We start from the raw sequence: 72,089 nt of genomic DNA, 5'->3' as shown, positions 1-72,089 counted from the left end.
AATGGCACAAATCCAGACATTCTTGCATGTTTTGCCGCTCTTGGCAACCACCTCTGCCTCACCACTTTTTGCCTCGGTGGAGGTAAAACGTGCTTGTGCCTCCCTTGTCCCTATGCCCTTATTGTTGCTATTAATCTATATCATAGGTAAAATGAAACAATGCCACTAGTAATGTGATGTCACTATTAAGTAATGTTGCTGTCAATCTATTGCCATTGATAAACTGAAGCAATGTCACTACCGTTTTATGAAATCCTTTTGTCTTGATTTATTTCCCATGAAGAGTGTTTTGGGCCATTACACTTAAATCTGACACCGGTAACATGGCTACATCTTAGTGGAACTACACAAAATTTAATTGCACAATGGTTGACACGACAATGTGTTTCTCCTTTCCGTACCACCCTTTGTCAGAATGATCGTTCTTGTTAACCATGCACGTAGCTACTGATCATGTGCTACTGTCATCACAGAGTAATAATGTAACCCCCTATTAATCTAGTGCCAGTGTTGATTTGATGTGATGGCACTTAGTTAATGGCACTATTTCATATTGTCAATGTAATGCCATTGATAACATATGAGATGTTGTTTTCAACCATATGCCACTGCAAAAAAATGACACTGCTTAAATAACCCTATGACATATTTGTGCAAACAGGGTTGTCTATCTCCATAGGGTGTCTATTTGTGCAAACAGAAGCACAAACCTCAATTTTAATGGAACCTGTTGTCAACTGACCTCACGGTGCTCCAGGTATTCCTACATTCGTAACTAGGTAGAATGACCAATAATGCAAGTTGAAATAAGCTTATGCGTACGTTGACTTGCTGATTGCAGTGTGGAACAAACCTTTCATGTGTGGAGGAGCAAACAAGCACTGCAGCCGCGCCGTCAATGCAAGATAAAAGAGATCGAGTCATCGATGGCCTAGCCGGCGAATAGGGTCGTGCAAACAGCGGTGCATTATTTTAGTGGAACTGCACAAAAAAGATATTGGGGTGAGTCGGACAAATTTTCTACAGCCACACGTAAGGAATTGCGCTCATCAATTGGATAGAATTTCCTCCATGGCATCATAGGAGATCCCAAGGTGGAAATCAACTAACCACTTATAAAATTATGCATAATCTTCCACATGTGGGTTAGTATCCCCTTTGTCTAGATGATCGTGTTTTGTCATGCCGAGCTATTGATATGTGCTTCTATTTTGCAACACCGTTTAAGTACAGCTATTGCTTTCCTATCTTATCACATTCAGGACAATGAAGATGATTTCGATGGAACTACACAACATGGTCTGGTGTTGAGTGATCTCTATTTCCTCCTCTGTTTGCTGCAATGTGACAGCATCAAGTGCAAGATGAGCCAGCAAGCTAGCTGTGGAGGTGCCAACATGCTCAAAGTGCACACAACATTGAGCAGAAAGAAGCATGCCCAGGAAATTAATGTGTGCGTAGGGAGGCCCTTTGCTCGGAGAAGCATCGATAGTTTTTTCTTTGTTTCTACACCTTCTCACAACTTTGTCTTGGTTATAGTCTGGTGAATCATTGAGATGCATAAACATGTTGAACTTATGTGCTTGTGAATGTTAGCTAGTATGCATACCGTATGTTATGAAGCTTAGTTTAATGTGAATGATGACTAGCGTGTGAACCATTACAATCTGTATTGTGGGCCTGTTATTTGACCCCTCAGTTTGTCGCGCTACGACTAGTGTGAGTGTCTGCATGCAGTACCACATCCTCTAATTTGGTGGATGCCCAGCAGGCCCGAGAAGCAGCCATAAGTTTTTCTTAAAGTTGAAAAAGGTTATCGAGGAGGAGCCATAAGCTGGAGGGCATCTCTTTTTTCTTTCGAATGGGCAATCAATGGTGCTGGATTCTGTCAAGATCTTATATATCGAAATATTTAGTTGTGATCTAAATGCAAGTATTGGCTTGCTGTGATGCTTTCCATGTATGGCGAATTTCTATATAAAGGTGATGATTTAATGCACACTGAAAGCCCATATATTTTGTACTCCCTCCGTTCCATAATGTAGTGCCTATAGATTTCTGCAGAAGTCAAACATTACAAACTTTGACCATATTTGTAGAGAAAAGTAGGTACATCTAGAATACCAAATGCACATCATTGAATATATCATGAGTTATATTTTCATAAAGTACATGTTTGGTATTGTAGATGTAGACAATTTTCTCTATACATTTGGTCAAAGTTGGCAAAGTTTGACTTTCACAAAAATCTATTGGCACTATATTATGGAATGGGGGGAGTACTAGAATTAACTGTTCAGCTGTCGCTCTTTCGAAGTAATCTTTTTTTAGACCTTAACTATTTTCAATCTTCACGTCTACTTAGGCACTAACACATGGGGAAAAACATATAACCAATCGGTGGTGTAATAATCACTGGGATTTTCTCAGTTCTCATGACATTCGTTTGAGGACAGAAGCTTTGTCACATTCTTCCTGTTGAATGCGAGGGTACTATTGTCCATGAGGCTTAAGTTATTCAGTGAGAAATTTCTCACGGATGGATATGTTGAACAAAAAAAGAAGAAATTTCAGTGGACAAATGGGCTTTTGACTGTGCTCGACTTCTATTTAGAACAACTTGTCGTCATATTCCAGTAAAAAAATTGGCACAGGATGTTGATTTTATGGATCAAACCGATCCATTTGTTTGTGACTGCCAAAAACAGTGGTTGGGTTAGATGTTATTGCCATGTTCAATCTTTGTTTTGTCTAAACCTGATGAACAGTTAATCCTTTTGCTTTTGTACAGTTTGTAAGCTTGAGTTAGATGTTGCTGCCCTTATCAACTCGGCTGTGACTGTCATATTTTCTTTGAAACAAGACAAATGGCTTTTCATTTCCTTAATTAAGAGAGAAATATTGTAACAAAATCCCAACCAAGGGAAATAACATCACTCTCGCCGGTTGTTTGAGCTCATTGTGCATTATAGAACCCAAGTTCTTAGCACCTGCTAGCACCCACAAACTTATTTTGAGCTAGCACACTAAATAGGCTATAATTCTTCATAAGAAAGGCTGCATGGCCGTGATAGATTTGGATTCTGACATTTCGGACCCACGAGGGAAAAGCCTATCCAAGGTGGTGTTGACTTAGTCAACAAACGATTCTGGCTACCAGTCGTTGGATTGACATCTGTCGTGTTTCTTCTATCTCTTGTCTTCTTCCTCCAGCCGCCCAAACCAAACCATGCCGTTGGTCCTACCTGCTCCCGCCTCACACGGCTGCCTCTGCCTCCGCCGCCCTACTGTACCTTCAAATGTTGGCCAGTCCATCCCTCTATTCCCCACATGTCCTGTTATTCTCCTCTACGTCAGCCCCAACCCGCACCCGAACAAGTCAACCCTCGTACTCCCCTCCGCCTGCGACTAGAATGTTGCATCTTCCACGGCTCGTGTTCGTTCCCATTCGAGGCCTCACCGCCGTCCTCTACCTTGGTTCGCTCGTCGTGCGCCGCCTTCTAGCGTTGTCAACATGGTTAATAACCAAGAGGAATCAGTAGATGATTGTACGTGGAGAGGATGACAGTAGGGACCCACCAGAGTCATGGCAGTACGCAAGCAAGTGCCTCGTTATTACAAGCCAAAAAATGCGTCCTCCTGATGGTTTGACATCTGGGTCCCACGCCATTGTCAATGTATAGTCAATAAATGAGAGAATTACACAACGAGCGGCTGACACCAGGGACCAGCAGCTCCCACAATTGTTTTTTACTTTTAGAGACGAAGTAGGGTATCAATGGGGTTGTGCTGGGGTTGTGGCCCGTCTAGCCTAGGCTTTTATTTTATGTTTACCACACGAGCCTAGTTGTTTTTTCTTTCTAAAAATGGCTAGCCCAGTTCTATTTTTTTACAGAATACCCAACTAAGGCCTACTTGCTTTTCTCAGACCTGTTGGGCTGCAAATCCTTCAAGACGACGAGGGATGTATTCACTTGCCCAGAAAAAGGGCTATAAGTAGTAAGAAATGGGTTGTAAAATTTAAAAAACACAACAAATCGGCAATTAGTTTCAAATTTATTTTTTTAGGATTTCGAGATTTTTAATTTTATTGATTTTTTTGCAGGGGAAATTATGTTGGATTTTAAATTGATATAAATTTATTTTTCAAATTAGTTTCAACGTGACTCGAAATTTCGAGATTACAAACAGTTCGGACCGCATCGAAATATGGAAATTTTGTTGAATTTTTTAACCGTGGCCAGAATATGGGCTGTAATGCTAACAAAAAGAATATGGGCTTCAAAAAAATCATTAAGAATTACTCAATGGGCTGTAAATTTATTAGAAATAATGGCAGATGGGTTCTATGATGTTTTCCACATATTTGAGGCTGACTTGTGGGCCTACTAGGTTGACGCGCACGCAAGGCCGTGTCAACTTAGTCAACACATGAGAGTAGTGATTGTTGGATGTCCATCCAACGGGCGTCGTGCTTCTTCAATCTGTGATATTCCTGTTCCAGCCGCCCAAACCAGCGCCAACGGGACTGCCTGATCCATCCTCCCGTGGCCGACTGTGCTGCCGCTAAGGCCTCACCGGCCCACCCTACTCCCACCGCTAGCCATGCCATCCCTCTGCCCAACCGCACCTCCTATTATTTTCCGGCGACGGAAGCCTCACCCCGTAGCCGAACCAGTCAGCCCTCGTACTCCCCTCAGTGTGGGAATCCATTGTTCGGCTTCGCCGGCTCTGGGTTGTTCCCTTTTTGGGCCTCGCCGTCTTCCACTATGTTGATACCGTCAACGCGGCGTGGTCAACGTGGTCAACAAACGATAGCCATCAGAAGAGGGATGTAAGTGGAGAGGCCGGCAGTATGGACCTACATGGTCCATGGCCGCACACAAGCAAGTGCCTCCTTATTACGCGGGAAAGAAAAAGGTTTTCTCCACCTGACAGCTGAGACCCACCAGCTACATCTTCGCATGCAAGGAAGTGCCTCCTTATTACGCAGGCAAAAAAAGTTTTCTCCACCTGACAGCTGAGACCCACCAGCTACATCTTCGCATGCAAGGAAGTGCCTCCTTATTAAGCGCAAGAAAAATGATTCCTCCCGTTGCTACCTGGGACCCACCAGATTTGATGGCTGACTTGTGGGCCTACTAAGTTGACGTCTACGCAGAGCTTTGTCAACTTAGTCAATAAATTATTCTAGCAGTAGTGACCGTTGGATGTTAATCCAATGACTATGTTGCTTCTTCAACGTCTGATGTTTTTGCTCCAGCCGCCCAAACCAGTGCCAGTCATATAGCATGCCCCTGCCTCCCATGGCCAGCTGTGCTGCTGCGCATACCTCACCGCCCCACCCTACTCCCACCGCTGGCCAAGCCTTCCCTTTACTCACACCCCCTGTTATTTTCCGGTAATGGTAGCCTCACACCGCAGCCGAACCAGTCAATCATCGTACTCCCCTCCGCTTGGGCAACCACTGCCGAGTCTTCCCCAGCTCTCGGCCATTCCCTTCCTAGGCCTCGCCGCCATCCACTGCGTTTGTGCTCTCGACGTGGAGTGGTCAACGAACAATAACCATCAAAAGAGGACTGTACATGGTGAGGCTGACAGCTTGACCCACCAGCTACATCTTCGCACGGAAGAAAGTGCCTCCTTATTACGCGGGAAAAAAACGATTCCTCCCCCTGACAGCTGGGACCCACCAGCTATATCTTTGCACACAAGGAAGTGCATCCTTATCCTCTCTAATAGCTGGGACCCACCTGGTCGAAGCGTACGTATTGTTGTCTGTCTGATCGCAAACATGTATGTACATACTGGTTGATCGGTCTGTCTGCCACGATGAACCGTGGCCGAGTAAGGAGCAGTACCAGTTCAGGCAGTCCCATCTAAATCATGTACATATACGTATAACGACGCTGCAAAAACGACAGCCACGTACGTACATACAGGCGTGGTGTCGAACGCGTACAGCGACGACATTCTGTTCATCAACAGCCAACCAGCTGGGTCGGAACAGAGAAACAACGTCTTGTTCATCGGGAGGCACCTGATTGGGTCGGAGTGCATCATGTTCAACAGGAGCCAACTGGCTTGGACGAAACTGCCGAAATAGGGTCTGGCGTACCACAGAATGGAGGAAACGGCCTTCTGTTCAACCGCCTACGGTCGAAACGGGATCCTGTTCATCGGGAGAGGCCTGGCATACTACAAAACGGTGGGAATAGATTGCTCTCCAACCGCCTATGGTCGAAACGGGGTCCTGTTCATCGGGAGGGGTTTGGCGTACCGCAAATCGGAGGAAATGAACTTCTCTTCAAGCGCCTACGGTTGAAACAGGGTCCTATTCATTGGGAGGGGTGTGGCGTACCGCAAAACGGGAATCCACGGGCAACTGTTCATCCACCATCTACAGCCTCGTTTCAGCCTCCACGAGCTACTATTCATCCACCGCCGACTTCCTCCAGCCTCCATCGGTTACTGTTCATCCACCCCCAACCAGCTGGAGTGCGGCGGCCTCCTCGGGGTCCTGTTCCTCCAGTGGCAACCACGGGGTCCTATTCAACCAACCACCACTGGGAATTGTTCATCCACAGCCAACCAACCGGCTGGACTCACCACGTCTTGACTCGTTCTACGTATCACGCGCACGACAACAATAGGCATTGTTCATCCACGGGAAACCCAACCGGCTAGCTACGTCTCGCATGGGGGTTCGGTCGGCTTCAGTAAGCAACATCAACGATCGATCGGGTTTAGTTAGCAACGAAGGAGTCGGTCGGGTTAAGTTAAAAGCGAAGGAATCGCTCGGGTTCAGTTAGCAGCGAAGGGATCGATCGGCTTTAGTATGTAGCTAGCTAGTGTGATCGCTTGGGTTCAGTAAGCCAACGCCTCACTCGCGTTCAGTTAGTGAACGCCTCGCACACACGCGCTTACGAGAGAGAAACACGCAAACCACACTGCATCACACAGCCCCGACCACCCACCGTAACTGGGAACTTCCCAAAATTTTCCTCGCCCTCACTTCTACCATGATTTTTTACGTCATGGAAGGCCCAAAGAATGTCATGCAGGTCCGTCTCCGACTGGCTCAGGAAAAAAAGCCCATTTCTGTCATAATTTTTTGTCATAGAAGTAGGATCCCACACATCTATGATGATACGTGTTTTTGTCACAATTATCATCATAGAAGTGTCATAAGCATGGCAGAAAAAGTTTTCCTTCGGGCCATAATGTCATGGATGTGTATTTTTTCTGTAGTGATAGATATCATCTTTACAAAATCAGCAATGGTATAATTGTACTCTGGCACATGGCTTGTGTCAAGCACTTCAGCCTTCTCTTCGTTGCTTCTCACCATTTTAACATCTTTAACTGGGTTAGGCTATGATTTAACTGCAAACTTGGCTAAAATTAATGTTTGGCTCTCTGCAATTTTAGCCACTTATGCTTCCATATTCTTGGATGTTCCTTCAAGTATGTGCACATCATTTGTTAGTCCAACAACCTTACTGGTCAATTGACCAAGTAAGTTATCATGACTCTTAAGGATATTCTTGAAGTTTTCATTTTTCTCAGTCTGACTAGCAATAAAACATTTAAGTGTTTCTTCCAGAGTATTTCTATTGCTACCATTAGCTCCATTAAAATTGTTGGGTGCCCCTCCATTACTAGGATAAGGGAGTCTAGGAGCATAACCGTTATTTTTTTCAATTAGGATTGTAGCTATTACGAGCAATGAAATTTACATCACTGGTTTCTTCATTAGTGATGGCATGCACGTTTACATCTTCTTTACCTTCCATCACGGAGATAAGTTCATCAAGCTTGTGTTGGGGAATGTAGTAATTCAAAACATTTCCTACGATCACGCAAGATCTATCTAGGAGAAGCATAGCAACGAGCGGGGAGAGTGTGTCCACGTACCCTCGTAGACCGAAAGTGGAAGCGTTTAGTAACGCGGTTGATGTAGTCGAACGTCTTCACGATCGAACCGATCCAACTACCGAACGTACAGCACCTCCGTGTTCAGCACACGTTCAGCACGATGACGTCCCTCGAGCTCTTGATCCAGTAGGGGGTCGAGGGAGAGTTCTGTCAGCACGACGGTGTGGCGACGGTTATGGTGATGTGATCCGCGCAGGGCTTCGCCTAAGCACTACGACAATATGATCGAGGAGGTAAACTGTGGAGGGGGGCACCGCACACGGCTAAGAAACAACTGTTGTGTCTCCAAGGGGTGCCCTGCCCACGTATATAAAGGAGGGATAGGGAGGAGGCCGGCCCTAGGGGGCGCGCCATAAGGGGGAGTCCTACTAGGACTCCCAGTCCTAGTAGGATTCGCCCCCCCCCCTTCTTTTCCTTCTCATGGAGGGGAAAAGGGGGAAAGGAGAGGGAGTAGGAGAAGGAAAGGGGGTGTGCTACCTCTTGAGCACTGCGTTGGTTTTCCCTTGAAGAGGAAAGGGTGATGCAGTAAAGTAGCGTAAGTATTTCCCTCAGTTTTTGAGAACCAAGGTATCAATCCAGTAGGAGACCATGCTCGAGTCCCACGCACCTACACAAACAAATAAGAACCTCGCAACCAACGTGATAAAGGGGTTGTCAATCCCTTCACGGTCACTTACGATAGTGAGATCTGATAGATATGATAAGATAATATTTTTGGTATTTTTATGGTAAAGAGTAAAAGTAAAGAAAGCAAAATAAATGGCGCCAGAAATAGCTTGTTGACGGGAGATTAATATGATAGAAAATAGACCCGGGGGCCATAGGTTTCACTAGTGGCTTCTTTCAAGATAGCATAAGTATTACGGTGGGTAAACGAATTACTGTCGAGCAATTGATAGAATTGAGCATAGTTATGAGAATATCTAGGTATGATCATGTATATAGGCATCACGTGCGCGACCAGTAGACCGAAACGATTCTGCATCTACTACTATTACTCCACACATCGACCGCTATCCAGCATGCATCTAGAGTATTAACTTCATAAGAACAGAGTAATGCTTTAAGCAAGATGACATGATGTAGAAGGATAAACTCATGCAATATGATATAAACCCCATCTTTTTATCCTCGATGGCAACAATACAATACGTGCCTTGCTGCCCCTGCTGTCACTGGGAAAGGACACCGCAAGATTGAACCCAAAGCTAAGCACTTCTCTCATTGCAAGAAAGATCAAACTAGTAGGCCAAACCAAACTGATAATTCGAAGAGACTTGCAAAGATAACCAATCATACATAAAAGAATTCAGAGAAGATTCAAATATTGTTCATAGATAATCTTGATCATAAACCCACAATTCATCGGATCTCGACAAACACACCGCAAAAGAAGATTACATCGAATAGATCTCCAAGAAGATCGAGGAGAACTTTGTATTGAGATCCAAAGAGAGAGAAGAAGCCATCTAGCTAATAACTATGGACCCGAAGGTCTGAGGTAAACTACTCACACATCATCGGAGAGGCTATGGTGTTGATGTACAAGCCCTCCATGATCAATGCCCCCTCCGGCAGAGCGCCGGAAAAGGCCCCAAGATGGGATCTCACAGGTACAGAAGGTTGCTGCGGTGGGAATAGGGTTTTGGCTCCATATATGATGTTTCCATGGTATATGGGTATATATAGGAGGAAGAAGTACGTCGGTGGAGCAATGAGGGGCCCACGAGGGTGGAGGGCGCGCCCCCCTGCCTCGTGCCCTCCTCGTTGATTGCTTTATTTAGACTCCAAGTCCTCTGGATCACGTTTGTTCCGAAAATCACGTTCCCGAAGGTTTCATTCCATTTGGACTCCGTTTGATATCCTTTTCCTTCAAAACACTAAAATAGGCAAAAAAAACAGCAATTTGGGCTGGGCCTCCGGTTAATAGGTTAGTCCCAAAAATAATATATAAGTGTATAATAAAGCCTAATAAACATCCAAAACAGAATATAATATAGCATGGAACAATCAATAATTATAGATACGTTGGAGACGTATCAAGCATCCCCAAGCTTAATTCCTGCTCGTCCTCGAGTAGGTAAATGATAAAAACAGATTTTTTGATGTGGAATGCTACTTAGCATAATTTTCAATGTAACCCTCTTAATTGTGGTATGAATATTCAGATCCGAAAGATTCAAGATAAAATTTTAATATTGACATAAAAATAATAATACTTCAAGCATACTAACAAAGCAATCATGTCTTCTCAAAATAACATGGCCAAAGAAAGTTATCCCTACAAAATCATATAGTCTGGCTATGCTCTATCTTCACCACACAAAGTATTTAAATCATGCACAACCCCGATGACAAGCCAAGCAATTGTTTCATACTTTTGATGTTCTCAAACTTTTCAATCTTCACGCAATACATGAGCGTGAGCCATGGATATAGCACTATAGGTGGAATAGAATGGTGGTTGTGGAGAAGACAAAAAGGAGAAGATAGTCTCACATCAACTAGGCGTATCAACGGGCTATGGAGATGCCCATTAATAGATATCAATGTGAGTGAGTAGGGATTGCCATGCAACGGATGCACTAGAGCTATAAGTATATGAAAGCTCAACAATGGAAACTAAGTGGGTGTGCATCCAACTTGCTTGCTCACGAAGACCTAGGGTAATTTGAGGAAGCCCATCATTGGGATATACAAGCCAAGTTCTATAATGAAAAATTCCCACTAGTATATGAAAGTGACAAATCAAGAGACTCTCTATCATAAATATCATAGTGCTATTTTGAAGTACAAGTGTGGAAAAAGGATAGTAGCATTGTCCATTCTCTCTTTTTCTCTCATTTTTTTGTTTTTTTATTTGGGCCTTTTCTCTCTTTTTTTATGGCCTCTTCTTTTTTCTTTTTTTTCGTCCGGAGTCTCATCCCGACTTATGGGGGAATCATAGTCTCCATCATCCTTTCCTCACTTGGTACAATGCTCTAATAATGATGATCATCACACTTTTATTACTTACAACTCAAGAATTACAACTCAATACGTAGAACAAAATATGACTCTATGTGAATGCCTCCGGTGGTGTACCGGGATATTCAATGAATCAAGAGTGACATGTATGAAGATAATGAACGGTGGCTTTGCCACAAATACGATGTCAACTACATGATCATGCAAAGCAATATGACAATGATGGAGCGTGTCATAATAAATGGAACGGTGGCAAGTTGCATGGCAATATATCTCGGAATGGCTATGGGAATGCCATGATAGGTAGGTATGGTTGCTTTTTTGAGGAAGGTATATGGTGGGTGTATGATACCGGCGAAAAGTGCGTGGTATTAGAGAGGCTAGCAATGGTGGAAGGATGAGAGTGCGTATAATCCATGGACTCAACATTAGTCATAAAGAACTCATATACTTGTTGCAAAAATCTACAAGTTATCAAAGCAAAGTATTACGCGCATGATCCTAGGGGGATAGATTGGTAGGAAAATACCATCGCTCGTCCCCGACCGCCACTCATAAGGAAGACAATCAATAAATAAATCATGCTCCGACTTCATCACATAACGGTTCTCCATACATGCATGCTACGGGAATCACAAACTTTAACACAAGTATTTCTCAAATTCACAACTACTCAACTAGCATGACTCTAATATCATCATCTTCATATCTCAAAACAAATATCAAGCATCAAACTTCTCATAGTATTCAACACACTCATAAGAAAGTTTTTTACTAATCTTGAATGCCTATCATAATTAAAGAAAATTACCATGCTGTTTTGTAGGACTCTCAAAATAATATAAATGGAGCATGAGAGAACAATAGTTTCTATAAAACAAGCCACCGCCGTGCTCTAAAAGATATAAGTGAAGCACTAGAGCAAAAACTATATAGCTCAAAAGATATAAGTGAAGCACATAGAGTATTCTAATAAATTCATAATCATGTCTGTCTCTCTAAAAAGGTGTGTACAGCAAGGATGATTGTGGTAAACTAAAAAGGAAAGACTCAAATCATACAAGACGCTCCAAGCAAAACACATATCATGTGGTGAATAAAAATATAGCTCCAAGTAAAGTTACTGATGGACGAAGACGAAAGAGGGGATGCCTTCCGGGGCATCCCCAAGCTTTGGCTTTTTGGTGTCCTTAGATTACCTTGGGGTGCCATGGGCATCCCCAAGCTTAGGCTCTTGCCACTCCTTGTTCCATAATCCATCAAATCTTTACCCAAAACTTGAAAACTTCACAACACAAAACTCAACAGAAAATCTCGTGAGCTCCGTTAGCGAAAGAAAACAAAACACCACTTCAAGGTAATGTATTGAACTCATTCTTTATTTATATTGGTGTTAAACTTACTGTATTACAACTTCTCTACGGTTTATAAACTATTTTACTAGCCATAGATTCATCAAAATAAGCAAACAACACACGAAAAACAGAATCTGTCAAAAACAGAACAGTTTGTAGTAATCTGTAACTAACGCAAACTTCTGGAACTCAAAAAATTCTACCAAAATAGGACGACCTGGATAATTTGTTTATTGATCTGATTCAATTGGAATCAGTATTTTATCACGTTCTGGTGATTTTTAACAATTGCTTTCGTGAACAGAAAGTTTCTGGAATTTTCAGCAAGATCAAATAACTATCATCCAAGAAGATCCTATAGGTTTCACTTGGCACAAACACTAATTAAAACATAAAAAAATCTAACCAGAGGCTAGATCAAAGATTTATTCCTAAACAGAAGTAAAAAGCAAAAAAAAAATGGGGTTGCCTCCCAACAAGCGCTTTTCTTTAAAGCCTTTTTAGCTAGGCATTGAGATTTCAATGATGCTCACAAGAAAGACAAGAATTGAAGCACAAAGAGAGCATCATAAAACACATGACAAACACATCTAAGTCTAACATACTTCATATGAAAAGTCATCTTATAGGCAAACAAATTATCAAGGCAAGCAAAAACTAGCATATGCAAGGAAGCGGAAAGAAACAATAGCAATCTCAACATAACGAGAGGTAATTTAGTAACATGAAAATTTCTACAACCATATTTTCCTCTCTCATAATAATTACATGTAGGATCATAAGAAAATTCAACAATATGGCTATCACATAACATATTCTCGAAACGATCCACATGCATGCGAAGTTGACACTCTTCCAAAATAGTGGGATTATCATTAACTAAAGTCATGACCTCTCCAAGCCCACTTTTATCAAAAATTTCATAAGATTGATCAAAATCCAAATATGTGGGATCTAAAGTTGACACTCTTACAAACCCACTTTCAATATTGTTGCAAACACTATTATCAATCTCATATTCATCATGGGGCTTAAATGAATTTTCAAGATCATAAGAAGAACTATCACCCCAATCATAATCATTGCAACAAGTAGAGGACATAGCAAAACTAGCATCCCCAAGCTTAGGGTTTTGCATATTTTTGGCACAATTGACATCAATAGAATTTATAGTAAAATCATTGCAATCATGCTTTTTATTCAAGGAGCTATCGTGAATCACTTCATAAGTTTGTTCTTTCAACACTTCACCACAATTTTCAGATTCACGAATTTCAAGCAAAACCTCATAAAGATAATCTAGTGCACAAAACTCACTAGCAATTGGTTCATCATAATTCGATCTCTTAAAAATATTAGCAAGCGGATGAGGATCCATAGATCTTAGGTTCTATGTTTAGCAATAAATAAACAACTATTCCAACCAAACGAGCAAACGAGCCAAGTAAGACATCAAAGCAAATGAAAAGACGAACAGAAGAAGGGCGAATAAAACGGCAAAGGTGAAGTGGGGGAGAGGAAAACGAGAGGCAAATGGCAAATAATGAAATGCGAGGGATAAGAGTTTGTGATGGGTACTTGATATGTCTTGACTTGTGCGTAGACTCCCCGGCAACGGCGCCAGAAATGGCTCGTTGCTGGGAGTCAAATCTTGACTTGACTTGGCGCGAATCTCCCCGGCAACGGCGCCATAAATCCTTCTTGCTACCTCCTGAGCACTGCGTTGGTTTTCCCTTGAAGAGGAAAGGGTGATGCAGTAAAGTAGCATAAGTATTTCCCTCAGTTTTTGAGAACCAAGGTATCAATCCAGTGGGAGACCACGCTCGAGTCCCACGCACCTACACAAACAAATAAGAACCTCGCAACCAACGCGATAAAGGGGTTGTCAATCCCTTCACGGTCACTTACGAGAGTGAGATCTGATAGATATGATAAGATAATATTTTTGGTATTTTTATGGTGAAGAGTAAAAATAAAGAAAGCAAAATAAACGGTGCCAGAAATAGCTTGTTGACGGGAGATTAATATGATGTAAAATAGACCCGGGGGCCATAAGTTTCACTAGTGGCTTCTCTCAAGATAGCATAAGTATTACGGTGGGTAAACGAATTACTGTCGAGCAATTGATAGAATTGAGCATAGTTATGAGAATATCTAGGTATGATCATGTATATAGGCATCACGTCCGCGACAAGTAGACCGAAACGATCTGCATCTACTACTATTACTCCACACATCGACCGCTATCCAGCATGCATCTAGAGTATTAAGTTCATAAGAACAGAGTAATGCTTTAAGCAAGATGACATGATGTAGAAGGATAAACTCATGCAATATGATATAAACCCCATCTTTTTATCCTCGATGGCAACAATACAATATGTGCCTTGCTGCCCCTGCTGTCATTGGGAAAGGACACCGCAAGATTGAACCCAAAGCTAAGCACTTCTCCCATTGCAAGAAAGGTCAATCTAGTAGGCCAAACCAAACTGATAATTCGAAGAGACTTGCAAAGATAACCAATCATACACAAAAGAATTCAGAGAAGATTCAAATATTGTTCATAGATAATCTTGATCATAAACCCACAATTCATCGGATCTCGACAAACACACCGCAAAAGAAGATTACATGGAATAGATCTCCAAGAAGATCGAGGAGAACTTTGTATTGAGATCCAAAGAGAGAGAAGAAGCCATCTAGCTAATAACTATGGACCCGAAGGTCTGAGGTAAACTACTCACACATCATCAGAGAGGCTATGGTGTTGATGTAGAAGCCCTCCGTGATCAATGCCCCCTCCGGCGGAGCGCCGGAAAAGGCCCCAAGATGGGATCTCACGGGTACAGAAGGTTGCGGCGGTGGAAATAGGGTTTTGGCTCCGTATATGATGTTTCCAGGGTATATGGGTATATATAGGAGGAAGAAGTACGTCGGTGGAGCAACGAGAGGCCCACGAGGGTGGAGGGAGTGCCTGGGGGAGGTGGGCGCGCCCCCTACCTCGTGCCCTCCTCGTTGATTGCTTGACGTAGACTCCAAGTCCTCTGGATCACGTTCGTTTCGAAAATCACGTTCCCGAAGGTTTCATTCCGTTTGGACTCCGTTTGATATCCTTTTCCTTTGAAACACTGAAATAGGCAAAAAATTAGCAATTTGGGCTGGGCCTCCAGTTAATAGGTTAGTCCCAAAAATAATATAAAAGTGTATAATAAAGCCCAATAAACATCCAAAACAGAATATAATATAGCATGGAACAATCAAAAATTATAGATACGTTGGAGACGTATCAGGGTGGTGCCCACTTCCCTAATCCAATTCAGCCTCCTCCCTTGTGGGGGGTGCACCAGCCCCTTGTGGGCTGGTTAGCCTCCCTCCTATGGCCCATATGGCCCATATCTTTTACCTGGAGTTTCTGGTAACCCCTCCGGTACTCCGGTATGTACCCAATACACTCCGGAACCCTTCCGGTGTCCGAATACTACCTTCCAATATATCAATCTTTACCTCTCGACCATTTCGAGACTCCTCGTCATGTCCGTGATCTCATCCGGGACTCCGAACAAACTTCAGTCACAAAAACACATAACTCATAATACAAATCATCATCAAACGTTAAGCGTGCGGACCCTACGGGTTCGAGAACTATGTAGACATGACCGAGACACATCTTCGGTCAATAACCAATAGCGGAACCTGGATGCTCATATTGGTTCCTACATATTCTACGAAGATCTTTATCGGTCAAACCGCAATGACAACATATGTCATTCCCTTTGTCATCGGTATGTTACTTGCCCGAGATTCGATCGTCAGTATCATCATACCTAGTTCAATCTTGTTACCGACAAGTCTCTTTACTCATTCTGTAATGCATCATCCCGTAACTAACTCATTAGTCACATTGCTTGCAAGGCTTATAGTGATGTGCATTACCGAGAGGGCCCAGAGATAACTCTCCGATACTCGGAGTGACAAATCCTAATCTCGATCTATGCCAACCCAACAAACACCTTCGAAGACACCTGTAGAGCATCTTTATAATCACCCAGTTACGTTGTGACGTTTGATAGCACACAAGGTCTTCCTCCGGTATTCGGGAGTTGCATAATCTCATAGTCAGAGGAATATGTACAAGTCATGAAGAAAGCAATAGCAATAAAACTAAACGATCATTATGCTAAGCTAACGGATGGGTCTTGTCCATCACATCATTCTCCTAATGATGTGATCCCATTCCTCAAATGACAACACATGTCTATGGTTAGGAAACTTAACCATCTTTGATTAACGAGCTAGTCAAGTAGAGGCATACTAGGGACACTTTGTTTTGTCTATGTATTCACACATGTATCAAGTTTCCGGTTAATACAATTCTAGCATGAATAATAAACATTTATCATGATATAAGGAAATATAAAATAACAACTTTATTATTGCCTCTAGGGCATATTTCCTTCAGTCTCCCACTTGCACTAGAGTTAATAATCTAGTTCACATCGCCATGTGATTTAACACCAATAGTTCACATCACCATGTGATTAACACCCAAAGGGTTTACTAGAGTCAGCAATCTAGTTCACATCGCCATGTGATTAACACCCAAAGAGTACTAAGGTGTGATCATGTTTTTCTTGTGAGAGAAGTTTAGTCAACGGGTCTGCTACATTTAGAGCCGTATGTATTTTGCAAATTTTCTATGTCTACAATGCTCTGCATGGAGCAACTCTAGCTAATTGCTCCCACTTTCAATATGTATCCAGATTGAGACTTAGAGTCATCTGGATTGATGTCAAAGCTTGCATCGACGTAACTCTTTACGACGAACTCTTTATCACCTCCATAACTGAGAAATATTTCCTTAGTCCTCATAGGTAACTAAGGATAACTTTGACCGCTGTCCAGTGAACCACTCCTGGATTACTATCGTACCACCTTGCCAAACTCATGGCAAGGTACACAATAGGTCTGGTAGACAGCATAGCATACTTCATAGAACCTATGACTGAGGCATAGGGAATGACTTTCATTCTCTTTCTATTTTTTGCCATGGTCGGGTTTTGAGTCTTACTCAACTCCACACCTTGCAACACAGGCAAGAACTCCTTCTTTGACTGTTCTAGTTTGAACTACTTCAAAATCTTGTCAAGGTATATACTCATTGAAAAATCTTATCAAGTGTCTTGATCTATCTCTATAGATCTTGATGCTCAATATGTAAGCAGCTTCACCAAGGTCTTTCTTTGAAAATCTCCTTTCAAACACTCCTTTATGCTTTCCAGAAAATTCTACATCATTTCCGATCAACAATATGTCATTCACATATACTTATTAGAAAGGCTGTAGTGCTCCCACTCACTTTCTTGTAAATACAGGCTTCACCGCAAGTCTGTATAAAACTATATGCTTTGATCAACTCATCCAAGCGTATATTCCAACTCCGAGATGCTTGCACCAGTCCATAGATGGATTGCTAGAGCTTGCACATTTTGTTAGCACCTTTAGGACCGACAAAAAAACTTTTGGTTGCATCATATACAATTCTTCTTTAATAAATCCATTAAGGAATTTAGTTTTGACATCCATTTGCTAGATTTCATAAAATGCGGCAATTGCTAACATGATTCAGACTTAAGCATCGCTACGAGTGAGATAATCTCATCGTAGTCAACACCTTGAACTTGTTGAAAACATTTTGTGACAAGTCGAGCTTTGTAGATAGTAACACTACCATCAGTGTACGTCTTCCTCTTGAAGATCCATTTATTCTCAATGGCTTGCCAATCATCGGGCAAGTCCACCAAAGTCCATACTTTATTCTCATACATGGATCCTATCTCAGATTTCATGACCTCAAGCCATTTATCGGAATCTGGGCTCATCATCGCTTCCTCATAGTTCGTAGGTTCGTCATGGTCTAGTAACATGACTTCCAGAACATGATTACCGTACCACTCTGGTGCGGAACATACTCTGGTTGACCTACGAGGTTCGGTAGTAACTTGATCTGAAGTTTCATGATCATCATCATCATTAACTTCCTCGCTAATTGGTGTAGGCATCACCGGAACTGATTTCTGTGATGCACTATTTTCCAACTCGAGAGAAGGTACAACTACCTCATCAAGTTTTACTTTCCTCCCATTCACTTCTTTTGAGAGAAACTCCTCTAGAAAGGATCCATTCTTAGCAAAAAATCTTGCCTTCGAATCTATGATAGAAGGTGTAGCCAACCGTTTCCTTTTTGGGTATCCTATGAAGATGCATTTCCCTGATTTAGGTTTGAGCTTATCAGGCTGAAGCCTTTTTCATATAAGCATCGCAACCCCAAATTTTAAGAAACGACAGCGTAGGTTTCTTGCCAAACCACAGTTCATACTGTGTCGTCTCAACGGATTTAGATGGTGCCCTATTTAAAGTGAATGCAGTTGTCTCTAATGCATAACCCCAAAACGATAGTGGTAAATCGGTAAGAGACATCATAGATCGCACCATATCTAATAAAGTACGGTTACGACGTTCGGACACACCATTACGCTGTGGTGTTCCAGGTGGCGTGAGTTGTGAAACTATTCCACATTGTTTTAAATGAAGGCCAAACTCGTAACTCAAATATTCGTCTTCGCGATCAGATCATAGAAACTTTATTTTCTTGTTACGATGACTCTCAACTTCACTCTGAAATTCTTTGAACTTTTCAACTGTTTCAAACTTGTGTTTCATTAAGTAGATATACCCATATCTGCTCAAATCATTTGTGAAGGTCAGAAAATAACGATACACGCCGCGAGCCTCAACACTCATCAGACCGCATACATCGGTATGTATTATTTCCAGTAAGTCAGTGGCTCGCTCCATTGTTCCGGAGAACGGAGTCTTAGTAATCTTGCCCATGAGGCATGGTTCGCAATTATCAAATGATTCATAATCAAGTGATTCCAAAAATCCATCCACATGGAGTTTCTTCATGCGCTTTACACCAATATGACCTAAACGGCAGTGCCACAAACATGTTGCACTATCATTATCAACTTTGCATCTTTTGGCATCAATATTATGAATATGTGTATCACTACGATCGAGATTCAATAAACCATTCACCTTGGGTGTATGACCATAGAAGGTTTTATTCATGTAAACAGAACAACAATTATTCTCTGACTTAAATGAATAAACATATTGCAATAAACATGATCTAATCATATTAATGCTCAACGCAAACACCAAATAACATTTATTTCAGGTTCAACACTAATCCCAAAGGTAGAGGAAGTGTGCGATGGTGATCGTATCAACCTTGGAATCACTTCCAACACAAATCGTCACTTCGCTCTTAACTAGTCTCTATTCATTCTGCAACTCCTGTTTTGAGTTACTAATCTTAGCAACTAAACCGGTATCAAATATCCAGGGGCTACTATGAACACTAGTAAAATACACATCAATAACCTGTATATCAAATATACCTTTGTCACTTTGCCATCCTTCTTATCTTCCAAGTATTTGGGGTAGTTCCGCTTCCAGTGACCAGTCCCTTTTGCGGTAGAAGCACTCAGTTTCAGGCTTAGGTCTAGCTTTGGGCTTCTTCACGGGGGTGGCAACTTGCTTTCCGTTCTTCTTGAAGTTTCCTTTCTTTCCTTTTCCCTTTTTCTTGAAACTAGTGGTCTTGTTAACCATCAACACTTGATGCTATTTCTTGATTTCTACCTTCGCCGATTTCAGCATCGCGAAGAGCTTGGGAATCGTTTTCGTCATCCCTTGCATATTATAGTTCATCACGAAGTTCTAGTAACTTGGTGATAGTGACTAGAGAACTCTGTCAATCACTATCTTATCTGGAAGAGTAACTCCCACTTGATTCAAGCGATTGTAGTACCCCATACATTCTAAGCACATGCTCACTGCCTGAGCTATTCTCCTCCATCTTGTAGGCAAAGTACTTATCAGAGGTCTCATACCTCTTGACACAGGCATGAGTCTGAAATACCAATTTCAGTTCTTGGAACATCTCATATGCTCCGTGGCGTTCAAAAAGTTTCTGAAATCCCGGTTCTAAGCCGTTTAAGCATGGCGCACTAAACTATCAAGTAGTCATCATACTGAGCTTGTCAAACATTCATAACGTCTGCTTCTGCTCCTGCAATAGATCTGTCACCTAGCGGTGCATCAAGGACATAATTCTTCTGTGCAGCATTGAGGATAATCCTCAGATCACGGACCCAGTCCGCATCATTGCTACTATCATCTTTCAACTTAGTTTTCTCTAGGAACATATCAAAAATATATACGAGCTACAACGCGAGCTATTGATCTACAACATAGATATGCAAAACTATCAGGACTAAGTTCATGATAAATTAAGTTCAATTAATCATATTACTTAAGAAATCCCACTTAGATAGACAACCCTCAAGTCATCTAAATGATCATGTGATCCATATCAACTAAACCATGTCCGATCATCATGTGAGATGGAGTAGTTTTCAATGGTGAACATCTCTATATTGATCATATCTACTATATGATTCACGTTCGACCTTTCGGTCTCCATTGTTCCGAGGCCATGTCTGTACATGCTAGGCTCGTCAAGTTTAACCCGAGTATTCCGCATGTGCAAAACTGTCTTGCACCCTTTATATGTGAACATAGAGCATATCACACCCGATCATCACGTGGTGTCTCAGCACAACGAACTGTCGCAACGGTGCATACTCGGGGAGAACACTTATACCTTGAAATTTTAGTAAGGGATCAACTTATAATGCTACCACCGTACTAAGCAAAATAAGATGCATAAAAAGATAAACATCACATGCAATCAAAATATGTGACATGATATGGCCATCATCATCTTGTGCCTTCGATCTCCATCTCCAAAGCACTGTCATGATCTCCATCGTCACCGACTTGACACCTTGATCTCCATCGTAGCATCGTTGTCGTCTCAGCAACTATTGCTTCTACGAATATCGCTACCGCTTAGTGATAAAGTAAAGCAATTACATTGCGATTGCATTTCATACAATAAAGCGACAACCATAAGGCTCCTGCCAGTTGCTGATAACTTTTACAAAACATGATCATCTCATACAACAATTTATATCTCATCACGTCTTGACCATATCACATCACAACATGCCCTGCAAAAAAAGTTAGACGTCCTCTACTTTGTTGTTGCAAGTTTTACGTGGCTGCTACGGGCTTCTAGCAAGAACCGATCTTACCTACGCATCAAAACCACAACGATTTTTCGTCAAGTGTGTTGTTTTAACCTTCAACAAGGACCGACCATAGTCAAACTCGATTCAACTAAATTTGGAGAATCAGACACCCGCTAGCCACCTGTGTGCGAAGCACGTCGATAGAACCAGTCTCATGAACGTGGTCATGTAATGTCGGTCCGGGCCGCTTCATCCAACAATACCACTGAATCAAAGTAAGACATTGGTGGTAAGCAGTATGACTATTATCGCCCACAACTCATTGTGTTCTACTCGTGCATATAACATCTACGCATAGACCTGGCTCGGATGCCACTGTTGGGGAATGTAGTAATTCAAAAAAATTCCTACGATCACGCAAGATCTATCTAGGAGAAGCATAGCAACGAGCGGGGAGAGTGTGTCCACGTACCCTCATAGACCGAAAGTGGAAGCGTTTAGTAACGCGGTTGATGTAGTTGAACGTCTTCACGATCCAACCGATCCAAGTATCGAACGTACAACACCTCCGTGTTCAGCACACGTTCAGCAAGATGACGTCCCTCGAGCTCTTGATCCAGTAGAGGGTCGAGGGAGAGTTCCGTCAGCACGATAGTGTGGCGACAGTTATGGTGATGTGATCCGCGCAGGGCTTCACGTAAGCACTACGACAATATGATCGAGGTGGTAAACTATGGAGGGGGGCACCGCACACGGCTAAGAAACAATTGTTGTGTCTCCAAGGGGTGCCCTACCCATGTATATAAAGGAGGGAGAGGGAGGAGGCCGGCCCTAGGGGACGCACCGTAAGGGGGGAGTCCTACTAGGACTCCTAGTCCTAGTAGGATTCGCCCCCCCCTTCTTTTCCTTCGCATGAAGGGGGAAAGGAGAGGGAGTAGGAGAAGGAAAGGGGGGGTGGCGCCCCCTTCCCTAATCCAATTCGGCCTCCTCCCTTGTGGTGGGCGCACCAGCACCTTGTGGGCTGGTTAGCCTCCCTCCTATGGCCCATATGGCCCATGTCTTTTACCCGGGGTTTCCGGTAACCCCTCCGGTACTCCGGTATGTACCCAATACACTCCGGAACCCTTCCGGTGTCCGAATACTACCTTCCAATATATCAATCTTTACCTCTCGACCATTTTGAGACTCCTCGTCATGTCCGTGATCTCATCCGGGACTCCGAACAAACTTCGGTCACAAAAACACATAACTCATAATACAAATCATCATCGAACGTTAAGTGTGCGGACCCTACGGGTTCGAGAACTATGTAGACATGACCGAGACACATCTCCGGTCAATAACCAATAGCGGAACTTGGATGATCATATTGGTTCCTACATATTCTACGAAGATCTTTATCGGTCAAACCGCAATGACAACATACGTCATTCCCTTTATCATCGGTATGTTACTTGCCCGAGATTCGATCGTCGGTATCATCATACCTAGTTCAATCTCGTTACCAGCAAGTCTCTTTACTCGTCCGTTAATGCATCATCCTGTAACTAACTCATTAGTCACATTGCTTGCAAGGCTTATAGTGATGTGCATTACCGAGAGGGCCTAGGGATACCTCTCCGATACTCGGAGTGACAAATCCTAATCTTGACCTATGCCAACCCAACAAACACCTTCGGAGACACCTGTAGAGCATCTTTATAATCACCCAGTTATGTTGTGACGTTTGATAGCACACAAGGTGTTCCTCCGGTATCCGGGAGTTGCATAATCTCATAGTCAGAGGAATATGTATAAGTCATGAAGAAAGCAATAGCAATAAAACTAAACGATCATTATGCTAAGCTAACGGATGGGTCTTGTCCATCACATCATTCTCCTAATGATTTGATCCCATTCATCAAATGACAACACATGTCTATGGTTAGGAAACTTAACCATCTTTGATTAACGAGCTAGTCAAGTAGAGGCATACTAGGGACACTTCGTTTTGTCTATGTATTCACACATGTATCAAGTTTCCGGTTAATACAATTCTAGCATGAATAATAAAAATTTATCTTGATATAAGGAAATATAAAATAACAACTTTATTATTGCCTCTAGGGCATATTTCCTTCATCTTGGATGTCAACTCTGTGCTACTTTATTCAATGGCATTCACCCTCTTGGTGGTGGCTCTTTCAACATGCCATTGGGCATGGTTCTCTTGCATATCATCTATTAGTTTCTTGACATCTTCTATGGGCTTTCCCATGATTGTTCTCCTGCAACTGTATCAAGCATGGTTTTTGGCATGTGATTTAAACCATTATAAAACATATGAAGGATTAACCCCTGCCCCATTCCATTATTGGGACAGTCCCTTATAGCTTCTTCTTTCCCACGCAAGCGCTGGTGGCTCACATTCTTCTTGCTTGAAACCTGTAATCTGAGAACGTAATTGCATAATCTTTGCAGGTGGACAAAACTTAGACAAAAATTTACTACAACAATTTGCCCAAGAAGTAATACTGCCTCTAGGTAGAGCTAGAAGCCATTCCTTAGCTTTTCCTCTTAGAGAGAAAGGAAAATAGATGCAACTTTAGAGCATCAGGGCCATAATCTTTAATGTGTGCCATGTTGCACAGTTCAGTAAAACTCTGCAAGTGCATACCGGCATCCTCAGAAGTAGAGCCTCAAATTGGTCATGTTGAACCATGGAAACTAAGTTCGGTTTGATCTCATACTCAGCGGCTGCAACCTTAGGTTGTGCTATAGGTTCACGCATGAAGTTGTTGCTGGAAGAGTACCTTGAAGCGATGGTCTTTAGCAAGCTTTTGTCGAAGTGTCAGATCCAGCTTTTGACCGGATCAACAAGCAAATAGTGATTAAAACACTCATAATAAAAAGAGGTACGGGTGTGATGTCGTAATGCTTACAACCTTATATTTGCGCTGGGATCAAATAGGATATTAATTTGTGCGCTAGAAGTCACCCATCGAGATGTGCTTGTTACGGATCGAAGTGGGGGATGTGTCCAACCGGCATGAGCCATGCATCACGAATTAGTTGTCCTACCGTAGGCCCTATCCGTCGCGCGGGGATGCCTCGATAATTAAGATAATGAAATCAGACAAGAGCTTTGGGCGTTTAATGACTACACCTCATTTATCCCCAAGGATATGATCCATGTTACCCTACTGAACCTTACTGTCACCGGTGTTTGGTATAACACTTCACGCTCTCCTTACTCCTAGCATCATCGGTGCTCGATCTCCATGATCCTGGGTACCTGCAGGGATGAAGATCGTGGACAAGACAAGAGACATCTTCACGGAACAATTTTATTTCACACATACGTGACGTTATGTTAAATTCTTCTATTGATCCCCTCAACAAATACCTTGGGTTGGAAGGCTCATGCCACAGCCCATACCTTACCGAACTACTCACATATGGAGATCATATCACGAGAAGAAAACATCTTGGAGATTGATTGATTGCAAATATGTCTTACAATGGATGCCTTGTGCAATGCACGATTACAAGTATGAACTAGATGAGAGAGCACTATGGTGGTGTTGATGGCTATGGAGATGGAAATGGCGGCGGCTAGGGTTTGTGGATGAAGATGATGATGAAGAGGTTCTGGCTGCTCCCATACTCGTTGTTCTGTTGACATTTCGATGGGGTCCCCTTTATAGAAGTTGTATAGGTGGACGACCTGCCTCGAAATCCACGTCAGACGGGCGCTCATATGAGAGCGTGCGCCTGTATGGAACAACGTCTTTTGCTCTGGTTCCGCGCAGACGTTTCCTGTTGTTTCCTTCTTCTTACATTCTCCTTCCTTTCCATTCCCACACGTGATTTCTTCCATTTTTAGCCCATTTCCCGTAGAAACACATCAAAGAGAGGATTTGTGGAATCCTTTGCATTCATTAGTCATTAGTGGCAATATCTGAGCGAATATCTCTTTTTAAACGAAATATCTTGGTTTAAACAAAGGTGAAATGAGCGTAAATATATCACTCATCAACAACATGATTTCGGAAAGTCCGAATCTATATATGGATAGTTTTTGGGGCCATCAGAGTGGGTTCCGGAGACATCTGGATAATTCGGGATTTTATTTGTGGAAGAAAGTTGAGAAGCACCGTCATGAGAAGACCACCCCTAGTGGGCCCAGGGGGGCCCACAAGGGGTGCCATGGCTATGGTAGGCCCTAGGCTGAATTCGAAGGGGAGAAATCCTTCCCTCCTCCGCCAAGTGGAGGAGGAGAAGGATTCCCCCTCCTTGGCACGCCCCCTCCTCCTCCCACCGACGTATATATGGGGAGGGCTCCCCCTTGAAGCACATCAAATCAAAGGGACCTCTCTCCCGCATAGATCCACGCTCTCCCGGTCTAATTGGCCTAAGTGTTTAGGCTCCTAATTAGATGGGCTCTAATCTAGGTATAATTGGTCTAAGTGAATTAGACTCCTAATTAGACAAGAAGCGACGCTAGGCTTTCTCGTCTCTAATTTTCTTGCAATTCTTCTTCCTGGACGTCGAAGCTCTGCCGGACTACTACCACGGAATGTGCAGATACCTCGGAGGCGTCGTCTACTTCGACTCTCAACTCACCGAACTCTTCTCGTACCTGGGAGGTGTAACCTAGCTGCAGGAATCGACGGAATCATTGAACTGCATCGACTCATCACTGCTTCCGCTACTCTGCACTGTCGGTGAGTCCGATCGTTACCACCATCTTCATAGTGATCCTGGGTGATATCGTCTAGCATAATTTTTTTGTTGCGTAGCATGTTCCCCTACACCTATATATACTAGAGGATTTTGCCCATTGAGTTACACAAGTTTTGGAGCCTCTAGCTAGACCTAAATCTCTCTAGTCCTCATAATAGAGAAGTCCTATGCGGTTCTCTTTTCATCCCTCTAATTCCCCGGCGACGATTAGGTTTGGACGGCGAAGCGCTGCCGGATCGTGAAGAATGTACGCTTGCAAACTGTAGAGAGGTTGTGCTTTCGGTTCTCGATTTGAGGGAACATTTGTGAACGGTTCGAGGGACTTCAAGAACGGCCTACACCAACTCTTTTTCCGCTACAACTTGAAGTTGGCAATCATCCAATCTAAACACCTAATGCATCTTCGTAGTGTTCCTGGTTCGATCGTAGGATGATTTTTTGTTTTCTACTACGTTACCCAACAGGGGGTCCCGAGCTGGTAGCCTTGGCGTGATGGTAACAGGAGACACAAGGATCTACCTGGGTTCATGCTCTTCAAGAACGGTCTACACCAACTCTTTTTCCGCTACAACTCGAAGTTGGTAATCATCCAATCTAAACACCTACTGCATCTTCATAGTATTCCTGGTTCGATCGTAGGATGATTTTTTTTGTTTTCTACTATGTTACCCAACAGGGGTCCCGAGCTGGTAGCCTTGGCGCGATGGTAATAGGAGACACAAGGATCTACCCGGGTTCATGCTCTTGAGGAGATAATACCCTACGTCCTGCTTGATTATACTGATTTTGAGGAAGTACAAGTTACATGTTGCTCTACTACGAGATCGTGTGTGTATGAGGTTGTCGTCTACGGTCCTCACGCCTCCATTTCTATAGATACCGAGGGTGCCTAGGGTTTACACATCGGTCGGTTACATCAAGGGTTATCATGATGAAGACGACCTCTAAGTCCTGGAGTATGCACCAAGTCTTCGGAAGATATCCACCTTGGTGCACCTAGGCCCGACAAACATTACCCACTGGCTGATCATCACCGGGGTCCTTGGACCGACCCATATGTCTGCGAGCCGACGTGGCAAGCACCCCTAGTCTAGGACACCATCAGTCATGAGCAAACTCGGGCGACTACGGGATCACGAGCGTGAGGCACCTACCAGCCATGGGAGGAGAGTAAAAGGAGACCGACGTGACAGGGTGTGGGAGGCAGCGGCAAAGCTTCACATTGGCCCTTCCGTCGGGCTTGTATGGGAGGCGAGTGACGCGTTAGCCCAGGCGGTGGCACCCTGCCACAAAGCTGGCGGGAGAGGATGGGGATGCTAATGTGGAGATGAGGTAGAGGTGGGCTGCACCGACGGTTGGGTGCGGGGATCCCTCTCGTAGTCCGATAGAACGCGACAAGGGCGTTGTGACTTCTCACAGCGATGACGCTCATCGCTGCCATGAGCGCGCTCTTGGCTGTGGCGGGCAGTTGAGATGGACGAGGTCAACGGCTTGGACGGGGTGCAGACAATGAGGTGAAGGCGGCGCTGCATGGGGTTTGCCGGAACGGAGGCGTTGCTCAACAACGACTTCAACAACAACAAGCGATATGCCTCCAAGATATCCCTTTGCCATGTTTTCCTATCATTCTTCTCTGTTCCTATGCCACTCTATTGTAGTACCATTTTTTGTTGGTAATCACCAATTAGAAAACATGGCAAATTATTCAGATTAAATGCCTATATTGCTATATCATATTAGGGACACAATTTAGGTTGGAGAACATTTTAGGTTGCCATGGCAAAAAATTGATATTGGACACATATATGCATGGTGTTGAAAGTTGACATGGCAAAAATACCTCCTCCATAAATTGTGCCCCCTAATTATGCATGGTATTGAAATTGTCAGGCCAAATTGTTTTTTTTCTTTTTTCTGGTGTTATAAGGTTGATGGCAATTTGAGGAAAAGAAAGTACAATATACATGGCAATTTTTTAATACTAGTCTATGGGTCATGGCAAATGTAGGGATAAAAACATGTACAATTTCAATAACACATGGCAATTTTGTTTGGTGACACATTACAATTTGGTTTGATGACCCATGACAATTTTAGGACTTGTCCACGTCGAAAATGTAACTACAATTGGCACGTCCCATCTACATTTTTATAGGGGTCAAAACCTCTATAGTTGCCCTCTATTTAAAAGAATACATTTTTCCATATTTTTGGCCATGTGCAAAATGAAACTGTTGGCAAATTCATATGGTACCATAAAATCATTTTGCCAAGGCAAAGATGTTCATGACAAAGTTTTAGTATTTACCATGGCAAATTTAGTAACCGCCCATGGAAAATTTTAGTAATTAACCATGGCAATTTTTTAATGTATCATGACAAATTTAGCAATTGACCATGGCAAATTTAGTTTATTACTCATGGCAAATTTATTCTTCTCGCGACAATATTCACTTCTTTTGAACCATGACAATTTAGTTGATGCTTTATTGTTTTTTAGCATCATGGAAATTGGTTTGTATGTAACATGGCGATTTTACATCATTTTTGCCATCATGGCGGCACAAATGACACAAAATTTTGTCATCTTCATAAACTTTCACAATTTTTTTGCATTTAGTCCTTTTTTCTAACCATCACGGCTAGCATGTGGGGTGCATCATGGAGAATTTACACCCCTTTCGTGCACCATGTCAAAATTATAGGTTTTTTGCCATTAATGCGTGTTTTTAGGGCCACGAAAAATTTCTTTCTTTTTTGCAACATGACACAATTGCTATTTATTTGGCAATGGAAATTTTAGTTTATGGTCAGGACAATTTTTTATGCATCATGGAATTTTTGGTGTATCGACTTGGCAAATTTTCATGACCCCAAAAAATTATTTTTGGACCACTTTTAGAATTTAATTTATCATGGAGCTTTATTTTTTGTAGCACGACAATTTTTTTTGGACCATGACAAATTTTATCCATCTTTTTTGGAACATGGCATTTTTTGTTGAAATAAACCATGCGATTCTTTTTTCCTTTTGGTTTACAAGAAGTGGCAGTTTTAGCCTGTATTGCATGGCAATTTTGTACATTTTGATGTATGGCATTTTTATGTATTGCCTCTTTTTGTTTTAAACATACATCGAACCTGCTGGGTGGTCTTTCACATTCTTTCCTTACTGGTTTTGGACCTTTCTTTTTTGCACAAGCAGTGACACCTTTTGCTGAGAAGGGCCCGTTTCCATTTTTGTGACTTGTATGTGCTTTCATATATTAAATATTTTCGACATTTGTTTACATTATTTCTACTATTTTGTGCAAACGAGAATTTTGCTGGGCCAGGAGGCCCAGCAAAGGCCTCGCTGACATAGGTTCGCACTGAAAAAGTTCATTGAAGACCAAAACATGCATAGGATTAGCACGGCATAGCTTTTTTGTTTTTTTGTTGAGAACAACAACTCGGAGTCATATTTGACGCGTAGGTCATTGAATAGCAGCCTAGCGCGTACACGCTCGCACGCCTGGTCCTTTTTATGGGCCGGCCCATTTGCAGATTCTTCCCCACCGGTTTTGGAAAGGTTCTAGAACCTCTTGGTTGGTAATGTTTTTTTTTGCATGGGTTGGCGAGAAATATTCAAATGACTAACTCAATTGCTTTTGTTCAGTCCAAATTCGGCCGAAAAATGATGGTTATGTAGTGGTATTCTGAACAACATAGGTGAGAAATGTCTTTATTTTGTAAGACCTTGAACCATTTTCTTTGTTTTTCCTTTTTTACCCTTTTTACCTTTTCTTTTGTGTTTTTTTATGATTTTTGTTTTTGCTTTTCCTCCCTTTCTTATTCTTGTTTCTTTTTTCAAATTGGATTTTTTTGAACCTGTAAGTTTTAGAAAAATCACAAAATATTTTAAGATTTCATGAAATTTACAAATTTAATAAATTTATTGAAATACGTGAACATTTTTTCAAAGTCACGAACATATTTCTCAAAGCGGTGAACATTTTTTTCAAACTATTGAACATTTTTTCAAAATGACCAACATTGTTTTCAAATTCAAGGACATTTTGAAAATTCATGTTTTTTGGAATGCACGAACAATTTTTTGGAATTCATGAACATTTTTAAAACATGTTAACATTTCTGAATTTTATGAGCATTTTTTGGAATTCATGAACATTTTTAAAACATGTGAACCTTTCTGAATTTTATGAGCATTTTTTGAATTTGTGAACATTTTTTGAAAATCATGAACAAATTATAAATTCACGAACACCTTTTTCATATTTTTAGACATTTTTTAAAAAAATTGCGGTTCTTTTTTGAAATTCATAAACGTTGTTTGAACTCATGAACATTTTTTGAATCCACTGACATTTTTTTGAATAAACAAAAAAAATTGGAACTCGTGATCATATTTTTGAATTCATGAATATTTTTCAAATGCGCGAACATTTTTTCCAAATTCACGAGCGTGTTTGTGCACAAAAAAATCCAAATTCGAGAGTATTTTTTTGAATCTGGGAGCATTTTTCAAATGCTTGAAGTTTTTTTGAAATCCAATTTTGTTGGAAATCCTGAACATTATGAAGCAAAAAAAAGGAAACAAAAAAAGGGGCTCAACGCGCCCGCACATGGGCCGGCCCAAATCATGCGCAAGAGGAGGGAGCGGGTGCGTGTAATCCTGCACCCGCCGTCTTTTAGCAGGGACAAGTACGTGCAATTGTTGTTGCATCCGCGGTTGTTTACGTTGACCTCGTCGATCCGATGACGCTGGGAGCTCAGCCATGCAATGAAGCCACAACACTGGCCACTAATCTTCATCTGAATTCGATTTGCATCGCCACAGACTGTGCGGAAGTGGTCGCCAACGTTGCCAATTCAGCGCCTTGTCGGTATGCTATGATCTTGAGCGACATCAACCACCAGAGCCAATCCTTTCCAGACTTCATGATCATTCACGAGAAGCGGGAACACAATGTAGAAGCACATTCTTTAGCTAAGGCAGCTTCTTCTCTTTCTATCGGGTGCCATGTGTGGCTTGCTGTTTTGCCCGACATTATCTGTATCCCCTTAAAAATTGCTACTTAATAAAGGTTAGAGATCCTCAAAAAAAAAAGATGAAACGTTTCAGAAAGAAAAGAAAAAGACATAGCTGAAACGGAAATGACCCATAGAGCCGCGGCAGCCGGCTAGACCGAGGCCGTGATTTTCGAAAGAGCCATACTTTCGCCATCCCGGCCCATAAAATCCTCGTGCCTACTCCGCTCCGGCGCTCCCACACCCACACCCACTGCACGGCCGACGCCCCTGTGTGCTCCGTTGCTGCGGACCATCTTCCACCCCCATCATCCTCCGGCCACCACCGCTCACCCGCCATGGCCGCCACCTCCACCTCCCTCTCCCTGGCCTTCTGCCCTCTCTTCCGCCCAACTCCCCAACCCCAATTCCAGCCGCGACACCTAGACCCCAAATTTCCCAAACCCCTGCGCCTTAGCCTCGCGCCTGCGCTCTCCTGCGCCGCCCCCCTCGCCGCCGTCCCCGACGGCGTCGCCATAGACGACATCATAGAGAAGGACTGGTCCTTCCTCAACGCCTCCGGCTCCCACCTCCCCCGCGCGCTCGCCGCGGGGGCGCTCTCGCCGGCGTCGCGCGTGCTGGCCGTGACGCCCACCGCGTCCTTCGTGAGCGCCCTCCTCTCCGAGTCCCCCTGCGAGCTCCTGGTCGCAGCGCACGAGTCGCTGTACGTGCTGGGCGGGATCAAGGAGGAGCACGACCAGGTGAGGTGCTTCCATTTGGAGGGAGGGGGAGGGGGCCAGGGAGGCGGCGTGGTGGAGGCCGTGCCGGGGAGGTTCGACGCTTTCGACGTGGTGTTCGTGTGCTACTTCCCCGGGATGGGGGTCTCGCCGGCGGCGCTGCTTAGGTCGCTCGCCAAGAGGTGCTGCAAAGGTGTGAGACCTTCTGAAATGCTACTACCTTATCTGGTTTCGTCTCTTGTTTTTCAGTCTGAGTTTATCAACGACATTACTTTGCATTTCCTTCCATAAATTGTACCGATATGACTAGATGGATATCTCTGCGTCCTTGTTGATTCACTAATGGGTACTGCTTTTGAGGTGGACGTTACAATACAAGCCACATTATTTGTAGAAATTGGTGGGTTTGAATGGTCAGATTGGCCTGTTAGATCAATGTTACATTGTTTTTGTTGAAGTCGTGTCCCTTAGGGCTCCGATTCATTAAAAGAAGGTAGAAGAGAGTTGCCTGGTTAATTTGAGGAAGCCCGGGCGAAAACGTTACAACACGCCCACAACAATGGGCATCCTGGCCGACCTGGCTCCTGCGAGGCTCGTCGGCAGAATCGGTGCTACCTAGTCCTTACGCGTTTGGGCTGGCTGTTTGGCATAGAAAGCCAGGGTTCTCATGTTGCGTTCGTTCGGAGGGTTATTAGTTAACATGTTGCATTGCCATTTACATGAACTGCCTGGATAAACTTGTTTATGTACTGTATCCTATATTGCGATGTGATAACAAATTGTTGAATGAGTACTATTTATGGTTTGTCAATTTAGTTTGCATGGAAAGTATCGAAGGAATTTAATTGAACAGATATATTATGTATTGGACCGCACACTAACTTTTTCCATTAGTATGTTGTCATACCTTTTTTTCAGAAGGGTAGTATATTCTTGTTATTTTAGTCCCTCTGAGTCATTAGGCAACTCTTTAAGTTAGTAGCAGATTTTGGTTGATGGATGCTGCTCATTCCACTTCAAGATGCACAGCACTCATTAGTTAAATCAGCCACCTACTTCTGTTTGATTAATCTTGTGCTGCAAAGTCAACTTAGAGTTCCAGTTGGAAACAAGGGTAACCTTGAGTTCCCTCCAGGTGATTTGCAGTATGCATATGGCATTATGTTCATTATATTTTGCATCTGAGAATTCAGTCAAAGCTTTAAATAATATCAGTGTGTTAGTTCAGTTAGTAGTATATATCGTGTGCTTCACTGTCATATAAATTTGCCTCACGGTCTGGTGACAACCTCACACATAACAGTCAGGTTGGTAAGATTCGTCTGCATGCAATTCTTCTTATTATTATTCAAATAAGACACCAGACAAAACTCCTCAACCTTGCCACACCTCGAGTTCAGGCAAATTTCAGGCGTTTATCAGGGTACTGCAGGTTGTTTTGGTCATGAACCAAACAACTCCTTAGCTTTGAATTCTCAAGGTTTTGTGTGTTTTAGTTCTGTGCAAATACTTTGGGTTCACAAAACCTTTTTATTGCTCAGCTGTATAATTCGACCGATTTCTTTTCGTTTCGCCTAGGTGCAAGAGTTGTCATCTTCTTGGATCAAGGTAGGCAGAGCCTGGCGCAACACCGCAGGGAGAATCCGGACCTTTTGTTCGCGGACTTGCCCAGTAGGTCTTCCCTGGAGAAGGCTGCAGATGGAAGCAAGTTTGAAATGGCAGAGTTCGTTGACGAGTCGTCGCTGTACCTTGCTGTTCTGCTGTTCCAAGGGTGAAACAGTTTTGTAAGACAGATTATGTAGACTGGTATCATCTACATCACGTTTAAGCGAGCTGCTTGTTCATAGATACGCAGGAAATTGCAAGATTAATTGTGTTTATCTACTTATCTTCGCATCTGTTTCCTAACCTATCTGACCGAGGCCATCCCTGTGTCTTTGCACCTGTGCTACTACCTGCTCCGCACAGAGCAAAGGCTTGCAATTGCAATACACAGGGAGCGTAGAACACATTATGAGAGATGTTGGGCTGGTTGCTCCGTTATATGCATGCTAATGGGGCAAGTATGTTTCTCATTGTGGTTCACCTTCATATTTTTCGTGGTCTATATCATGCGAGTTATAGCAGTCCTAGGGAATTTGTTCGGTGTCTCGGAGTTGTCATATTCCTATTAATGATTGTGACAGCTTTTATAGGATATGTACCACCTTGGGGTCAGATGAGCTTTTGGGGAGCAACAGTAATTACAAGCTTAGCTAGCGCCATACCAGTAGTAGGAGATACCATAGTGACTTGGCTTTGGGGTGATTTCTCCGTGGACAATGCCACCTTAAATCGTTTTTTTAGTCTCCATCATTTACTCCCCCTTATTTTAGTAGGGATGTCCGTTCTCTCTTCCCGTTTCCTGGAAGCAAGATTTGCAGAGAGCCACAACTTCAGTTTTGCTTGTGTTAATTCATCAATTCCATCCTCACATCCGGCATAGTGCTTATGCAAGAAGATGTCGGCATGTATATGGATGGGGCTCTCCGGTGGTGGCTCGCGTTGCTCAGTTCCGGTGGTGCGGCGTCCTCAATGCAGGCGGAAGGGGATAGGGTTCCCCTTCGCGGCAGCAGTGGCGTGGCGGAAGCCGAAGGCTCCCGGTTTTCCATTGTGGTCGGTTGCCTTGCTCGCTTGCTGCTCTTCGTTCACCTCGGTACCCTGCTGCCTCCTTCGACGACAATTGCTCCTGGAAGCTTTCCAGTCCCACTTGGTCTTTCTTGGACAGCAGTGGTGCACTGGTGCTGTCGGCGAGGTGTGCCCGGATCGAGGTCGCTCTGAGGCTGCTTTGGCTTTGAGGTTGGCATCCTTCTTGCTCTTGGGTGAGCGTCTCTATACTCCAATGGTACGGCACCCTTCGAGCCAAGGCAAGGGGATAGGGTATCCTGTTCTAGACACCATGATCTTCAAACCCCTGTGATGATTGGTTATGCCATGCTTTGCTGCATCTGCCATGGCCTTCCTTGGTGCCAATGTGTGGAGTGCATCACCATTCAAGCTTTGTTCGTTGTTTTGACTACTCTTGGATGCTCGTAGTGGTTTTTGTTGTCGTTAGCTTTCCCCTTTGCATCAGTTTGGCCGTTGTGGTCTGTTGGTGTGCTGTAATTCCTACCAGGTTGATGGCTTCGTGCGGGGCTAATCTAGAACCTTTTGTCTAAATAACTGTAGATTAGCATGGTGTGAGCAGCGCATACGTTTCTGCGCCGCCACAGAGCACATGAGATACCCAAGACAAATTGTGGCACAGCCACAGGGATGATCTAACGACTTCTCTAAGGTCACCGGCATAACGCTTAGGGATGTAAATGGCGCAATAAACAGCACCGCAGGCCCGTTTAGTTCACTTTTCCCATTTACATCCCTAATAACGCTGCATGTTCCAGGTGATCACCGGGATAGTTCTCGGCCAGCAGTTTCATCCCGTGCATAATAAGTAAGCGATGATAAAACAGCTGGAAAAAAAATTAAAGAGAAGAACACAGGAACCAACTCATTCACATGGCAGCATCAGCATTCTGAAAAAGGAACTACTGAGAATTGGAAATTTACCTCGTTTATAAATCAAAAAGGCTACATAATACACTATCTTCTCATACACACAAAGGGAAAATATAAGAAAAAAATGTATAAAAGATATAGTTCCCGGCCCTATAGTCCAAAACTGAAGGCACGTAAGCATACAGAAAAACCACTCAAAACATCCTTTATTTCGTTCGCTTGATACAATCACTCACCGTATACAGTTGTAGGCAGTAAAAATGAGAAGAGCACGTCCCCCATGTGTGTTGCTTTTAACGGGATAAAGGGAAATAGCCGCTTTGATCGGTGGAGAACAGATTATACTCCTTCACATCTGTCTGCTCTCTAGAGCATGGCTGCGCTTGAACCGGAGCAATTGGCGGCATCCTTCCTACGGAGTCTCCACTCTTACCATCTTTGGGTGACGGTGGGCCTTGCGGAGCTATCGGCAGGTTGAATTGGAACAACGAGAAGGATGCACTTTTGTCAGGCAATTTGTTACCATCTGGAGCATCCTTCGGGCCCATCAGCTTCAACATTGAATTAAGCCTGTCTGGATTCAAGCCTCCATAAGGATGACCACCAGTTGGCGCTGTTCCATGTCGGTAAGGGGGAAGGGGAGGCGGAGGCATGACTCTGAAGCTGGCCGGTGTCTTGAGAATTTGCTCGGGGTGAATACAACTAAAAGCAGGAGCTGGGTAGCGATGTACATTGTTGTACTGCACCGAGAAATCAGCAGGTCCGTTCCCAGGTACTCGGAATCCGACTGGACCAGAGAAGAAATTGGGTGGCTGACCATACTGGAAGTATCCATTTGTTGGAGCACCACACGAGTGACTGTGTGGCCCAATTGTGGTCGGTGAATATGCAGGTGGTGCATGCATGTTCTGCTGATGCGATGACTGATTCTGGAAGGGGAGTACACTGAATCCAAATCTGTCTTTGTGAGGCGGGCATGTGGCTTTTGGGTGGTATTCTCTGAAACCATTTCCTGCACACGTCTCAAATAAAGAACGTGAAGCAGTTCTTGTTGATGGAGCTTCTGTAATGATGTTGACTCTCTCCGAAGATTCCTCTGAGTCAGATGATGATGATTCTGGAGTATGAGCGCTCAAAGACGTCACACTGCTTGAACTGCTTTCTCTATCTGCCTCGCTCATACATGAAGATGAGCCATCAGAACTGGCAGAGTTCGTCATGAGCTCTTCGTCTGGCTTAGAACCTTCATTATTTGTTGAGTGGCATATTTGTTTATTCGTCATAGGAGTTCCATCCGAACAAGCAGATTGATTTTCCTCGCGTTGTCCATACGATTGATCTGTTTCTGATTTACAAACATCAGTGGAGCTTTCAGAAGCCTGGCCTAGTGGTTCACATCCTGTGTCAAGCTTTTCACATCCACTAGTATCACATTCCACTGGTTTGGGTGACTCAACATTGTCAACTGATCCTGACATATTATCTGTGTCATTTAAGCCAGTCTTTTTCCGAGTATCCGTTCTCTCCCATACTTGTTTTGGAATTGCATTTCTCTCGTATGTACTACCAACACGGCGGTACTGCACTAAAGGCTTATCAACTCCTGTTTTCTTTGCCATCTTCATCTCCCTGCCTGCTCTAGCTGTTGGCAAAAAACAGTTGTCCTCTGTTTTGTAACTTTCCTGATGATCACAGCTGCAAGAATTGTAGTCTTGCCTATATCTTGTTCTGTTATTTGTACTACACACCGAGTTACAACTTCCATCACCATTTCTCATCCTTTCCATTGATCGCCACTGCAGATTGCCAACACTTCTAGATTCATCTCGGCCATCATCATACCAACAAGAGGAGTGGTCTTGAGGAACGTCCTTTCTCAACCTCAGATTTCTTCGTGATGGTTTTGATTGCTGGGATGTGAAAGGTTCACTGCTATTAACTGGAGGACATTTGGTCACTGTATCGCAGCAGTCTATATTGTTTTGTCCATCAATTTCTATGCATGAAGATTCAATCTCAGCGTGGCACAGAGCCACAGCTGTGGAATTATCTTCCTCTTCACTAGCTGCTCTGGAGCCAAAAGTATTTCCTGATTCGTCGTTAGTACATGTCGAGGAGTTGCTTAGAGTTGAGGATGAAATGTCGTCTGATGTTTTGAACTCATCTCTTTTCCCCTTGTCCCTTTCCTTCTCTTTCAGCCTCTCTTTTCTCCTGTGCTTCTTTTCTCTCTCTTTTGTTCTCCTCCTCATCCTACGCTCTTGTTCTTCACGCTTCTCTTTCTCCTCTTCCTCGAGAAGCTTGTTCTGCAAGGAGTCCACAAAATTGATATTCACAAATACAAATGAAACTACCTTCCCCAAAATTTATTTGCACTTGCACAAACAACACATACCTGTTTTTCCAATGTAATGATTTCTTTGCATGCTACATGCACTCGCTCCTCCAGAAGTTTGAGTGCCAAAGACACAAAGACACTTTGTGCATTTTGCTGGGCTGCGCCTTCTCTAAAAGCCTTCTCAACCTGCAAAGAATATTTAGTATACAATTAATGCTTGGAGTATGAGTGTCTAATTTCTCAACAAATCCTGAATAGTTGCTGGTGGACTACAGTCACACCAATAGTATAGCAGGAAAAGAGCTTGTCCACAAGCTATGTATGTGGCAGGTAAAAAATATATCAACCCAAGTAGCCACTAAAGTTTCAATCTTTGTAAGATAAAAATAAAGCAAAAGAAAAAAACCGTATCAATCACCTAAAAACAATCCATTCATCAACAGAAAGAGAACACATTTATTACTTCTATACTGAGGTAAAGAAATCAGATGACATACACCACTAGAAGTCTTCAAATCACATAGGAATAATAAGAACTGGTGTGTTACACTGTTACTGTAGTTTCCTTGTAAGATTGCAACCAAGGAATAATGTATCTTACTGAAGATCAACTAGTAAGCTGGAATATACTGCTAAGACACCTTAATTTGGTAGACGTTATTCATAATTTATTTGTAAACATATATTTCTTGTCCTTTGTGCAATCAGAATCATTCATTATACAGGTACTGCTTCCAATAACTCTCGAGACGATTTGACAATCAATTACCTGTTCTTTGAATATCACTGCAGCAGCATCCAAGAGAAATTCTCTTGCCAATTCAGGACTCTTGGCATGCTTCTGCGGATGAGAGCCATCACCGTCAAGATCATTTTCATCCCTTTCCATGGCATCATCCTCCTGCTCATGTTTTCATTAGTTAGTATTACAAATGCTCTCAATTAAGCGTATCTTAGCTAAAGATGTAAGCTACCATAAGTGATATGTCACGTACATCCTCTTCCTCAGCCTCTTCAGCATGCTCAAACAAACTTCTGATACTTTCACCCTTTGTAATTGTCACAAAACCATCTCCCAGCACCAGCCTGTGATGAACACAAGATTGGCCCTTCAGTGCATGTGCTTTTACACACATCTCCGTATAGCGGCCATCAAGCTTCCAAGCTCTCAGAGTTATGAAATAATCTTCAAATTGGTCAAGATCAATCCCACTTCTTTGGACTTGGGTCTTCATCCCAACATTTTCAAAGCCAAAAACATCGGATTGTCCTTCATCTGTCCCAATAGCCCATTCAAAGTGATGATAAGACCCATCTGTCTCTGATATAGATTGGCGCCAATCAACTATGACGGAATCCTCAAATACCTGCAAATAAGAGAAACCAGATTAACTTCATAGGAATTCTAAACCATATGCCACTCAATTTAATGCATGGTCAACATTGAGGAGTCACCCTGACCTCGCATTGAAAAGCATAGTCCGCAACACAGAACCAACTGGTGCAACGAGGTTCCCTTCGAATGCGTTTCAGTTCCTTCAGCTCCTTGAATTCACGGATAACATTCCTTCGGCAATCTCGGCAAAATCTCTTGCTATCAAACCTGTTAAATAAAATTTTCCAAACTGTTAACTCTTCTATTAGCAGCTGCCAGAAAATACCAACAAATGTCAGCATTTTAGGACAAATTTACTCCAACTCCCAGCAGGCTTAAATGGAATCATCGGTCGACAGTAAAACTCGTCAGGATCTTACCATATCTATACAATATCCAGTGGAACTAAAAAAGACATTACAAATACTTGCTAAGATTGTTCTCTAGTGCATCTTACACGTGGTGGATATAAGCAGAGTTCGGTTTCAGTTATTTTGTCCGTAAGTTGAATGCCTAGTTCAAGTAGTGTTTTATGTCTCTTAACTTGAACACGAAACGAAAAGTCTCTCCATTATGCTCAGTTGCTCACCTAAACATAAGTCTTTCAATGAAATCATCCTCCTTCATCCGCAGAAGAGAAGATCTAGTTTCGTCGCATAATGCTGACCAGAAATTCACCAGTGTATTGCATGAAAGGTGGGCTGTATGCAGAGCACATGTTTCTCTTGTTCCATACCCCCTGCTATAGCTAGCCATCCCTTGGCTAATCCATCCTCTGCCACCCCCACCACATGCATCAGGATAAAGCATTTCTCGTTCCCTTTCTCTTAGTCGTGCATTGTCAAATACCTGATTAAACCAATGACGGGTGCATTAGGAAATAGAGTGATCAAATATTTCTAATCTAGAATTAAATATTGTGAGTAAAACCCACAGCCACATGCATGATTTGAGATTGCTTCAGATATAGCAAAGAGCGATTAGTTCAGACAAATAAAGGATCACTAATTCAGTATACGAACATATCAAAGTAGTTATCAATCTTAGTTCACCGATGCAGAGAACAAAATAAAATATGAACCACAAGTTATGCCACAATTGTTTACACTTACATTCTGGAGCACCCGTAGCGAGTTAGCTTTCATAAAGCAGTCAATAAGCGTAAGGATGCCATCCTTTGTTGTTGCAAGACCTCCCCAAGGGTGAACAGATGGATCCTGAGATCCATTTTGCTGCCTAATCTTTGATTCACCACTTGAGCTCAGACAATCAATATCTGAAACTTCTTGCTGCAGCGACTTGAAATTTTCCAGAAGCAACCCATTGCACCTTGAACAGTAGAAATTCTTGCGAGCTTGTTCAATGAGGGTTTGCTTATCCAATTTTAGAAGCTCCCGCCGTGCTTGCGGTGGCAAGTCATTCCAGAACTGAAACAAGTTCAATCCACAGTCATAAAAGTTATCTTGAAACTCACATAACTTCATTTTCCAAGATAAAAATATGATACCACTTAAAAAACACATTCTAGTTTTATTTCCATTACATAGGAAAGTGGATACTCCAAATGAGGGGACAAGAAAACTCTATTATGGAATAGAAATCAATCATGATTTTACACAAGAGTACAGCACCAGCACATGTACAGCTCCAACCAAGGCAGAGACACGGAGTGCAGCAATGTCAAGGTGCCTCAGGAGAGTTGTAACGGAAAATTGAGCACATTTACAGCTTCAACCAAGGCGGAGTGCGGCAAAGTCAAGGTGCCTCGGGAGAGTTGTAACGGAAAATTGAGCACATTTACAGCTTCAACCAAGGCAGAGTGCGGCAAAGTCAAGGTGCCTCGGGATAGTTGTAACGGAAAATCGAAGGTCATTGTAGAAACGTAAACAAATTTAAAACAATAAATGACATGGCATATTAATATTCCACGACAGAGATACAAAACAAAGCACACTTATTTATTCTACCTGTATCACCATTTGATATCCAATCTAAATTCCACTTGCTGTGCTTGCTAGCTTATCATCCTACTATAATGGAAGGAAGTGAAAGATGTAAAGTATGAAGACTTGGGATCGGAGAGTGAGGTGCATGATTAGTTGATATGAACTCAGTCTCATCACAACTCGGTGAAAATTTCAAGCATATTTTTATCCTGTTTTGAGCCAATAGTTTACATCTCAAGTGTTCTGACAGAATTTTGTTTTCCCAACTTGATCGAGCATTATGACATGCCAGAATTATTGCTTTATATCCTTCTCGAATGAGGAAGAATTAGAAACCAGTTCTAAATCAAGTGTCTCGAGCCTTTGCGAGACGACTCCATCACCGACCACTCCAAATCTCCAATTCAACCCATACCAAAGCAAACTCATAATGAGAAGTATCAATAAGGCCCAATCCTGTTTTCCTATTTAAACATACCAAACCAAATATGCTACTCCAAGGGTTAGAGTCCCGAAGAGCAATGCACCAACTCAAAGTCAATGCAATATAGCTGCCCACAGAGTAACTAGTACTAGTACATATATGCTCGTCAGGGGCACATGGGTAATCCTGTTGAATCTAAGAACCATAATTCACTGGGAACATAAATATCAAAATCCAAGCAAGCTAAGCTTAGTAGGGAGGGGCCAAGGGGCGCGAATCCTTTTTGATATCACCAACTAAAACGCCTCGGTTTCCCCGACACGGTGCCTTTTATGTGAACTACACACCGAACCCGAGCCAATCCAAGGCAGACGCGGGGCAGCCAGCTCAGTCACAGATTCGCAGGGACGACACCGCCGAACCCCAATTCTCACATCTCAAATGAAACCACGGCACAGTACGGAATCGACGCCCACGCAGCGTTACCTTCTGGAGGCGATCGAACGTGATCTCGTCCCGCCGCCGCGACCAGATCCCCGATCCCGAGGCCGAAGCCACGGCCGTCTCCGCCGCGACCCCCGCCATCAAGTCCCCCCGCGGCCCTCAACACGCAACGACGTCTCCGCGCCCGATCTACCGCCGCCGACGCCGGCGGCGACACCTGTGGCCGGAGAGCGAGGGGGCGGGCGCGTCGCCGGAGCTGGGGCCGGGGCCGGGGCGGATCGGCCGCGGTGGTGGCGCCACCGGGGTTTTTGCTGGCGAGAGGGCGAGATGGGGGGGGGGGGGAGGTGGGGAATGATGAGGTGAGGCGGGGCGGGGGGTGGGGTGGGGTAAAAGGAAGAAGATGAGGAGGAAGAGGGGGGAGGGAACGCGACGGCGTCGTACGTTTTTTAACCGCCACGGTCAGGCTAGGCCGCGCGGTTCGATTTCTCTTTCTCTCATGGGTCCGTTCTACTGGTTTCGGGATTTTAGACGGGCTGGTTAAAACAGCCGCCGTGGTTTACCATTGTTACAGGCGTTCGAAATCTGGTGTGGTGTGAGGTGTTTTTGTCCTTGGGTCCTCGTGGAATACCGAATTCCCGTTTCATAGTCGATGGGTGTCACATGATGTGCCACTTGTTTTCGGAGGCAACACATGGTGTGTCATCATAAGTTCATAATGACTAAACTTGAGAATGCATGATCTTTTCACCGAAATACTAATCCCGAGTAGTAGAATAACTTACAGCTTTATTTATGAAAATACTAGTAGAACAAATTGCAATTTTGTTTCCTGTACTTTCCAAGGTTCTTTAGATCTGTCGTTGCACTCTTACGAAGGTTGGTGAATACTTTGAATGTGTATGTACAAGTAGTTTGTGAGCTTGATATAATGGTCATTGTGCGGAGTTACCACTTGTAAAAGTAAGTGTGTCATCCCCCATTCAACTAGTGTCGATTCATACACTAGAACAACGTGCAAAAATCCAAGAGAACATGAAAATAGTTTACATCCTTTTAGAACTTAGCATCAAACTATAGATGCTCAAAGGAAATAAATCAAATCTTATTAGCTTGATATATAATATACAATACAAATAGCCAAATGAATTGAACTCAATATTTATTATATGTGACTAACTAACTATAATTAATAGAATAGTACCACGTGAATCATAAGGGCATTTTCAGATTGATTTGGTCTCTGCGAGGAAAATGATGGCACGGATGTGCCTAGAAAAGGTGATTACAAAGTTTTGGTTTATGAGTTTAGCAGTAGATCTCATCTTGAAGGCAAACAATGAATGTATAAAATGGAGACAACATAAAGATGCTTGTGTCATTTTATTTTCACAATACAAAGGTTTATTTTCTCAAGACAACCAGGTGGATCACATCTTAGATTGTTGTGCGGGATGTTAGGGCTTTCTATTTAACACATGAATAAGAAAAATGATAGGAATGTCATGTACGATAAATTCCTAAAAGATATTAAAACACATCAACTTGATAACCGTAATTTGGATAGTTCATAACATAGAGCTTTGGAGGAATGTCGCTCATGTTGATTTTGTCCCCCATGAAACTAGGGTCCTATGATTGAAAACTTCAGTCCTATGATTCAAAGGGGCAAAATCATAAGGACGAAAAATTCCAAAGAAAATATGAATCATGAAATCCAAAGAAGTCATTGGTAAATAAAAAGGAAGAAATGATATATGGATAAATTACATCCCTACAGATCAACTTGCATAACGCCAAAGCCATTCTAATGCTATCATGTGATATAAAATGTGTTTCAATCATTGTGAATCGCCAAAAGATGTTTTTTAGTAAAACGTTGTATTATATGTGTGAAGTTCACATGAAACGGATACGGCTTTGAAGGAAAGGGGGGCTGGATTTCGATAAAATATAGAGATGTTGTGTTTATTTTTTTATTATTCGTGTAGTATCATTTTTGCTAGGATCACTTCCAAAGAATGATTTCCTTCACTGAAAACATATTGACTCCATTGTAGTCAACTTATACGGGATGAAAATCATTGTATGTAGTATTTGGAGGCACGTGATTCATTGTCTATCTTGCGAGAATTGCATTACGTCTATTTTTTAAACAAACATGTAATTTTGTAAGCAACCGATATGTAATCTCACCAACTAAAACACCAACATGGACCAATGTTTTTTTGCGAGTGATGGATCGATGATTTTTTAGAACCGCCCTCATGGCACTTTAATAAATAGGGGACACATATCTAATTATACAACATCAATCAGATAGCCAGGAATTGCATCAAAATCAACAAAATGATTAGGTAAACTAAGTGCTTCCTTAAGACACAAGTGAGTCGGAACATTTGCACTTCTCCTCACGAATAGAACTATGAGTCCCTGGAAGTTTGCGAGATAGGGTTTCATCTCACGAATCAGTAGTGATTAGATGGACCAGTCATCTTCAGCACGCCATTAGGGCACACGTCATCTGGCAAGCAGTCTCTAGCACTACATATCATATGTTTTGTTCTATTGTCATTAAGATCGCATTCTGGCCTACCATTAGTTCCACTATAAGCGATGAGGGGTGTCTTCATGTTTAGCACATTAGCCCTAAAAGTATCCATGCGTGATCACACGCCGCAACCCCACCGCCTCCCGGTCTCCTCACCGAGCAAACTGGTCCATCTGAATTAATCATAATCCACCCCTCCTTTGGTGGTTTCCACCTTTGCGTTCCCTGCGGATGGGACACCGAATCTAACACTGGTAGATCTAGTGACTTGATAATCTCATCAATGATCTCCATGGACTTGTGTGGTTGGTGTATTAGATCCTCGTGAGATTACTTGTTTCGACTTGTCTAGATTGTCCACATCACTAACACTGCGATGGTTCTCTTGTCCTTGCTAATAAAAAGTGGATCAAGCATATCTCGGGATCAAGTCAGGGGGTGCAGTTTTGGAAGTTTCAAACCAAATAAAATCCTTTATTGATTCCTAGAATCTAAGCGCACGATTGCATGTGACCATCTCATTAAATTCATTCTCGCACATACGACAAACACCATCCTTTTCTCACATGTCATTGCTTCAGCTCCCCATGTGAAGGTAACACATTCTTGATTACTCTTCGCCAAAATACATGGATTTTTGCTTGAACTAGTAATCTCCAGAAATGTTTTCAAGTCTCCCAGCCACCGGACGAGCTAGACGGCTCACTGCGCTTACTTGCTTCTTTTTACATTATCGCATGTTATGTCGACCTCATTGAAAAGAGGCATGATTGCTCCCACACCTAGAAATCTCATATTCCCCTTCTCGGCTTTGGCATACCAAGTGTAGCATCTGCATCAGAAGGAATGAAGAGTCGAAGAGTCTGAGAACTAACTCCACATTCCATTGACTAGTATCCTTGAATATCAGGTCTGACACCAAGTAGACATAATCATCAGCTAGGCGACACACGGGCCACATGGTTACAGACCCTGGTATATCGATATCATGTCATATTTATGTAGTTATTCCATCTCACATCCTTCTGATTCGCCCATCCTAAAGTGTTGGGGATATACCCTGAGGTGTGACCCGCCCAGGAGGGGCCGGGTTACAACGTTGGCGACTTAACGTGAAGAAGGCCCAAGAAGACAAGATATAAGGATGGCGGCTCATAAGGCAAGCTTATTGGAGGCCCAAGACCCGAAGGTGGCTTGAGATCCGAAGGTGTGAGCCGCCCGATGTTGACTTGTTATGTAAGGCAAGGAAATTAGAATCAGGGTCAGTTACGTTGTGTGACCCGACCCGGACTCTTGTAAACCGTCGGACCTCGACCTATGTATATAAAGGCGAGATTCGGCGGCGGGTTAACTCAAGAAACAATCGATCGAGAACTAGGTCAAGCGTATTCGCTCCCTTGTAATCGAAACTCAAGCAATACAACTAGAAGCAGGACGTAGGCTTTTACCTCATTGTGAGGGGCCGAACCTGGGTAAATCATTTGTGTCTTTTGTCCCAATCAACCCCTTCAAGCTAACCTGTGTTGCGATGGATCCACACCTAAGTCCTTTCACAAGGGCATCTGTCGTGACAAAACCACGACAGTTGGCGCCCACCGTGGGGCCAGAGCACGGTGGTTTCGAGTTCTTGAAGGGCATCTTCTCAGGGATCAAAGGATATGCCATGGGTCGGATGACCAAGAGTCGTCGCAGCAAGATCTACATCGACGATGCTGGCTGGGGCCCCGAGGCTAATTCAATTGAGTACAGGTACCGGGTACCCTTCGGCGGAATTCACGTCTTCATCGGAAAGATCGGCGAGTCAGAGCCTGAGCCGGATTCCTGCACGGACGTCATAGAGACGGCTCAGCGCGCACGATCCGTCAGGGTTCAACCCGGCCGAAAGCGCGTTTTTGTTGGCTTTGTTCATGGGGCGGATCTTGAGGAAGGATCTATGTCTGGTGGAGAGACGGCCATCTATTCAGGTGATGAGTCCTCAACCGGCGAAACTGAGTCAATCTATCAACTCCAAGATGGCGGGATTGGGGGCTATTTCGATGGTGACAGTATTCCGGACCCCTATGAGCCGCCGAGCAGGGCCGCTATTTTCATGGATGGCATGCAACCAGTGTTAAACTCCTCAACTGCCGCGGCCATGACGTCCGGCTCAACTACTGCTGCGACGGCTGGGGCGAGCGGCTTTGCGCGTCTGCCGGCTCAAGTCTTGTTCGAACTCTTGGATGCTTTGGTGACTCTGTTAGCCGCAGAGGTGACTCCAACGAATCAAGTGCAGCATAATGCGGAGGTTGCAAAGCTGCGGGACGAGGTGACTGATACGTCCATTTTGCATCATGTTTGCCTACTCTTATTTATGATGTTTTTATGCATAATAATGCTTTTTGGAGTAATTATAATGCCTTTTCTCTCATAATATGCAAGGTACACACAAAGAGGGAGAATTCCGGCAGCTGGAAATCTGGACCTGAAAAAGCTACATCAGGCTACCTATTCTGCACAACTCCAAACAAGCTGAAACTTTATGGAGATTTTTTATGGAATATATGAGGAATATTGGAGCCAATAAGTACCAGAGGGGGGCCACTAGGTGGGCACAACCCACCTGGGCATGCCAGGGAGCCCAGGCGCGCCCTGGTGGGTTGTGCTCTCCTCGGCCCACCTCCGGTGCCCATCTTCAGGTATATAAGTCATTTTGACCTAGAAAAAATAAGGAGAGGACTTTCGGGACGGAGCGCCGCCGTCTCGAGGCGGAACTTGGGCAGGAGCACTTTTGCCCTCCGGCGGAGCGATTCCGCCGGGGGAACTTCCCTCCCGAAGGGGGAAATCATCGTCATCATCATCACCAACAACTCTCCCATCTTGGGGAGGGCAATCTCCATCAATATCTTCAACACCACCATCTCATCTCAAACCCTAGTTCATCTCTTGTGTTCAATCTTTGTACCAGAACTATAGGTTGGTGCTTGTGGGTGACTAGCAGTGTTGATTACATCTTGTAGTTGATTACTATATGGTTTATTTGGTGGAAGATTATATGTTCAGATCCAATATGCTATTTAATACCCCTCTGATCTTGAGCATGATTATCATTTGTGAGTAGTTACTTTTGTTCTTGAGGTCACGGGAGAAATCATGTTGCAATTAATCATGTGAACTTGATGTGTGTTCGATATTTGATAGTATGTATGTTGTGATTCCCTTAGTGGTGTCATGTGAACGTCGACTACATGACACTTCACCATATTTGGGCCTAAGGGAATGCATTGTGGAGTAGTTATTAGATGATGGGTTGCGAGAGTGACAGAAGCTTAAACCCTAGTTTATGCGCTATTCCTTAAGGGGTCGATTGGATCCAAAAGTTTAATGGTATGGTTAGAATTTATTCTTAATATTTTTCTCGTAGTTGCGGATGCTTGCGAGAGGGTTAATCATAAGTAGGAGGTTTGTTCAAGTAAGAACAACACCTAAGCACTGGTCCACCCACATATCAAATTATCAAAGTAGCGAACACGAATCGAACCAACATGATGAAAGTGACTAGATGAAATTCATGTGTACCCTCAAGAACGCTTTGCTTACTATAAGAGACCGTTTTAGCCTATCTCTTGCCTCAAAAGGATTGGGCTACCTTGCTGCACTTTTTTTTACCATTATCGTTACTTGCTCGTTACAAATTATCTTGCTATCAAACTACTCCATTACTTACAATTTCAGCACTTGCAGACATTAGCTTGCTGAAAACCACTTGTCGTTTCCTTCTGCTCCTCGTTGGGTTCGACACTCTTACTTATAGAAAAGAGCTACAATTGATCCCATATACTTGTGGGTCATCAAGGCTATTTACTGGCGTCGTAGCCGGGGAGTGAAGCGCCTTTGGTAAGTGGAATTTGGTAAGGAAACATTTATATAGTGTGCTAAAATTTACTGTCACTTGTTACTATGGAAAACAATCCTTTGAGGGGTTTGTTCGGGGTATCTTCACCTCGACCGGAACCACAATTAGCTACCCCTCAACCTACTGCACCTACTGAAAATATTGAATACAAAATTCCTTCGGGTATGATAGAACAACTGCTAGCTAATCCTTATGCAGGAGATGGAACCGAACATCCTGATATGCACTAGATATATGTGGAACAAATTTGTGGATTGTTTAAGCTTGCAGGTTTACCCGGAGATGAAGTTAAGAAGAAGGTTTTCCCTTTATCTTTGAAGGGAAAAGCATTGGCATGGTATAGGCTATGCGATGATATTGGATCTTGGAATTGGAATCGATTGAAATTGGAGTTTCACCAAAAAAATTATCCCATGCATCTAGTTCATCGTGATCGGAATTACATATATAATTTTTGGCCTCGTGAAGGAGAAAGTATCGCGCTAGCTTGGGGGAGGCTTAAGTCAATGTTATATTCGTGCCCCAATCATGATCTCTCAAGAGAAATTATTATCCAGAATTTTTATGCTCGGCTTTCTCATAATGATCGATCCATGCTTGATACTTCTGGTGCTGGTTCTTTTATAAAGAAGACTATTGAATTCCGGTGGGATCTTTTGGAAAGAATTAAATGCAACTCTGAAGATTGGGAACTCGACAAAGGTAAAGAGTCAGGTATTAAGCTTAAGTATGATTGTGTTAAATCTTTTATGAATACCGATGCTTTTCAAAAGTTTAGCACTAAATATGGACTTGACTCTGAGATAGTAGCCTCCTTTTGTGAATCATTTGCTACTCATGTTGATCTTCCTAAAGAGAAGTGGTTTAAATATCACCCACCTATTAAAGAAGAAATTAAAGAACCGAAACTAGCTAAAGAGGAAACTATACTTTATAATGTTGATCCAGTAGTTCCTATTGCATATATTGAGAAACCACCTTTCCCTGTTAGGATAAAGGAACATGCTAAAGTTTCAACTGTGGTCAACAAAAGTTATATTAGAACACCTAAACTTGATGAACAAATTAAAGTAGAGCCTAGTGTTGCTATGGTTAAAGATCTCTTGGAAGAAAATATAGATGGGCATGTTATTTACTTCTGTAATGAAGCTACTAGAATTGCCAAACCCGATAGAACGGATAATCATAGACCCGTTTTTGGCATACCCGTTGTCTTAGTTAAAATAGGAGATCACTGTTATCATGGTTTATGTGACATAGGTGCTAGCGTGAGTGCTATTTCCTTTACCTTATATCAAAAAATTATGAATGACATAGCACCCGCTGAAATAGAAGAAATAGATGCCACTAGTAAACTTGCTAATAGTGTCACCATCACACCACTGGGGATTGTTAGAGATGCTGAAGCCTTGTGTGGGAAAATAAAATACCCTACTGATTTTCTTGTCACTGGTACAACGACGTGCTATACAAACGGTTTTTAACCCCTTTCCGCGATGGCATTTGGAACCGTCACCAAGTGAGTGTGGGCGATAGGGGTCCTTCCCACACGACCCAAAAATCGTCGGGGATAGGCCCTCCTGGGACACAGGCTGTGGCCGTGTGCGATCGGGCAAGGCATCGAAACCCAATCATTTTCGTAGGTATGTACATCCCACACGGTAATCCAAGAAAAACATTTCCGTAGGTATGTACATCCCACACGGTGAATCCCAGAAAATCATTTCCGTAGGTATGTACATCCCACACGGTGAATCCCAGAAAATCATTTCCATAGGTATGTACATCCCACACGGTGAATCCTAGAAAAACATTTCCGTAGGTATGTATACCACACACAGTTCTTTGTGTGGAAACGTTTGTGCAAGGTGGCCTAACGCAAACAGTTCACTGCCGGAAGCCGTGTGTGATTGTTAGTTGATCGAACACGCCTACTTTCTAGAAACCGTGCGGGTTGTTTGAGTTCATCGCCCACAATGTTGTCTGAGTAACCGTCTGCAATAGAAAACCCCAATAAGTAGGGTAATTAGCCTATTATTGATAATCCATGTACTAATCAAACTGATATTTCTTATAAAACACGCCAGATATTTCATATCCGTATAAAAGCAACCAGGATTTCATAATCGAATTACATCAGATAGCTTCGGCACTCAGTTAGGCCATTATACGACAGCACCAAGTTTCACATGTAGCATAAAAAACCTTTGGAAAGTAGCATCATACACGGTAAATAGACAGATGAATCTCATCTGGGAAACTGTAGAAGCGGAAGGCAAATATTGAGCCTTCAGTGATGTTGAATGTCCTTGCAACTTTAGGCCAGTGGCTATGGATAACTGCCCGCCCAACCTTCGTCCTCTTCAGCAAGACTTCAGTATTGTATCATGGGTGTTGAATGAATACCTTCCTCGCCTCTTGACCATGCAGGTGGTTTGAGAGGTAATCATCGGTGAATTGCTTTGAAAAGTACTGAAAACAAAGCTATGCATAAATCGCTGTTGTAAACTTTGAAATGGCGCAAGGGGTAAAACAAGGTAAAAGAGTTGGTACCATCCTATAGTTGACTGATGTCTTCTTCATTGTGCAAACAAAGATCTTGCTGTTATTCATTGCAAGTTTCTTCATCCTAACAATCTTTCTGAGTTTCTTAACTTGACTGATATTCATGGACATCTCATTTCCCCATATGCAAAATGGGTCGAACAGTGGGTCTAAGGCTCTAATAGCAGGACCTACATGTGCAAGACCAAATTGTAAGAAACCTAAATATTAGAATGATTCCTGCAACTGCACAATAATGTGCTATTAGCCAAATGACCTGCTTGAACAAACCTCAATGGTAAACCATAGTGTCTCCCATTGTTTCCCTGCAACGCACATAAGGAAGATCTTGATCAGGTTAACTGAGAGTTGCCAGACTATCAGTAGAATATGTATTGAGTACAGCCAAATTCGATTGGTGTCACATGCATAACAATACAAAATTGTACCCACAACAAATGAAAATCAAATTGCAGAACTGAACCAAACAGTTAAATGGACAGCAGACCAAATGAACCAAAATAGTTAACTGAGCACTACATTGCAGAATAGAAACATGTACTAGAAGATAAGACAGTTAACAAAACAAAGAATGCTTGAGAACAGTACTACGAAATGTAGCAATTGTTGGACCAAAGTGTTAACGGAACATTACATTTTAGAGGACCAAGCTGTTAACTGAACATCAGATTGCATATTAACATTACAGAGGACAAATCACTAGAAGGCACTGGCGGTGGCCTCTAGAAAACAACACGAACTGTATTTTAAAGTAGACAACCACGTGGCGGTGTCGACGGTGGCCTCGAAGACGAGGTGCTCCTCCAAGATCTGGCGGTCGACACGCATGGCATCCACAGCAACCTCGTGCGTGCGGCCGCATGCTACTGAGCTCCATGTTATACTGCGTGCAAAATGGCTGTGGGTGGCGCTTAATTGGAGGAGGGGGCAGTGATTTCGGTGGAAGGTGTCGCTCCGTCGGTCGGGGCATGTGGGACGGGAAAGGAGGAGGATGGTGTGGGCGGGGTGTGGATTACCTGACCATATCAATGAGGCAACGCAGCAAGAAAAAGGGTCGGTGGCGAGGAGGCCGCATAGCAAGAAGAAGGGTCGCCGGCGAGGAGGCAGCGCTGCAAGAAGAAGGGTCGCCAGCGAGGAGGTGGCGCTGCAAGAAGAAGGGTAGCTGGCGAGGAGGCAGCGCTGCAAGAAGAAGGGGCGCCAGCGAGGAGGCTGAGCTGCCAGTAAGCAGCAGTGAAGGTTTGAACTTGGAAATCAAGGAGGAACAGTGGAAATGTGGCTTTTGGTAGGAGGGAGGGGGCGGGGAGATAGATATTTCCGCAGTGGCAAAAAAAATTCGCTCGGTGCCGCGAGAAACTGGCGCGCAAGTGTGGTTCAAGCGGGGGCGGTGGACTGTAGACGACGAAGCTTCCTGCATAAGCCAGACAAGACGGTGCTCCAAGATATTTTATATCGCATCTCACACGATTCTTTCTAGTAAACTGTTTGTGGTATACCTGATTTTTTTCATTATGTTTTGAAAGACAAAATGGTGTTACGGAGGGAAAGGATGGTGTTTGAATTGCTAGAACATTTACGTACAGTGAACATGCAACTAGTACACGAGTGTCGTGTTTAAATTTGAAATTATTCTGGGTTCGTTTGGCATTTTATGCATTAATTGAGTTTCTGGGCATTTAATGTGCATAATTCAAATTTGAACTACAAGCACATGCTCCAATGCACCAAAGTTTGTTGAAAAATCACATGTGTGTCTTTGGGTGAATTTATAGGTCCCATGCAAGAAATGGGAATGAAATTCAAACATCTGGGCGTCGTGGCTCGGCTGGAAAGATTGAGAAACTTGGTTTTTAAATTCCTGTAAATCCAAAACACGCTTGAAAATCATGAAACTTGGCATGGTGTCATGACATGGCACCAACATGTTGCGGTAAATTTTTTGGCCGAATTGAGACAAGCTTTGGTGTAAGCTTCTTGCAAACCGGAGCTTCCCTCAAGAAGGCTCGTGGTTCCGAGAGGGAACGTGTCACCTCCGTGTGCGAAAAGAGATACGTACACAGTCTTCTCCCGCCTTAATTTTTTTACACAGGCAGATTAGACCAAATAGAAGTATCGTGCTAAATTTTGGAATTATTCCGGATTCGTTTGGCCTTTTTTTATAGATTAATTGATTTTTTGTGCATTTAATGTGCATAATTCAAATTTGAACTACAAGCACATGCTCCAGTGCACCAAAGTTGGTTGGAAAATCACATGTGTGTCCTTGGGTGTATTTATAGGTCACATGCAAGAAATGAGAATGAAATTCAAACATCTGGGCGTCGTGGCTCGGCCGGAAAGATTGAGAAACTTGGTTTTTTAATTCATGTAAATCCAAAACACGCCTGAAAATCATAAAACTTGGCATGGTGTCATGACATGGCACCAACATGCTGCGGTAAGTTTTTTGGCTGAATTGGGACAAGCTTTGGTGTAAGCTTTTTGCAAACCGGAGCTTCCCTCAAGAAGGCTCATGGTTTCGAGAGGGAATGGGTCACCTCCGTGTGCGAAATAAGATACGTACACTGCCTTCTCCCACCTTAATTTTTCTACACAGGCAGATTAGACCAAATAGAAGTATCGTGCTAAATTTTGGAATTATTCCGGGTTCCTTTGGCCTTTTTTATACATTAATTGAGTTTCTGCGCATTTGATGTGCATAATTCAAATTTGAACTACAAGCACATGCTCCAGTGCACCAAAGTTGGTTAAAAAATCACATGTGTGTCCTTGGGTGTATTTATAGGTCTCGTGCAAGAAATGGGAATGAAGTTCAAACATCTGGGTGTCGTGGCTCAGCCGGAAATATTGACAAACTTGGTTTTTTAATTGCTGTAAATCTAAAACACGCCTGAAAATCATGAAACTTGCATGGTGTCATGACATGGCACCAACATGCTGCGGTAAATTTTTTGGCCAAATTGGGACAAGCTTTGGTGTAAGCTTCTTGCAAACCGGAGCTTCCCTCAAGAAGGCTCATGGTTTCGAGAGGGAATGTGTCACCTCCATGTGCGAAATAAGATACGTACACTGCCTTCTCCCGCCTTAATTTTTCTACACAGGCATATTAGACCAAATAGAAGTATCGTGCAAAATTTTGGAATTATTCCGGGTTCCTTTGGCCTTTTTTATACATTAATTGAGTTTCTGCGCATTTGATGTGCATAATTCAAATTTGAACTACAAGCACATGCTCCAGTGCACCAAAGTTGGTTAAAAAATCACATGTGTGTCCTTGGGTGTATTTATAGGTCCCATGCAAGAAATGGGAATGAAATTCAAACATCTGGGCGTCGTGGCTCGGCCGGAAAGATTGAGAAACTTGGTTTTTTAATTCCTGTAAATCTAAAACATGCCTGAAAATCATGAAACTTGGCATGGTGTCATGACATGGCACCAACATGTTGCGGTAATTTTTTTTGGCCGAATTGGGACAAGCTTTGGTGTAAGCTTCTTGCAAACCAGAGCTTCCCTCAAGAAGGCTCGTGGTTCTGAGAGGGAACATGTCGCCTCTGTGTGCGAAACGAGATACGTACACTGCCTTCTCCCGCCTTAATTTTTTTACACAGGCAGATTAGACCAAATAAAAGTATCGTGCTAAATTTTGGAATTATTCTGGGTTCGTTTGGCCTTTTTATACATTAATTGAGTTTCTGCGCATTTAATATGCATAATTCAAATTTGAACTACAAGCACATGCTCCAGTGCACCAAAGTTGTTTGAAAAATCACATGTGTGTCCTTGGGTGAATTTCTAGGTCCCATGCAAGAAATTGGAATGAAATTCAAACATTTGGGCATCGTGGCTCGGCCGGAAAGATTGAGAAACTTGGTTTTTTAATTCCTGTAAATCCAAAACAGCCTGAAAATGATGAAACTTGGCATGGTGTCATGACATGGCACCAACATGTTGTGGTAATTTTTCTGTCCGATTTGCGAAGGCGCACACATTAACAATCAACAAAGTCATTTTGGAACAAGTGTTGTCATGTTACAAATCGGAAACACAAGTATTATTGAAACCGTGGGCGTTCTACTTACCATTTACGTGCCGCCACGCGTCCCCTTTTTTATTGGCTAGGAGGTGACGTGTGGGGTAGCTATTTGAGTACGGGAGGCGTGCGATCAGACCCCTGCGCATGCTCATCGGGAGGAGAGCCCTTTGACCGCTACCCGCCGCGCACCTCCCTCCCAACGTCTCCATTAATGGCGCCCGAGCCCCTGTTCTACGCGTGGCTATGTGTCTCACTGGACTGAGATTTAAGAGAGATAAATGAAAATCTGAAAAGAAAGTTTTGCACAGATCTTGATGTAAGATCTAACGGACCTATATAGCATCGACTGCGACTTATAGCAAGCATGATGAATATAAGGACGATGACAGTGGATAATAATTGTCTTACATATTTAGGAACATAATTAAAAAAGCCACATGCGGCAACGCCCGAAATACACAAGGGCAAAAGAAGAAGGAAGACAACGATCTGCCTTGATGATCTCTACGTTGCTGCAGGCCGCGGGAACTAGTCTCCGCGGCGAGCAGTGATGAGCTCTTTCTTGTCCTCAAGATGCTGCTTGAGAGCATCCACGGATTCCTCCACTAGCCTTGCGCGCTCGATGCGCAGCATGGCATTCTCGTCCATAAGACGATGACGCCGATCCTCTTCAACAAGGCAGTGGTCTCCTCCTGCTGCTCCGCACTTCCGACGATCTTCGCCCTCAGCAGGTCGCGCTCGGCCTGGAGCTTCGCATTGCTCTCATTTAGTTGCCGGATGACGCTAGTAGCCTCTTCAAAAGAGGCTTTCATGTCGTCCTGCAACCTCGCCCAGCCGGAGATCTGATCCATCTGGCTATGGACGATCGCATGCATGCGCCTGTAAGAGTCCTCGCTTGCCCGCGAGACATTTTCCCAGGCTGCCGCGGCGCGGGAGGTCATCTCTGCTGCATTCGCGGCATGGTGGAACATCTCTTCTGCTTCCGCAGCGCGGCCGGACAGTCTGCTGCATCGATAGCGCGGCGGGACCTGCGTGCTGCTTCGGCGGCGCGGTGGGACCTCTGTGCTGCTACGACCGCGCGACGGGACATGTCGGCTGCGTTCGCGGCGAGGTGGGACATCTCTCGTGCTTCCTCTTCCATGCTCGCATCTCCCTGTTGGCAATCTCTCGACCCAGAACTCACGCTGGCCATGGCAGACGCAAAGGGAACCATGATGAATGACTTTGTTTTTGTGGATGAGGAGTTGAGGAGGAATGTGCAGTCATCTTAGAGTAGTTGTATTTATAACCGAGTAGTAATACACTCCTAAGTGGGAAACTATTTAGTTTTGATCGGTGTGAACAGGTTTGCAATTTGGAATGTGACGGGACGCATGCTCAAAATTTACTGACGGCTATAAGTGTGGCACTATTCCCGGAAGGCATAACGTGAGCACGTACGCCTTCTTGGCCGCGTATGTAGCGTTTGCACCATAGGGTGCACCACAATAGGCAATGTCAGCACACGTCTTGTTCCAACAACCGTGTGCGCTCGTTATTACCATCGCGCACGCTTCTTTTAATTAGAATGTGTGTGCCCGTCTAGCGCACACACGTTGATCTATCTAACTATTTCAGTTTGTTGTGGCTAATCACAAATAGTTCATCCATGTGAAGTGTATGCCATCAATCGCAGACACTTTGATCTGGCTGACCCGTTCTGTTTTGTTGCCTAATCGCAAACAGTTAATCCTTCTGAAGCGTATGCCCTCAATCACACACACCTTGATCTGGCTGACCGTTTCTTTTGTGTTGCCTAATCACAAACAGTTCATCCGAGTGAACCGTATGATGTATATCACACATGCCTTCATCAGGCCGCCCATTTCTTTTGTTCTGCCTCATCGCAAACAGTTCATTGGACTGAACCGTATGCCCTGCATCGCACACGCAACTAAAATCTGAACCGTGTTTGATGGCTCCGCCATCGCAAATGTTTTGCACCTTTTTTGATGGTTCTTTTACACCACCGTTTGTGATTATTGCATCGCACACAGTTTCGTCGAAGGGTCTCTGATCGTAGTGTCACGTTAGCAGCATCCTGTAGTAGTGTGTTCTTGGTTCCCCACAAGATGACTTTTGTCCCATTATCTTTGGTATACCTTTCTGAACACCGTTAATGCTAAAATAGATTGTGAGAAACAAACTGTCGGTGTTAGTTTTGGTGATGAGTCTCACGAGTTTAATTTTTTCAAGTTTAGTAGAAAGCTTCATGAAAAAGAATTGTCTAGTAAGGATGAAATAATTGGTCTTGCTCTATTGATGTGCCTCCTACTAATCCACTAGAACAATATCTGCTAGACCATGAAAATTATTTACATATGCATGAATGAAAGGAAATAGATCAGATTTTCTTTGAACAACGTCCTCTGCTTAAACACAATTTGCCTATTAAAACTTTAGGAGGTCCTCCACCACCTAAAGGTGATCCTGTGTTTGAATTAAAACAATTTCCAGACACTTTGAAATATGCTTATCTTGATGAAAATAAGATATATCTTGTTATTATTAGTGCTAACCTTTCAGAACATGAAGAAGAGAGATTATTGAAAGTTCTAAAGAAGCACTGAGCTGCTATTGGATATACTCTTGGTGATTTGAAGGGCATTAGTCCCACTCTATGTCAGCACAAGATTAATATGGAACCTGATGCTAAACCCGTTGTTGATCACCAACGTCGGTTAAATCCGAAAATGAAGGAAGTGGTAAGAGCGGAAATCTTAAAACTTCTGGAAGCAGGTATAATATATCCTATAGCTGATAGTAGATGGGTAAGTCATGTTCATTGTGTCCCTAAGAAAGGAGGTATTACTGTTGTTCCTAATGATAAGAATGAACTTATTCCACAAAGAATTGTTACAGGCTATAGAATGGTAATTGATTTCAGAAAATTAAAAAAAGCAACTAGAAAAGATCATTACCCTCTGCCTTTTATCGATCAAATGCTAGAAAGATTATCTAAGCACAAACATTTTTGCTTCCTTGATGGATATACTGGTTTTTCACAAATACCTGTTTCTCAACCTGATCAAGAAAGGACCGCTGTCACTTGTCCCTTTGGAACTTATGCTTATAGACGTAGGCCTTTTGGTTTATGCAATGCACCTGCTACCTTTCAAAGATGTATGACTGCTATATTCTCTGACTTTGTGAAAAGATTGTTGAGGTTTTCATGGATGAATCCTCTATTTATGGGAAGTCTTTTGATGATTGTTTAAGCAATCTTGATCGAGTTTTGTAGAGATGCAAGCAAACAAATCTTGTCTTGAATTGGGAGAAGTGCCACTTTATGGTTAATCAAGGTATTGTTTTGGGCCATAAAATTTCTGAAAGAGGTATTGAAGTGGACAAAGCTAAGGTTGATGCAATTGAGAAAATGCCATGTCCTAAAGATATTAAAGGTATTCGTAGTTTCTTAGGTCATGCAGGTTTATATAGGAGATTTATCAAAGACTTATCTAAAATTTCTAGGCCTCTTACAAATCTTTTGCAAAAGGATGTTCTTTTTGTTTTTGATGATGATTGTTTAGAAGCTTTCGAAACACTCAAGAAAGCCTTAATTTATGCACCTGTTGTTCAACCACCTGATTGGAACTTGCCTTTTGAACTTATGTGTGATGCTAGTGATTATGCTGTTGGTGCTGTTTTAGGGCAAAGACTTGATAAGAAACTGAATGATATTCATTATGCTAGTAAAACTCTAGACAGTGCTCAACGAGATTATGCAACTACTGAAAAAGAATTCCTAGCAACGGTGTTTGCGTGTGATAAATTTAGATCTTACATTGTTGATTCAAAAGTAATTGTTCACACCAATCATGCTGCTATAAAATATCTTATGGAAAAGAAAGATGCTAAACCTAGACTTATTCGATGGGTTATCTTGCTACAAGAATTTGATTTACATATCACTGATAGAAAAGAAGCTGAGAACCCCGTAGCTGATAACTTGTCTAGGCTTGCAAATGTGCTTGATGACCCACTACCTATTGATGAGCAGTTAGCTGCAATAAATGTTTCTCCTAACACTCCTTGGTATGATGACTATGCTAATTACATTGTTGCTAAATATTTACCACCTAGCTTTACATACCAACAAAAGAAAAAATTCTTCTATGATTTAAAACATTACTTTTGGGATGACCCACATCTTTATAAAGAAGGAGTAGATGGTATTATTAGACGCTGTGTACCTGAGCATGAATAAGGACAAATCCTATGGAAATGTCACTATGAAGCTTATGGAGGGCATCATGCTGGAGACAGAACTGCTCACAAGGTATTGCAATCTGGATTTTATTGGCCTACTCTCTTCAAGGATGCTCGTAAGTTCGTCTTATCTTGTGATGAATGACAAAGAATAGGTAATATCGGTAAGCGTCAAGAAATGCCTATGAATTATTCACTTGCTGTTGAACCATTTGATGTTTGGGGATTTGATTACATGGGACCTTTTCCTTCCTCTAATGGGTATACACATATTTTGGTTGCTATTGATTATGTTACTAAATGGGTAGAAGCTATTCCAACCAGTAGTGCTGATCACAACACATCTATTAAAATGCTTAAGGAAGTTATTTTCCCAAGGTTTGGAGTCCCTAGATATTTAATGAGTGATGGTGCTTCACACTTTATTCATGGTGCTTTCCTTAAAATGCTTGCCAAGTATGATGTTAACCATAGAATTGCATCACCCTATCATCCTCAGTCTAATGGTCAAGTTGAACTTAGCAATAGAGAAATAAAATTTATTTTGCAAAAGACTGTCAATAGGTCCCGGAAGAATTGGTCTAAGAAATTAGATGATGCACTTTGGGCTTATAGAACAGCATACAAAAATCCTATTGGTATGTCTCCTTATAAAATGGTTTATGGAAAAGCTTGTCATTTGCCTCTTGAGTTAGAACATAAAGCATATTGGGCAATTAAAGAACTCAACTATGATTTCAAACTTACCGGTGGAAAGAGGTTATTTGATATTAACTCATTAGATGAATGGAGAACCCAAGCTTATGAAAATGCCAAGATATTTAAAGAAAAAGTTAAAAGATGGCATGATAAAAGAATCCAAAAGCGTGAGTTCGAAGTTGGAGAATATGTTCTTTTGTACAACTCTCGTTTTAGATACTTTGCAGGAAAACTCCTCTCAAAATGGGAATGATCCTATGTTATCGAGGAGGTTTATCGGTCTGGAGCTATCAAAATAAAAAATACCGAAGGCACTAACCCGAAGGTTGTTAATGGGCAATGAATAAAACATTATATCTCAGGTACGCCCATTAATGTTGAAAGTAATATTATCCTAACTTTGACACCGGAAGAACACATAAAATAGTCCTTCCGGAACACTCCAGAATCATGAAAAAAAGGAGGTACATGATACGGTAAGTAAACGGACTCCGAAAAATCCGCAAAAATATTTCTTGTCAGTTTTGGAATATAAAAAAAATTAGGAAGATAAGAAACTACCGGGAAAGTGACCCTGGTGGGCACAAGACACCAGGGCACGCGCCAGGCGCGCCCAGGTGGGTTGTGCCCACCTCGGGTACCTTCCGGACTCCGTTTTTCTACCGTTTGCTTGTCTCCCAAGATAAAAATCTTTATATACCCCCCCCGAACCTATTGACCACCGTATCACGGAGAAATCTTCTGTTTTCTTTTCCTTGCTATTTTCTGTCAGATCCGATCTACCATTGCCGCTTCAAGATCCTCCAAGGACAAGTTCTTCAAGAACGTCATCAACCCATATTTGCGGGAGGTGGTGCAACACCCTCAGGTCATCCAGATGCATGAGGGGGTGCTACACATCCGCGATGCGCAAGGTCCCAAGGGGATAGGAACCGTGGAGGCCAGGCTTGAAGCTATGGAGCAGGAGGTCTTCCAGTGCAAGGGGATGGTGGAGCATGGACTCAATGCCAATCACCTCATGATCACGGATCTAACCCGCGATCACAAGGTGGATGGCAAGTCCATGAAGGACATCGTCCACACCCTCAACGAGCAAATCAACTTCCTCCAAAGCCAGATCTACGATCTCCAAAACCAACTCTTTGAATATGAGGTGAGGTTTAAAGGTATGAGTTTGGCTGCCGGTTGCAGGACCCGTGAGACTCACTCCTCCTCTTATGATGGTGGACCTCTACCATGGAAACCCGAGGACAAGATCTCTACTTCATCACCGCCACCTTCTTCTTCATCACCAAAAGAAAATTGAGTATCGGGTATGCGCACTCCCCTTGGCTTTCGCCAAGCTTGGGGGAGGTGCCCCGGTATCGTATCACCCCCACTATCTTTTGCCTTTACTTATTTTAGTTCGGTATTTTGCTTTAGATGAATAAAAGTTTAGTTCGATCCTTTCTTTTCAAGAGTTTGCTTAGTGATCTATCATGTAGTCGTGTGCAAGATATATAATAAAGTTTAGTTTGAGTTTTTGCTTTCTTTACTTTCATGTTGCAATAAAAAGAAAGGAAATAAATTAAAAAGATCATATGCTAATCTTATGGTAGGTGATGACACCACATAAGGAAAAGTATAAGTAGGAAATTTTATTAGAGATTGACAAACATAGCATTGGTCAATGATGCAACTCATGAAATAATTAATAAGGGAAGAGAAGATTCACATATAAATACACTATCCTGGAAATCTTTTGTGATTGTGAGCACCCATCAAAATATTATATGCCAAAATTGTTGACGTTGGACAAGGAAGACAACGTATGTTAGGGAATGTAGTAATTTCAAGCGATCGTCACCGAACTTCTTCTTCGGTACATCAAAACACAAAAACTCATAATACCGATCGTCACCGAACTTTAAGCGTGCGGACCCTACAGGTTCGAGAACTATGTAGACATGACCGAGACACGTCTCCGGTCAATAACCAATAACGGAACCTGGATGGTCATATTGGCTCCTACATATTCTACGAAGATCTTTATTGGTCAAACCGCATAACAACATACGTTGTTCCCTTTGTCATCGGTATGTTACTTGCCCGAGATTCGATCGTCGGTATCTCAATACCTAGCTCAATCTTGTTACCGGCAAGTCTCTTTACTCGTTCCGTAATACATCATCCCGCAACTAACTCATTAGTTGCATTGCTTGCAAGGCTTATAGTGATGTGCATTACTGAGAGGGCCCAGAGATACCTCTCCGACAATCGGAGTGACAAATCCTAATTTTGATCTATGCCAACTCAGCAAGTACCATCGGAGACACCTGTAGAGCACCTTTATAATCACCCAGTTATGTTGTGACGCTTGGTAGCACACAAAGTGTTCCTCCGGTATTCGGGAGTTGCATAATCTCATAGTCATAGGAACATGTATAAGTCATGGAGAAAGCAATAGTAGTAAACTAAACGATCAAGTGCTAAGCTAACGGAATGGGTCAAGTCAATCACATCATTCTCCTAATGATGTGATCCCGTTAATCAAATGACAACTCATGTCTATGGCTAGGAAACTCAACCATCTTTGATTAACGAGCTAGTCAAGTAGAGGCATACTAGTGACACTATGTTTGTCTATGTATTCACACATGTATTATGTTTCCGGTTAATACAATTCTAGCATGAATAATAAACATTTATCATGATATGAGAAATAAATAATAACTTTATTATTGCCTCTAGGGCATATTTCCTTCAGTCTCCCACTTGCACTAGAGTCAATAATCTAGTTCACATCGCCAGGTGATTTAACACCAATAGTTCACATCACCATGTGATTAACACCCATAGTTCACATCGTCATGTGACCAACACCCAAAGGGTTTACTAGAGTCAATAATCTAGTTCACATCGCTATGTGATTAACACCCAAAGAGTACAAAGGTGTGATCATGTTTTGCTTGTGAGAGAAGTTTAGTCAACGGGTCTGCCACATTCAGAGCCGTATGTATTTTGCAAACATTCTATGTCTACAATACTCTGCATGGAGCTACTCTAGCTAATTGCTCCCACTTTCAATATGTATCCAGATCGAGACTCAGAGTCATCCAGATCGGTGTCAAAGCTTGCATCAACGTAACTTTTTACGACGAACTCTTTATCACCTCCATAACCGAGAAATATTTCCTTAGTCTTCTAAGGATAATTTTGACCAATGTCCAGTGATCTACTCCTAGATCACTATTGTACTCCCTTGCCAAACTCAGGGCAGGGTATACAATAGGTCTGGTATATAGCATGGCATACTTTATAGAACCTATGGCTGAGGCATAGGGAATGACTTTCATTCTCTCTCTATCTTCTGCCGTGGTCGGGTTTTGAGTCTTACTCCACTTCACACCTAGCAACACAGGCAAGAACTCCTTCTTTGACTGTTCTATTTCGAACTACTTCAAAATCTTGTCAAGGTATGTACTCATTGATAAAACTTATCAAGCGTCTTGATCTATCTCTATAGATCTTGATGCTCAATATGTAAGCAGCTTCACCGAGGTCTTTCTTTGAAAAAATCCTTTCAAACACTACTTTATGCTTTCCAGAAAATTCTACATCATTTCCGATCGACAATATGTCATTCACATATACTTATCAGAAAGGCTGTAGTGCTCCCACTCACTTTCTTGTAAATACAGGCTTCACCGCAAGTCTGTATAAAACAATATGCTTTGATCAACTTATCAAAGCGTATATTCCAACTCCGAGATGCTTGCACCAGTCCATAGATGGATCGCTATTTTGTTAGCACCTTTAGGATTGACAAAACCTTCTGGTTGCATCATATACAACTCTTCTTTAATAAATCCATCAAGGAATGCAGTTTTGTTTATCCATTTGCCAGATTTCATAAAATGCGGCAATTGCTAACATGATTCGGACAGACTTAAGCATCGCTACGAGTGAGAAAATCTCATCGTAGTCAACACCTTGAACTTGTCAAAAACCTTTTTCGACAAGTCTAGCTTTGTAGATAGTAACACTATGATCAGCGTCCATCTTCCTCTTAAAGATCCATTTATTTTCTATTGCTTGCCAATCATCGGGCAATTCAACCAAAGTCCACACTTTGTTCTCGTACATGGATCCCATCTCAGATTTCATGGCCTCAAGCCATTTCGTGGAATCTGGGCTCATCATCACTTCCTCATAGTTCGTAGGTTCGTCATGGTCAAGTAACATAACCTCCAGAACAGGATTATCGTACCACTCTGGTGCGGATCTCACTCTGGTTGACCTACGAGGTTCGGTAGTAACTTGATCTGAAGTTACATGATCATCATGATTAGCTTCCTCACTAATTGGTGTAGTAGTCACAGGAACAGATTTCTGTGATGAACTACTTTCCAATAAGGGAGCAGGTACAGTTACCTCATCAAGTTCTACTTTCCTCCCACTCACTTCTTTCGAGAGAAACTCCTTCTCTAGAAAGGATCCATTCTTAGCAACGAATATTTTGCCTTCGGATCTGTGATTAGAAGGTGTACCCAACAGTCTCCTTTGGGTATCCTATGAAGACGTATTTCTCCGATTTGGGTTCGAGCTTATCAGGTTGAAACTTTTTCACATAAGTATCGCAACTCCAAACTTTAAGAAACGACAGCTTAGGTTTATTGCTAAACCATAGTTCATACGGTGTCGTCTCAAAGGATTTAGATGGTGCCCTATTTAACGTGAATGCAGCTGTCTCTAATGCATAATCCCAAAACGATAGTGGTAAATCGGTAAGAGACATCATAAATCGCACCATATCTAATAAAGTACAGTTATGACGTTCGGACACACCATTACACTGTGGTGTTCCAGGTGGCGTGAGTAGTGAAACTATTTCACATTGTTTTAACTGAAGGCCAAACTCGTAACTCAAATATTTTACCTCTGCGATCATATCGTAGAAACTTTTATTTTCTTGTTACGATGATTCTCCACTTCACTCTGAAATTCTTTGAACTTTTCAAATGTTTCAGACTTATGTTTCATCAAGTAGATATTCCCATATCTGCTCAAATCATTTGTGAAGGTCAGAAAATAACGATACCCGCCGCGGGCCTCAACACTCATCGGATCGCATACACCAGTATGTATTATTTCCAATAAGTCAGTTGCTCGCTCCATTTGTTCTGGAGAACGGAGTTTTAATCATCTTGCCCATGAGGCATGGTTCGCAAGCATCAAGTGATTCCAAAAGTCCATCAGCATGGAGTTTCTTCATGCGCTTTACACCAATATGACCTAAACGGCAGTGCCACAAATAAGTTGCACTATCATTATTAACTTTGCATCTTTTGGCTTCAATATTATGAATATGTGTATCACTACGATCGAGATCCAACAAACTATTTTCATTGGGTGTATGACCATCGAAGGTTCTATTCATGTAAACAGAACAACGATTATTCTCTGACTTTAAATGAATAAACGTATTGCAATAAACATGATCAAATCATATTCATGCTCAACACAAACACCAAATAACATTTATTTAGGTTCAACACTAATCCCGAAAGTATAGGGAGTGTGCGATGATGATCATATCAATCTTGGAACCACTTCCAACACACATCGCCACTTCACCCCTAACCAGTCTCTGTTCATTCTGCAACTCCCTTTTCGAGTTACTACTCTTAGCAACTAAACCAGTATCAAATACCGAGGGGTTGCTATAAACACTAGTTAAAGTACACATCAATAACATGTATATCAAATATACCTTTGTTCACTTTGCCATCCTTCTTATCCGCCAAGTATCTAGGGCAGTTCCACTTCCAGTGACATTTCCTTTGCAGTAGAAGCACTCAGTTTCAGGCTTGGGTCTAGCTTTGGGCTTCTTCACGGGAGCAACAACTTGCTTGCCGTTCTTTTTGAAGTTCCCCTTCTTCCCTTTGCCCTTTTCTTGAAACTAGTGGTCTTGTCAACCGTCAACACTTGATGCTTTTCTTGATTTCTACCTTCGTCGATTTCAGCATCACGAAGAGCTTGGGAATCGTTTCCGTTATCCCTTGCAATTTATAGTTCATCACGAAGTTCTAGTAACTTGGAGATAGTGACTAGAGAACTCTGTCAATCACTATCTTATCTGGAAGATTAACTCCCACTTGATTCAAGTGATTGTAGTACTCAGACATTCTGAGCACATGCTCACTAGCTGAGCTATTCTCCTCCATCTTGTAGGCAAAGTACTTGTCAAAGGTCTCATACCTTTCGACATGGGCATGAGTCTGAAATACTAATTTCAACTCTTGGAACATCTCATATGCTCTGTGGCATTTCAAAAACGTCTTTGAAGCCCCGATTCTAAGCCATAAAGCATGGTGCACTAAACTATCAAGTAGTCATCATATCGAGCTTGCCAAACGTTCATAACGTCTGCATTTGCTCCTGCAATCGGTCTGTCACCTAGCGGTGCATCAAGGACATAATTCTTCTGTGCAGCAATGAGGATAATCCTCAGATCATGGATCCAGTCCGCATCATTGCTACTAACATCTTTCAACTTAGTTTTCTCTAGGAACATATCAAAAATAAAACAGGGGAGCTAAACGCGAGCTATTGATCTACAACATAGATATGCTAATACTACCAGGACTAAGTTCATGATAAATTAAAGTTCACTTAATCATATTACTTAATAACTCCCACTTAGATAGACATCCCTCTAGTCATCTAAATGATCACGTGATCCAAATAAACTAAACCATGTCCGATCATCACGTGAGATGGAGTAGTTTTCAATGGTGAACATCACTATGTTGATCATATCTTCTATATGATTCACGCTCGACCTTTCGGTCTCCAGTATTCCGAGGCCATATCTGCATATGCTAGGCTCGTCAAGTTTAACCCGAGTATTCCGCGTGTGCAAAACTGGCTTGCACCCGTTGTATGTGAACGTAGAGCTTATCACACCCGATCATCACGTGGTGTCTCAGCACGAAGAACTGTAGCAACGGTGCATACTCAGGGAGAACACTTATACCTTGAAATTTAGTGAGAGATCATCTTGTAATGCTACCGTCGATCTAAGCAAAAAAAGATGCATAAAAGATAAACATCACATGCAACCAATATAAGTGATATGATATGGCCATCATCATCTTGTGCCTTTGATCTCCATCTCCAAAGCACCGTCATGATCACCATCGTCACCGGCGCGACACCTTGATCTCCATCGTAGCATCGTTGTCGTCTCGCCAACTATTGTTTCTACGACTATCGCTACCGCTTAGTGATAAAGTAAAAACAATTACAGGGCGATTGCATTGCATACAATAAAGCGACAACCATATGGCTCCTGCCAGTTGCTGATAACTCTGCTACAAAACATGATCATCTCATACAATAAAATTTAGCATCATGTCTTGACCATATCACATCACAGCATGCCCTGCAAAAACAAGTTAGACGTCCTCTACTTTGTTGTTGCAATTTTTACATGGCTGCTACGGGCTGAGCAAGAACCGTTCTTACCTACGCATCAAAACCACAACGATATTTCATCAAGTATGTGCTGTTTTAACCTTCACAAGGACCGGGCGTAGCCACACTCGATTCAACTAAAGTTGGAGAAACTGACACCCGCCAGCCACCTATGTGCAAAGCACGTCGGTAGAACCAGTCTCGCGTAAGCGTACACGTAATGTCGGTCCAGGCCGCTTCATCCAACAATACCGCCGAATCAAAGTATGACATGCCGGTGAGCAGTATGACTAGTATCGCCCACAACTCACTTGTGTTCTGCCCGTGCATATAACATCTACGCATAAACCTGGCTCGGATGCCACTGTTGGGGAACGTAGTAATTTCAAAAAAATTCCTACGCACACGCAAGATCATGGTGATGTATAGCAACGAGGGGGGAGAGTGTTGTCCACGTACCCTTGTAGACCAAAAGCGGAAGCGTTAGCACAACGCGGTTCATGTAGTCGTACGTCTTCACGATCCGACCGATCCAAGTACCGAACGCACGGCACCTCCGAGTTCAGCACACGTTCAGCTCGATGACGTCCCGCGAGCTTCGATCCAGCAAAGCTTCGCCGGAGAGTTTCGTCAGCACGACGGCGTGATGATGGTGATGATGATGCTACCGACGCAGGGCTTCGCCTAAGCACCGCTACGATATGATCGAGGTGGATTATGGTGGAGGGGGCACCGCACACGGCTGGGAGAGATCAACAGATCAACAGATCAACTTATGTGTCTAGAGGTGCCCCCTGCCCCCGTATATAAAGGAGCAAGGGGGAGGCTGGCCGGCCCCTTGTGGGCGCGCCAGGAGGAGGAGTCCTCCTCCTAGTAGGAGTAGACTCCCCTCTTTCCTACTCCTACTAGGAGGGGGAAAGGAAGGGGGAGAGGGAGAAGGAAAGGGGGGCGGCGCCCCCCCTCTCCGAGTCCAATTCGGACCAGAGGGGGAGGGGCGCGCGGCCTGCCTTAGGCCAGCCCTCTCTCTCTCCACTAAGGCCCATAAGGCCCACTATTTCTCCCGGGGGGGTTCCGGTAACCCTCCGGCACTCCGGTTTTCTCCGAAACCACCTGGGACACTTCCGGTGTCTGAATATAGCCGTCCAATATATCGATCTTTACGTCTCGAACATTTTGAGACTCCTCGTCATGTCCGTGATCATATCCGGGACTCCGGACTACCTTCGGTACATCAAAACACAAAAACTCATAATACCGATCGTCACTGAACTTTAAGCATGCGGACCCTACGGGTTCGAGAACTATGTAGACATGACCGAGACACGTCTCCGGTCAATAACCAATAGCGGAACCTGGATGCTCATATTGGCTCCTACATATTCTACAAAGATCTTTATCAGTCAAACCGCATAACAACATACGTTGTTCCCTTTGTCATCGGTATGTTACTTGCCCGAGATTCGATCGTCGGTATCTAAATACCTAGCTCAATCTCGTTACCGACAAGTCTCTTTACTCGTTCTGTAATACATCATCCCGCAACTAACTCATTAGTTGCATTGCTTGCAAGGCTTATAGTGATGTGCATTACCGAGAGGGCCCAGAGATACCTCTCCGACAATCGGAGTGACAAATCCTAATCTTGATCTATGCCAACTCAACAAGTACCATCGAAGACACCTGTAGAGCACCTTTATAATCACCCAGTTACGTTGTGACCTTTGGTAGCACACAAAGTGTTCCTCCAGTATTCGGGAGTTGCATAATCTCATAGTCATAGGAACATGTATAAGTCATGGAGAAAGCAATAGTAGTAAACTAAACGATCAAGTGCTAAGCTAATGGAATGGGTCAAGTCAATCACATCATTCTCCTAATGATGTTATCCCGTTAATCAAATGACAACTCATGTCTATGGCTAGGAAACTCAACCATCTTTGATTAATGAGCTAGTCAAGTAGAGGCATACTAGTGACACTATGTTTGTCTATGTATTCACACATGTATTATGTTTCCGGTTAATACAATTCTAGCATGAATAATAAACATTTATCATGATATGAGGAAATAAATAATAACTTTATTATTGCCTCTAGGGCATATTTCCTTCAACGTAATGATTTATGTTTGTTCATATTCACATAGAAGTTATATTGTCATGGATCTTTTAACATGTGGTGCTTTCCCCCTATCCACTAGTAAAAAAAGACACATCCGTGACATTTTGGGCCGAACGAAAAAAAATTATGTCATACATATGACACTTCTATGACAATAATTGTGACAAAACCCGGTATCATCATAGATGTGGTGGGCTCCTACTTCTATGACAAAAAATCATGACAAAAAATGGGCTTTTCGTCCTGGGCGGGCCGGAGAGGTAGCTGCATGACATTCTTTGGGCCGTCCATGACGGAAAAAACCGTGGTAGAAGCGAGGGCGAGGAAAATTTCGGGGAGTTCCCGGTTACAGTGGGAGGTCGGGGGCCGAGCGATGCGCGTTTCTCTCGTACACGTACGCGCGTGTGGGCAAGGCGTTGGCTCTAACTGAACCCGAGCGAGGCGTTGGGCTCTAACTGAACCCGAGTGATTGCACTGCAGGCTACGCATTACTGAACCCGAGCGATCGATCGATGGCTGTTAACTGAACCCGATCGAGCGATTCCTTCGCTACTGCTGCTAACTGAAGCCGATCGATGCTGCCTCTGGATGAACAGTGAGCGTTGCTGGGGGGCTTTGGATGAACAGTTCCCGGTGGGGGTGGATGAACAGGACCCCGTGGTGTTGCCTCTGGATGAACAGGACCCCGATCAATTGAGCCGGTTGGGGCTGGATGAACAGGACCCCGTGGAGGGCAGGATGAACAGGACCACCCCGTGGAGGGCAGAATGAACAGTAGACGGTGGAGGGCTGGATGAACAGTAGCCCGTGGAGGGGTGGTTGAACAGGAGCCCATGGAGAGGGCTGGTTGAACAGTAGCCGGTGGAGTAGCGCGTGGTGGAGGCTGGATGAACAGGGGCCCGTGGATGAACAGTCGTAGGTGGAGGCTGGAGGAGGTCGACGGTGGATGAACAGTAGCCCGTGGAGGCTGGAGGGGGTCGACGGTGGAGATGAACAGTATCCCGTGGAGTCCCGTTTTGCGGTACGCCACACCCCTCCCGATGAATAGGACCCCCGTTTCAACCGTAGCGCTCCAACAGAAGTCCGTTTCCTCCGTTTTGCGGTACGCCACACCCCCCGATCAACAGGACCCCCGTTTCGACCGTAGGAGGTCCGTTTCCTCCGTTTTGCGGTACGCCAGACCCCTCCCGATGAACAGGATCCCGTTTCAAACGTGGCCGGTCGAACACAAGGCCGTTTCCTCCGTTCTGCGGTACGCCAGGCCTCGTTTCCATCGGCTGTTCCGTCCAAGCCCTCCCGATGAACACGATGACGCATTCCGTTCCGACCCAGCCGGTCGGCTCCCCATGAACACGACGACGACGCTGTTTCTCCGTTCCGACCCAGCCATGTACACGAGCCCTGGCCGTACGTATGCGCGAGTAGGCGTTCGAGACCCTGCCCATATGTACGTACGTGGCCGTATTTTCTTTCTTACACACCGGCCGCTGTACGTACGTGTACATGCTACGTGCGCGCCTCTACTACGACACGTGCGCGCCTCTACATCGACCAGTATGTACGTACACGTTCGCGACCAGAATGACAATGCTACGTACGCTTCGACCAGGTGGGTCCCGACTATCAGGCACTTCCTTGCCTGCGAAGATGTAGTTGGTGGGTCCCAGCAGTCAGGGGGGCGAATCATTTTTTTGCCCGGACGCACTTCCTTGCGTGTGAAGATGTAGCTGGTGGGTCCCTGCAGTCAGGGAGAAACGTTTTTTTCACGAAATACGGTGGCCCGTCCGGTGGGTCCCTGCTGTCAAGTGGAGGAATAATTATTTTGCGCGTAATAAGGAGGCACTTCCTTGCTGCGGCTGTGGACCCAGCTGTCAGCCTCTCCATGTACAGTCCACGTCCGATGGAAGCCGTTCCTTGACCACGTTGACCACGCCGCGCCGAGAGCACCAGGGTGGTGGACGACGGCGAGGCCTGGGAAGGGGATGACGTGGAGCCGGGGAAGACGCAGCAGTGGAAGCCCGCGCGGAGAGGAGTACGAGGGTTCACTGGTTCGGCTGCGGTGTGAGGCTGCCATCGCCGCAGGGCCTGGCCAGCGGTGGGAATAGTAGGGGGCGGTGAGTTCTCCGCGGCAGCACAGCCGGCCACGGGAGGCAGGAGCATGCGGCACGACCGGCGCTGCTTTGGGCGGCTGGAGCAACAAGACCAGAGGTTGAAGAAGCACTACGGCCGTTGGATGGACATCATACGGTCACTGGAGCTAGAATCGTGCATATTGACTGCCAAAGCCCTCCGTCCCCGTCAACTTAGTAGGCCCACAAGTCAGCCTGCCACTATACTGGGTCCCAGCTAGCAGGGGGAGTATTCATTTTTTTGTGCGTAATAAGGACGCACTTCCTTGCGTGCGAAGATATAGCTGGTGGGTCCGAGCTGTCAGCGGCGGTAACATTTTTTTCGTGAAATACAGAGGCCCTTTCGGTGGGTCCCAGATGTCAGGTGGAGGAATCATTATTTTGCGTGTAATAAGGAGGCATTTCCTTGCGTGCGGCCGTGGACCCAGCTGTCAGCCTCTCCACGTACA

At 43.3% G+C, this 72,089-nt stretch overlaps 2 protein-coding genes across 2 annotated transcripts; one reads left to right on the top strand and one right to left on the bottom strand.

Annotated features, from left to right (window-relative positions):
- Positions 1–31,392: 31,392 nt before the first annotated feature.
- Positions 31,393–33,774, top strand: LOC123098146 (uncharacterized). Its single transcript, XM_044520046.1, has 2 exons — positions 31,393–32,083; positions 33,469–33,774. The coding sequence occupies exons 1-2, from the start codon at positions 31,513–31,515 to the stop codon at positions 33,663–33,665; spliced, it is 768 nt and encodes a 255-aa protein (XP_044375981.1). The 5' UTR covers positions 31,393–31,512; the 3' UTR covers positions 33,666–33,774.
- Positions 33,775–35,466: 1,692 nt separating this feature from the next.
- Positions 35,467–42,299, bottom strand: LOC123098145 (uncharacterized). Its single transcript, XM_044520045.1, has 8 exons — positions 41,994–42,299; positions 40,250–40,564; positions 39,727–39,986; positions 39,224–39,365; positions 38,758–39,129; positions 38,532–38,663; positions 37,820–37,948; positions 35,467–37,730 (listed from the first exon to the last, which is right to left on the bottom strand). Exons 1-8 carry the CDS (start codon positions 42,090–42,092, stop codon positions 35,721–35,723), a joined length of 3,459 nt encoding a protein of 1,152 aa, XP_044375980.1. The 5' UTR covers positions 42,093–42,299; the 3' UTR covers positions 35,467–35,720.
- Positions 42,300–72,089: the final 29,790 nt, after the last annotated feature.

The sequence above is a fragment of the Triticum aestivum genome, chromosome 4D (assembly GCF_018294505.1).
Source record: "Triticum aestivum cultivar Chinese Spring chromosome 4D, IWGSC CS RefSeq v2.1, whole genome shotgun sequence".
Lineage (NCBI taxonomy): Eukaryota > Viridiplantae > Streptophyta > Magnoliopsida > Poales > Poaceae > Triticum > Triticum aestivum.
The sequence above is the reverse complement of the archived record's forward strand: the minus strand, read 5'-3'. Positions and strand labels throughout refer to the sequence as shown.

Coding starts and splice junctions, on each gene's coding strand:
- LOC123098146 (XM_044520046.1), top strand. CDS start 31,513: ATGGCCGCCACCTCCACCTCCCTCTCCCTGGCCTTCTGCCCTCTCTTC. Junction 32,084..33,468: donor CGCCAAGAGGTGCTGCAAAG/GTGTGAGACCTT, acceptor CGTTTCGCCTAG/GTGCAAGAGTTGTCATCTTC.
- LOC123098145 (XM_044520045.1), bottom strand. CDS start 42,092: ATGGCGGGGGTCGCGGCGGAGACGGCCGTGGCTTCGGCCTCGGGATCG. Junction 39,366..39,726: donor ATTGAAAGACTTATGTTTAG/GTGAGCAACTGA, acceptor TTTATTTAACAG/GTTTGATAGCAAGAGATTTT. Junction 38,664..38,757: donor AAGAGGCTGAGGAAGAGGAT/GTACGTGACATA, acceptor AAACATGAGCAG/GAGGATGATGCCATGGAAAG.